A 60,948-nucleotide genomic window follows, 5' to 3' on the forward strand; every position below is an offset into this window, starting at 1 on the left:
CCTGCTATGTGTTATGTCCCAGTGGCAACCTCTCCTCACAAGCTATCTTTAAAGAGGTGATTCATCTCCATTTCACAGCCAACATCAGCAAGGGAAGCTCCTACCTCCCTTGTGTCATTTGCAGCCTTTGTCCTGAACCTACCAATCACTTCACCTTCTATGAATCTTCTCTCAACTGTCCCAAGGCCTCAGCTGCCACCCTCTTGCCCTGACCCCTGACCAGGGCCTTGCAGATGCCCCTTGACCCTGATGACTGATGTTTCCCTCCCAACCCTCAGCCTTTGACACCCCTCTCATTTATAATCCAAACGTATTCTTCATCGCATCCGACTCCTGCCATGCCAGGGGTCTCCCCAGCTCAGTCCTGTCCCAGGCTTTACCTCAGCATTGCCCCAGATGGTCAGGTGTTCTGCTGGCCTATGAGCCCTGTGACCTCAGACTAACTGTGTAGTGTTTGAGCGGGATCTGGAGCTCTAAGAGGAGTTGGGAATTGTGACTATGACTGAGGCACATGACTGAGATGGTCCTCTTATTCTAATAACAGCAGGAAATGCTGTGAGGACACCTTCTTTCCAGGGTTCTGTGTTTTTACTTTCACCTGGCATAGTCTAACTTCTGGCTCCCAGTCCAATCTCCACAGGAAAGAGGCAGACTTGAGCAGCGCTGAATCCTCAGTGAGATACTGAAGACTTTGTCTTAAAGGAAATCAGGAAGGAGAGACGCAAGATAGAAAATAGCCCGGAAAGAGAGGCTCTGTCCACGGTGCTGAACAACAATCCCAGCAATACTGTGATTACTTGCTGAACTTCCACCTGAGGCCAGCGTTCAGCTGTGCACTGCGAGGAGCCCAAAGGACATGGGATCCCAGTTCCTGCCATATAAGGTCCTTTAGGCAAGTTGGACACAATAAAACCCCTATGTAAGAGCACTGAGAAATAATCCTGAGCAGTCCAAATAATGACGGGTCTCAGAAAAGTGCATGCAGGAGAGTTCTGCCTGTCTTGACAAGGGACCTTGAGGCAAACCTCATTTTAGGCTCTAGGCCCTTTGAAGAAGAAACCCCTTTGTAATGAAATGCTCTTTCTTTAGTCACCATACCATTCCCTGCTGTATTTAAAACCTAAAGGTCTTGGATATAAAACTAGTTTATCTAAATGCAGCAGTGCAGCAGTTTAAATTTAGGTGCTAATGCTATGTTTGAAATGTAAGCATACCATTGGCTTTTAGTTATGTCTTTTAAAAAGGATTGGTGAGTCATTTTTGTCTGGGTGCCCCAGCTCCAGGCCATATGGCTATGATCTCTCAACCCTTGCTTGTACAGTCACACAGAGCTGACCCTATAAGCAAGAGGCTCCAGAGGCTCCCTCTCCAGAGCAGGCTGAGGCCCCAGGACATGTACACAGCAGTGTGTCTGCCACAGCCACTGCTGATGGAAGTACACTCCCTCCCCAGGCGCTGCTCTGCCCTCAGCATTGTGAGAATCTTAGCATGCAGGGGCAACACATGGCCTCCCTGCTCTGCACCCAGCAGGTGCCCTCCCTTGCCTTTCACAAGGAGAGGCTGCAACTTTGAGCTCCCCCTTTAGCTAGGGAGCCTCCCCTGCCTCCCCCACTGGGCCTCAGGAGGGAGCAGCTTGCGTGCATCTTCATCCAGCCTCTGTATCTTTGTGGAGGTCCTCTCACAGACAAAAGAAACTGCTTTAGGTCTATCTTCAGAATTGGAAAAATTAATATTCATAAGACAAATACCCTGATTCTTGACCAACTTGACTTATGAGGGGCTGGTTACACATCTGTTTACCTCAGTTTCTCCTTTAAAACAAGAAGAGCTGACTGGATGATAAAACAGCATTCCTGTTGATTCATTCTAACAGTCTCTGAATCAAAAGGAGTGGGATGAGTCCTTTACCTTAGATAAATATGAACCCTAACCATCCACCCCACTCCCTGAAGTCTTACCTCCCTGAGAGCCAATACTCAGGGAATTCTACATCAGTGGGAACACTTCTTTCTTTTTCCCGCATCTGGGACTGTTGCTTTCAATTCCATTTGATTTCCTATCAGTGGAATTGGGACAGAAAACAAGGATCCTAAAGGAACCCTTCACTTATCTCTCCTGAGATCTTAACTAGAACCAGCCTCTCTTTTGAGCTCTCTAATTTCTTCTAACCCCCAAGAGGAAAGCCAGAGGGCATGGCCTGTCCCACAGCCTCACCACCTCAGGAAGATAAAAGAAAAGGGAGAAGGAATCGATTTTCACTCTTCCAGACAAAGCCCTCACTCCCAAGGCTTCAGGAAAGAACCCGGGGATCCCAGGAGGAGGCTGGTACACAGGGAAGGTTGTGAGGAAGATACAAAAACCTCAATTCAGTGTGTTATAAAGATTATCCAAGAAGGTTTCTCAGAGAAGCTTTCAGAAGAGCCACTGAATGAAGATTTATCGAGATACAGGGAGAAGATAGAGGCATATGTTGTAAAGACAGAAGCAGTAATTGGCAAGTCACTTGTGTTTGGGGAGCAGGAGAGTTCCAGTGGGCTTCAGTGGGCTGGGCACTGGAACTCTCCTGTGGAGTGGAGTGGAGTGAGATGTGTTTGGTGAGATGCAGGATTGTGGGGGGCGAGCACATGATGAGGTCTTGCACATTGGAGTTGATTTTCTGTAATAGGAGCAAGAAGGACATTGATCCTGATGCCAGGTCTCTGTGGGTTGGGTGTTTGTCCTGGGACTCCCAAACTTGGAGGGAATGTAGGGCTCAGACATAAGTTTGTGTATGTGTATGAGCATGCATGGGAAATGCAATGGAGATGGAGTTTCATTTGAACCATTCTGGCTTGGTCCGAATTCATTTTGATTTGATCAAGAATATTAAATCCACATTACTAGTCATCAGTAACCCAAGCTGAGGCTCCAGGGACTGGCTGTCAGACTGCTTGACTGCTTCCCTGCCAGGACAAAGGAGAATGAAGCTTACATGCTTGGTAAATTCTGGATTGGGGAAGAAAATTGGAGTTTTTTTTATTTTCAATTCATCAGTTTTGTTATTCTCAGTTGCTGTCCCAGTGGACCCCACATCCCTGAAAATTCTCTCACATCTGGCACAACTTGGGACAGGAGGGAAAATGCTGGGAGAGGTATCTGGAGAAGAGTCTGGAATGCATCTTGGAGTTCAGCCGTGTTTGAATGTGCAGCAGGACTGCACCAGCCACTCAGGTCCAGTCATCTCTTACTCTTGCCTCCAGTCCCAGTTTCTACCCTACTTTCTAAATGTGATAGTTGCTTTTAGCAGAAATCCACAAGCATTTGCCTTCAGGGTCTCCAAGAGCTCCTCTTCCAACCTCCTACTGGCTCCCTCTCCAGCTGCAGTGACATGGAGCCAAAGCTGGGGTTCACCACTGCTGCCCCATCTGCACCAGCAGCCAGTCTTGGGACCTGCAGGAAGGGTGAGGAAAGTATGTTGGGCCTGTTGACATGAGTGAGTCACTCTGAGTGGGAGCAGATGACAGGGAGAGTATGACTCAGTGAAGGAAATACAATGTGGGTGAAGACAAGGGGTTTGCAAATTTTTACCTACCGAAGGGAATGTGGAAACTGAGGACTTGGAGTAGGCCCGGCTGATGCTCACTGACGCCGTGTTGGCCAATGGCGCTGTGATCTTCAGGTTCTCTCTGGGTTACCAATACATATGGAATGATCTTCCTGAGCTGGTCTCATCTGCATTCTTTGGTGCTTCCTTGTATCTTGATCCCTTTAGTCCTTCTTTGCCAATGAGGTTGGTAAACAGAAGCCTCAAGGAATCCTCAATGTCCCAGCTAGTGGGTCCACATCCATCAGAGGAGCATGGAGCTGGGACCAGTGTCCTGATCCAAGTTTCAGAGCAGAGTCTGCCATGGGGAAAGGCTCTTAAGCAGCTGTCTTAGTCACTGAATGTGGTGATGCTCTGCATGGATCTCTCTTTTTGGAATATGGGAAGAGGGATATTATCCTGGAGGCTAAGGGCTGCTGCTTTCCATCTGTGGCCAGCAGTTTGTTAGGAGCAGGTGAGTAAAGTGGTCTACAAGGAAGAAAAGCAGGGAATGAGGCCACAAGCCTCATGACACTGGGAGCCACCTGCCCCAGGGCCTTTGCACATGCTCTCCTCCTTCACATGGAAGGCTCCTCCCCACACACCTGGATGGCCAGTGCCCTTACTTCCTTTAGGTCTTTGTTCAGATGTCACATTTTCAGTGAGGCTTCCCTGACCACAGTATTTAAAATGCCACCCTACCCACAGCATTTTCTATCTCCCTTTCCTGCCTTATTTTTTTCCCCCATATGCCTTCTCACAAACTAACATACTGTTACTCATTTACTATGTTTATTTTATACCTCCTCTCATTAGAATGCAGGCTTCATGAGGGTAGGCATTCAGTCTGTTTTGTTCATTGCAATATCTCCAATCCCTAGAACAGTGCCTGGCACAAAGAAGCTTCCCGTTAATCTTAGTGGAAGATTTAGTGAATTAACCAAGAATATTCTGAGTACTAGTAGGAAAGGTTATATGCCCAGGCATGGATTATCCACTGCAGAGGATGAAGTGGACAAAGAAAGGCTCAGAGTGGGATTCAGGAGAGCTGGGTGCAAGCCCCCCTGGCCCTTGCCAGCAGCAGAGTGGAGATAAGCCAGCCCACCCTGCTTTGTCCTCCAGGTAACAAAGGGTCAACCCTTTGTAAATGATAACGAGCTGCCTTCATGGCCCTTATTCTCACTCCACTGTGGTGTCTGGGCTCACCCTGAGTCAAGGTGTGATCAGATGGGGTTAGTAGAGAAGGTTTTGTGGAGAAAGTGTGTCTTGGACTGGGCTCTAGATGTGCAGGGAACTGCACTGGCAAAGGCCTAGAAGAACAAGGAATTTGGGATGGAAGGGAGGCAGGGCCTCTGTGGGGATTGTTCTGATGCTAATTCAGAGGCACCAGGGACTAGGGAGGCTTCTGACTTTTGTGGCCACAATTCTCAGGCTAGTTGCCCTGGCATGAGCTGTAGTCTGCTCAGGCTGTGCTTGTTACAGGGAACCGTGACCCACTGTGCCGCCCTGAGTAAAGGGGAGTTGCTGATTGGCAAAGGTGACAAACAGGCAGCCTCGAGGCCATGGAATGGGCCTCTGGAGGCTGGAGCTGGTTGAGCAGGGAACCCTTCTGCCGGGGCCCCTCAGACTACTCACTTTTCATAAGGTCCAACTTGGTGGCCCCTGCCTTTTCCCCTTGTTTGATTTCTGTCTCTGTTCCTGGTCGAATTTCTATGTGTCTTAATGTTCTCAAAAGGGAAAGCATTTCTAATGCTCTTGGATCTGCCTGTGGATGGGAGAGTCACTTGCCCACCTCTCTTCCATCTCCTGTATCCTGGAGGGGACAAAGTCACACGGTGCATGAGGGGAGGGCCTCCCTCTTCAGTGCCAGGGTAAAGGAGTATTGATCTAGGAAGGCAGTTGGGCAGAGAAGGCCAAGTGGCTGAGGCTTGGGCACAAGTCCTAAGACTGCCCTTGAAGACCAGGGCTCCTGGGAGAAAAAGGAAAGGGCTGTTTTCATAGGGACCTTGCCTGAACTTTCAATTTTATCTTCTTCTTATTTTTTAAATTTCTTTTTCTCTTTTTTCCCCTTACTCTTGCTGTCATCTTATAAACGTTATCTTTGTGGTCTCTTCACTCCAGCCCAACTCACCTACTCACCAGTGCCTACTTCTGCCCAGGTCCTCTCCCTGGCCAGCTCCTTTCCATTGATTCAAATCCCACCCGTCCTTCCAAGCTCAGCTCTGCCCCATCTCCTGCTGGGATACTGCCTTGACCATTCCAGCCCCTCCATCTTCCTTCCTCCTCTCTTCCTCTCATTCTTATGCCTCTTCCAGGTTATTTTCAGCTTCCCTGACCCTTCATGTAAACTGTCTGGTGATAGATGGCCTTTGTAGAGTCATCTTGTGTTGCCGCTTAATTCTGGTAACTTTTCATGTCTTGTTTTCCAATTGTCAACAGGACAAATGTCACACACCCCCTCAGGTCTTTGCTGTGCACATAAAGATCCTTGTAGACATGCACAGCCATTTGCCTTTGGGGCAGGAAGGCTTTTACCACCATCAGGTTGAATCTGAGCGATGAGGAAACCAAAGTCCAGAGAAGAGGAGTATTTCGCCCCAAATCACATAGTCAAGGTCAGTCTCTTGAGTTTTTATCCAGTCAAGAACTGTGAGAAGAGGCTTTGGCTGTGAAGTTGGTACCACAGTGTTGCAGAGTAAACCAGAGCTGAGGTGGCCAGTGGCAGTCAGGAGGTCTCATGCATCAGAGAGTGAGTGGCTGCTCCCCTGGGTGGATGCATTCCCTGGATCTTTGCAGGGGTCCAGAGACTCATGTTCTGCCAGGAGCCATCTGTTCCTTTGGAAACTAGCCAGTTCCCCCACTCAGCTTCCTCTTTTAAAATGCAAACTCCTAAGAGATGGACTCAAGGGCACAGGCTGGCAGGGAGCTTTGGCTGGGTCCCCATGGAAGGAGGGGGAGAGGAGGCAGAGGAGACTTACAACTTTGCCATGGCCAAGATGTGTATTTCCTGATTGGCAGGTGGACCAAATAAAAGCCAGTCAGGGATATGGGGAGAATAAATCTCCATGAAATGTTCATCATCAGGGTTCTGCTGCTCTACGAGGAAGATGCAGGTTAAGCTGGACGAATAGCAGGCTGCGTGCAGTTGGGCTTTTCTCAGCCTCTGGGAGGACTCAGGATTGAGCTGCAGGACCTGGTGATTATTCCAGCCACCAAGCAAGGTCACAACTGTGATCCTGCTTGACCTCACCCTGCTTTATCTGCTTCCTGTGGAGAGCTCCCTGTGAGGATGGGAAGAAATGTGTGATTATCCCCATTGTGCAGGAGGGAAGAGTGAGACCCACAGTGACTGAGTACAGAGAGAATGCAGAAGCAGAAAAGAAATTAGATTGGGGTCTGGGCCCCTGGTCCAGGCTCTGCCCTAATATGCTGTGTGATTTATCTTTTCTGGGTTTCTTCACTCAAGTGTGGACTTTGGACCAGATCAGTGGCTTCCAGACCATTTTTTCCTAACCACAGTGGGCACATGTTTGCCCTTTCCATGGGCCCAGGCTACTTCCAGGACCCCTACAGGGGCTGTAATGCAAACCCTTATTCCTTCTCCAGAAAGATAATCAGAACAGTAACCCCTGAGGATGGCATTGCAGGGATGCCCTTGCAACTGTCCTAATTTATATAACAAAATCCAAAGCTTCCACACTCAGTGTTTGGGAATGAATGATCTACAGGGCACCTGGGTCACTGTTTTGAGAATCTTTAGCTTTCCTCGGTTCCTCACTCAGGTGCTAAGATGCCAGGATCCTGGGTGTCTGAGTGTGCCCCGAGGCATGGCTTCATCCCCTGAGGCGAGAGGCAGAGCTGGGCAGGCCTGGATGTCCAGACTCCATGCCCCTTACTGATCAGGTCACTGTGGCCCTCACTGATCAGGTCACTGTGGCCCCTCACTCTACTTGCTGCACCTGCCTGAACAGCAGACGGTAGCTAGGAAAGCAGGTCAAATGCCCAGTTTCCTCCAGTGGGCTTGGGCAGAGCATGCTCCAAGTGCTCCCCAGCCCTGTTCACGGGGGCTCTGAGCTGACTTTTTCCAGATCTCTGCCTCCCTTTCTCTGCATCTCCCATGAATACTGTCACACTGGGAGCCTGATTTACCAAGCCTTACTTGAGTCTTGAGATGTTAATAGATCCCCTGGGAATGGCAGGCTGGAGTGGAACCTGGCACTGGGAAGACAGGCTGCGCCAGGCAGCTCCCACCAGAGCACTGAGCACCGCAGCCTGCGGCAGCTCTGGCACCACTAAGACCCCTGATCAGGGTAATTTCTACCTCTGGGTGGACAAGCCAGGCTCAAGGGCACTGCCGTGTGGAGTGCTCTAAGTAGCACAGAGGGCCTTCCTGCTGAGCCCAAGCTGGGAATTATTCTTACCCTAGGCCCAAACCACCACTGATTTTGGTCTGAATGTGGCGGCAACAGTGCAGGGCCCACCGTTATGATGGAACCTGAAGCCAGAGGAAGACGGAAGAGAATGACCACTGATTATTATCATTTTCTCAGAGATGAGGAAATCGAAGTCCAGAGAAGAGGAGTATTTTGTCACAAATCACATAGTCAAGGTCAGCGTGGAATTTTGGTCTCTTGAGTCTTCATCCAGGCAAGAACTATGAGAAGAGGCTTTGGCTGTGAAGTTGGTACCCGGTGGAGGACAGTGACTTCTTCAGGAATCGTCTCATTCATTCCTTTCCCCCCAATAGCCCGGTGCTGCAGACAGCACTACTCTACTTACAGGCACAGAGACTGCAACTCAGGGAGGCAAAGCAGTTGGCCCAGGGTCACAGAGCTGGCCAGAGGCTGAGCAGGGACTCTGCCAGGCCTAATGCTCTTTCCACTTCACCACCTCAGGGGCCTAAACCACAGTAAAGAAAACCAGGTATTGGAACCCCATTGGGTGGTGGACCAAAAAGAGCCCAGTTTCTTCCTTCCTTTGCCCAGGGTGGGTGATGATGCTCTTTTCGCACCACTCCCACAATTTGCCATCCCTTCTAACATCCCAGCCGGACAACGTTTACTGTTCAAGAAAGAGAACCTTCATCTCCCGCCAGCAGAAATCAATAATTCATAAACTACTGCTTTAGCCAGGGCAGGGAGTCATATTTTATAATGCTTCTTAAATCCAATATTAACAAGTTTTCTAAAGGGTGAAAATATTTGAATTAGGGGAAATGAATGTTTTACAGGCCAGCAAGGGAGCCATCCCATGAGATGAACAGGGGGATGGCCGGGGAGGCAGGAAACTATTGGACTGGGGCTGGGTCCACTGTCCTGAGGCTCTAAGCCAGAGGCCACTATCACTCAGAAGGGGTGTGCCCTGGGCAGAGTGGGTGCAGAATCACATTCCTCAAAGGGTCCCAAAGGGCCTCTATCCTAGATGCCTGTTAGGCAATGGCCAGGGGTGTCAAGGTAGAAGGCTACTGTGGACTTTAAATTCTGCCTCTTGGGACCTACCCCTTTAGAGCAGCTGGTCCTCCAGGCCTTCCTGCCCAGGGCGCTGTAGGCAGGATCACCCTCTGTTACTGTTCAGCAAGTAGTGACTGTTCCCTCCCCACTGGACAGCTTGAGTGTACTGCCCAACCCTACGGATCTCAGCTCGGGCTGATGTAACATGGAGGGCAGGCGTATGACCATGGGCTCCTCCAAGCAGAGGCCCTGAGTGAGTTTGAGTGGAAAGCTGGGGCTCTTGGGCTTTAGCCCTGCACTCTGAGAAGGCTGTACGCCAGGTAAGTCACTGTTTCTTCCACCTGGATCTGGGATGAGACACCCATGGGGCAGAGTTAGGAGCAGTCACCACAGCCAACCTGCAGGCTGATGAGCTCATTGGTGTAAGACATAATGTAGAGTTGTTTGTTATAAGGCATGTCACAGAAAAGTCAGCAAACCCTCACCTCCCACCACCTCCACGCCCTGTTGGAAAAGCATCTCCTGGCCCCATCTCCTGAAACTTTGTTGTCAAATTCATGCCCTTTGAAGATACCTGCTTTCCTGCCAGACGTGCTCCCTGCAAGGAGAGCAGGACAAGCTCTCCAACTTCTTCCATTGTGAAAGCCCATCTGTAGCATCAAATGGTGTCTCTGCCCCACAAGGTTCAGTGGTTATATTTTTGTAGCCATTGATTGGGACTAGGGGAGGCACACAGTGAGAAAAAGCAACTATGAATCAGTTACCCTTTAAAATTGATTATGCTTTAACGTATATTTTATCCACCAGAACAACAGTTTACAAATATTTGAAAAGCAGTATACAAACATAAAAGGTGAAGCGTTTAATTTCATCACTGCTGCATACCCCGCAGACTCATGGATTCCTTGCAACGTGAGACTCAGAGGGACAGCAGAACGAGAGTGAATTTGGTTGTGAGATAAACTGCTTTCCAGCAACCCACTTAAGCTGCCTGGATCTCAGTTTTCTCTTCTGTAAAATAAACACATCTCTGCTGCAGGGTTTTCTTAAGGATTAAGGCAGACCCAGGAATGGTAAAGCACATGGCAGACATGGGAAATACTCAGCAATTCACATCTTTTTTTTTTTTTTATAAGAGATGAAGCCTTGCTCTGTCACCCAGGCTGGAGTGCAATAGTGTGATCTCAGCTCACTACAACCTCCGCCTCCTGGGTTCAAGCGATTCTCCTGCCTCAACCTGGCCGGCTGTGTGACCCTGGGCCAACTGCATGGCCTCCCTGAGTTGTAGTCTCTGTGCCTGTAAACAGAGTACAGCTGCCTGCAGCACAGGGCTGTCGGGAGGTAAGGAATGAATGAGATGAGCCTAAAGAAGTCACAGTCCCAAGTAGCTGGGATTACAGGCTCCCACCACCATGGCCAGCTAATTTCTGTATTTTTTTTTTAGTAGAGTCAGAGTTTCACTGTGTTGGCCAGGCTAGCCTTGAACTCCTGAACTCGTGATCTTCCCACTTCAGCCTCCCAAAGTGCTGGGATTACAAGCATGAGCCACCGCACCAGCTACATCTTTTAAAACTTGTCTCTGCTGTTTATTCCACCCTGTGACCTTGGGCCACATTTGGAGCTGACTCTCAGCCTTAGTTCCTTCCTCTGCAAAATGAGGAGCATCACACCTATCTCCAGGGAGACCCAGAGTCCTGAATGAGAATGCACCTGGAGCACAGTAGGTGCTGAAATAATTTTCTCCTTTCTTTCTTCTCCACCAGCCCCTCCTGCCTTCCCACCACCATATGCAAGTCACACCTTCTCCAAACAGCTTTCCCAAGACCACCACTCCATTCAGGAGCCTCCTTTAGGACAAAGCTCCTCTCCAGAAGTGCATTCCTCACAAGCTAAACACCTGACAGCTGATATCGGTAATAGAGGCCTGAATTGCAAATTAATTAAAGATCCTGTTTACTCCCGGGCCTCCACCATGCTCTGACCCACAGCCCTGCACCTTAATTGAAGCAATTAGTGCACAGCAGTGAGGGACAGCCTGGATTTCTCAGACTTCTGCGAGTTTCACACTTGCTTGCATTACCCGAGACAGGCTGAGCCAGCCTGTCCACACCTGGTGGTCAAAATGTGGCCAGGCTCTCACCTAAGCCACTTGATTACTCTTCACAATGGAATTGGAAATAGAATCCCACCAAACAGGGACAAAATAAGGCAATAAGAGTATTTGGTAAAAGCAGGGATCACACCTTTTTTTTTTTTTTAAGCACCAATCTTCTTTTTTCATGCCAATAACTAGGCCACAGTGACCTCCTACTTCAGTCTCTGGGGGCCAGGTCAGGCACCCCTCACCCATGAGCCCTTGACTGTATCCTCTTGCCTCAGATCTTGCTCTCTGCTCTGCGGATGGTGGCCGGATAGTAATATGAGTAATAGCTAGGACCAGCTGAGCACTCAGCCAGGCACTTACAATCAGTTCTAAGTGTGCTGGTGAAGAGCACCAGTTCTGAAAAGAAGATGGGCAGAGCATGGTAGCTCGTGCCTGTAATCCCAACATTTTGGGAGGCCAAGGCTGGAGGACTGCTTGAGCTCAGGAGTTTGAGACCAGTCAGGGCAACGTGATAGACCCTCATCTCTGAAAAAAAAAAAAAAAAAAAAATTAGCCAGGCATGGTGGTATTGGCTTGTGGTCACAGCTACTTGGAAGGCTGAGGTGGGAAGATTGCTTGAGCCTGGGAGATCAAGGCTGCAATGAGCTCTGTTAGCGCCACTGCACTCTAGCCTAGGTGACAGAGGGAGACACAGTCAGAAAAAAAAAAAAAAAAGATGTACAAATGGCTAAAATGTACATGCAAAAATGCGCTCAACATCACTAATCATCAGGGAAAAACAAATGAAAAGCACTGTGAGATAGCACCTCACACCTGTTGAAATGGCTACCATCAAAGAGATAAAAGATAACAAGGTCTGGAAAGGTGGAGAAAAGGGAACCCTGGTACACTGTTGCTGGGAATGTCAACTAGTACAACCATTATGTAAAACAGTATGGAGTTTCCTCAAAACATTAAAAATAAAACTCTTGGCCAGGCGCGGTGGCTCACGCCTATAATCCCAGCACTTTGGGAGGCCGAGGTGGGTGGATCACAAGGTCAAGAGATCAAGACCATCCTGGTCAACATGGTGAAACCCTGTCTCTCCTAAAAATACAAAAATTAGCTGGGCATGGTGGCTCGTGCCTGTAGTCCCAGCTACTCGGGAGGCTGAGGCAGGAGAATTGCTTGAACCCAGGAGGCGGAGGTTGCGGTGAGCCAAGATTGCACCATTGCACTCCAGCCTGGGTAACAAGAGCGAAACTCTGTCTCAAAATAAATAAATAAATAAAACTCTCAAATTACCCAGCCACCCCACTACTGGGCATATCCAAAGGAAATAAAATTAGTATGTCAGAGATATTTACACTACCATATTCATTGCAGGATTGTTCACAATAGCCAAGATATGGAATCAACCTAAGCATCTATAAAGAAAATATGTCTTATATACACATGGGAACATTATACGGACTTTTAAAAGAAGGAAATCCTGTCATTGGCAACAACATGGATAAACATTATGTTGAGTGAAACAAACCAGGCACAGGAAGAAAATACTGCATGATCACACTCATATGTGGAATCATAAAAAGCCAAACTCACAGAAGTAGAGAGCTGAATAGTGGTTACCAGGGACTGGGCAGGTGTGGGGCTGTGCAGAGAGGTTGGGGAGATATTGGTCAAAGAATACAAAATTTCTGTAGATAAGAGGAATAAATTCAAGAGATGTATTATACACCATGGTGATTACAGTTAATAACCATGTATTGTATTCTTGAAAATTACAGAGAGTAGATTTTAAATATTCTTACCACAAAAAAAGGATAAGTATGTTAAGTATTGCATATGTTGATTAAGTCCATTTAGTCATTCCACATTGTGTAAACATTTCAAACAACATGTTGTGAAAAGTAAATACCTACACTCTTTGTCTACTAAAAATATGAATTAAAAAAAAAAAAAGGAAAAGCAGGCCAGTTCTGGGTTTGGGTCTGGGCTCTGGCTGTGTGACCTGAAACACATGACCTAACCTCCCCAAGCCTCAGTTAGAAAACCCATTAGTAAACCAGGGCTGTCATGGCACCAGCTGGCAGGGCTGTCATGGGGACTAAAGGAGGAAATGCTTGCAGAGTGATCAATGCAGTGACTGGCACATATGAGGAACCCAATAAATGTTAGACATCGTTATATTTTGATAAGATGACTTCTCCCAATGACCCTGTGGAATAGCTGATCTTATCCCCTGTTACAATTGAGGAAACATAGACTGCGGGAATTAAGTAACTTGCCCAAGGTTACACAGCAAATAAGAGGAGTTGAGCCCAGCTCTATGTGCTTGTGACCATGGGAAGACACTCTTCAAATGAAGAGATAAATGCTTTCCTGGATGTCCACCATGGAACCCTATCTGTGTTAGGACATTCTTGCATTTCTATAAAGAAATATCTGAAAAGAAATAGAAAAAATGAAGAACAACAACAAAACACCTAAACAACAAAAAAAGTTTAAAAAAAAAGAGAAAAAAATGAAATACCTGGGGCTGAGTAATCTATAGAGAAAAGAGGCTTAATGGGCTCAGGGTTCCACGGGCTGTATAGAAAGCATGGTGCTGGCATCTGCTCAGCTTCTGGGAGGCCTCAGGAAGCTTCCAATCATGACAGAAGGCAAAGGGGGAGCTGGCATATTACATAGCCAGAGCAAGGGCAAAGGGTGGGGGAGATGCCACACACTTTTAAGCAAACAGATCTCGAGAGAACGCCGTCACCATCACAAGGACAGCACCAAGACATTCATGATGGATCCACTCTCATGACCCAAACACCTCTCAGCAGGCCTCACCTCCAAAACTGGATATTGCATTTCAATATGAGATCTGGAGGGAAGAAACATTCAACCTATATCATCATCTCGTGCCTATTGCCTTAAATGAGTCACAGAGTATGGAGTGAGGCCTTGGGGAAAGCAGTGAAGCTGTGAAAAGACTGGGGTCAGAGCCACACCCCTCAGGGTTGACGACCAGCTTTGCACTTCACTGACTTTAGGCCATGGCAACTTGGTTGGCATTACTCTGCCTCAGTGTCCTTGTCTGCACAATGGGTATAAATGATGGCTACCTGCAGTAAGGATTACGTGAATGCAGCACTACTACAGCATTGCGTGTGTGGCACATAGTAGATGCTTAAGAAATGAGACCTCCTCTTTCCTCTCCTCCTAAGGTTTTGGAGTTGGGGGTCCCTCAGTCACCCCAACACCACCCAGGCTGCCTCATATTCTGCTGTAATGCCAGCCTATCAATCCTGGGCACTTCTGTGGGGTCTTTGGTCTGTGTTAGGCCTTCCTGAAGCACAGGCTTGACTGTGGGTGACATCCTGCCAGCTGTTTTCTGATTCTCTGGGTGACCTTGGTGAATCACTTCTCTATGGGACTCAGTTTCCCCACCTGCCCGTAAGTGGCTCAGCCTGGTTCAAGATCCCAGACAGTGCCTCTTGGATAGGCTACATCAGCATAATCGGGAAGAATATTTAAAATGCCGAGTCCTTGGCCCCACTCTTTCTGGAGGCTCTGCTTCAGTACATGGGATGGGGCCTGGAAATCTGTATTTTTAATGTTTGGGAACCATCAGCCTGGTCTCTCAGCCCCCTGCAGCTCCCATTGGCTGCTCTTCCAAGTGGGGAGCATGCGGCCTGCCTCTGTGTCCCCGCCTCCTTTGAGTGGTACCCTGCACCCCAGCCTGGGCTAGGTGGTCCCAGCAAGGAATTAGGGAATGCTGATGGGAAGGAAGAATGACTTTCCAAGCCAAACAGGAATCTTGCCAGATGCCTTGGGACAATCATAAGCTCCATGGGACCTGTTTCCATTTTCTACACCTGTCCTATTTTCTACTAGTGATGTGGCACTTCTCAGCTGGGAAAATGCACACTGATGTGGATGGATTTCCTTCTCCTTTTGCCCCCAGACCCACCTACACACACACACACACACACACACACACACACACACACACCGAGGATTTCCTTCTCCTTTTGCCCCCAGACCTGCCTACACACACACACACACACACACACACACACACACACACCCCGAGGAATCTAATCTGAGGGATTGTCCTGGCCTTGGCCTTGTCCACTCTTTGAAACAGCTGGGTATATGGAAGTTGCTGGGGGACGGCGTGGGAGGAGGGGGCAGCTTGACTGTCTCATTCGTTTCAGTGGCTGTGGCTTCATCTACCTGCCAGGGGATGTTGGAGGGAGGTCTCCTCCAGAGGGGAGTAGTGAAGCCCAGGAGGGCTTCAGGAGGGCTCCAGGAGCTCCCCCCATGGGAAATGCGTTTTTTTTGAGTGGTGAGGATGGATCTTCAGAGTGGGCTTTGAAATGAGGCCAGCAGCAAAGAATCAGCAAGAAATGGGGGTCCATCATGGCAGAAAATCTCAGGGAGACTGCAGGAAGAATTGGGTTTTTATTGCGTTTAAATAATTTCATTTGTTAGAATCAGAACAAAATCTAAAACCTACCAAAGGGTATCCTGTGGAAAGTGTCCTTTTCTCTCCAGACGCCCAGCCCCACCCCACAGTAGCCACCATTCTATTTTCTCACAGATCCTTTCAGAGACAGCCTGTGTTGATAAATGCACATGTGTGAAAATTACTTTCGTTCTCCCGGAACAGGTAACACAGTTGCACACCATGCTTTATGTGTGCATGTGGTTCTTTTTTTTTTGGCTCCTTTATTTTTTCACTTTACTTATCCTGAAGATCTTTCCATTATCATCAGCACATAGAGAGAATTGTCACAGTTTCTATTTATTTATTTATTTATTTATTTATTTATTTAGAGACAGGGTTTCACCCTGTTGCCCAGGCTGGAGTGCGATGGCATGATCTCAGCTCACTGCAACCTCCACGTCCCGGGCTAATGCGATCCTCCTGCTTCAGCTCCCCAAGTAGGTGGGACTGCTGGTATGCACCACCACACCCAGCGAATTTTTTTTTTTTTTTTTTGGTAGAGATGAGGTTTTGCTACATTGCTCAGGCTGGTCTCAAACTTCTGAGCTCAAGCAATCTTTCCACCTCGGCCTCCCAAAGTGTTGGGATTACAGGCGTGAGCCATTGCACCCAGCTAAGTAGCCACAATTTTTAAACAGTTGCTGTTATTCCATTTTACAGATAATTCATTTGGTCAATTCCTCCCTTAGTCATTTAGCTTGTTTTTCAAGAGACGCTTCAATACAACAGCCCTGCATGTACACCCTTTTACATTTAATCTGTGGGATAAATAATTAGGAGGAGAATTTCTGGGTCAGAGGGCATATACATTTTTAATTTTGATAGAGCTGACTTACCTTCTTCAGAGACTGTACTAATTAACACTCTCACCAGCAATGTATGAGAATATGTTACTTCACTGATTTAATAGGTGAAAAAACACACTCTCCTTGCAGCGCAATTTGCATTTTTTGCATTTCTTTTATGAATGAGGTTGAATGTTTTTTCATCCATTTAAAAACCACTAGTTCTTCTTAATGAACTCTTCTTAAGGGCTCTTGCGAAGTTTTTTTGTTTTTGTTTTTGTTTTAGACAGGATCTCACTCTGTTGCCCAGGCTGGAATGCATTCAGCTCACTACAACCTCTGCTTCCCAGGGTCAAGCAACCCTCCCACCTCAGCCGCCTGAGTAGCTGGGACTACAAGTAGTGCTACCACACTTGGCTAATTCTTGTGTTTTTTGTAGAGATGGGGTTTTGCCATGTTGCCCAGGCTGGTCTCAAACTCCTGGGCTCAGGCAATCCACCCATCTTGGCCTCCCAAAGTGCTAGGATTGCAGGCTCAGCCACCACACCCCACTGTGAACTGTTCTTATGGCTCTGGAGGAAGCTTTATATATATATAAAAAAACAAACCTTTCCCTGTGCTAAGAGATGCCAGTTTGTTGTTTGCTTATGATATTTTTTCCCTGGAGGAAATCTTGACTTTTACCTAGTCAGGTTTGTCAACTTTTTCTTTATGCCTTCTAGGCTTTGTACAATATTTTAAAATGTCTTTTCATCTCCATTTAATTTCTAAAATCTCTTAATAGTATTTTTATGACTCATTTATATATTTAAAACTTTAAAACATCTGAGATTTTGATAAGGTACAATATTTGGGCAAATGCTTTTCATGTTTTTGAGTATTTTTTCTTCAATGCCAATTAGTTACCAAATTCAGCCCCATAAAAACTCTTTGGGGCATGCAAATGAGATTGCATTTGCTCTACTTTTTGGGTAAAGAGAGACTTTTTTTAGAGCAACTTTGTTTTTCAGATGACTACCCAGTTCAATTTATTTAAGACATAATCCATCGCATCCCCAGTGAATTGAAACACAATCTTTACCGCATCCCAGACGGGTGTTTCTTTCTGTTTTCATTCCATACATTCTTTTTTTTTTTTTTTTCTGTTCCATTGATCTGTCTACTCATGTTGTTTTAATTGCCAGTGCTTTATACTATTTTAAATATCTGGTAGGTCTGGGCCCCCTCACTATTCTTTTTTAGAATATGCCTATTCTTGCTTCGCTATTTTTCTCTATAAACTGTAGAATGAGCTCAACTAATTCCAAAAAGGAAAAGTCTGTAGAGCGGGTGGTGTGGGTGAGCAGGGGATGTCACCTGCCTCCTCTGGTCCTGGCATGCAAAGTCCCACAGAAATGATGACGTGGTGCTGGACAGTTACAGGTGGCTCAGGAACATTCTCCTTTCTCTCCTGCTTATTCAAGGAGGGCTTCCTGAAAGAAGAAGAGGTGGGAAGGGCAGAGAGGAAAAGGAGAGGTGGAAGAGAATTTTGAAGCAAAGAGGCTTCCTGGCAGAAGGGACTGAAAACACTTTCTGGAGGAGGAGAGACAGCGTGAGATGAAGCATCAGAAATCAAGGCTGCAGGGAGGGTTCCTTGCAGAGACTGGAAAATGGTGGGTGAGAGAGGAGGTGGAGGCCAGCTGGAAGGCTTGAGCCTCGGCAGGTCAGGGGTGCCTGGAATTGATGAAAGATGTAGTTAGAGAGAGGCAGTCTGCCTCTGAGTCATGCCCACAGGACTTCAGTCAGCAAGCTACCCTGGCTGAGTGGAAGACAGAAATGGAATCAAAGCCAGAAACTCCAACTGTCCTCTCAGGCTGGCCGTTAGAGGTGCAATCTCATGTTCCTAGTGGTTACAATGGGCCCCTACCTCCCAGGCAACTGCAGTGTGGGGTTTTGAATGGACTGCTGTGCATGGAGAGGAGTCGGAAGCCGAATTTTGAGGGTGTATGAAGCAGTTTTACATCCTGGCCTACAACAGAAGCATATTCTTGCACGGGGGTGTTGTAGCTCTGTTTCATTAGGAGTTGTAATTCTCCAGACCAATGAAAGTGGCAGGGAGCTCAGTCCTGCAAACTGCTAGCACAGGGTCAGGTAAGGCCCAGGATAGGGGAGGTGGCTGGCACTGCGGAGGGAAGTAAGGGCCGCAGGAGCCTGAGCTTGGACCACGGTCAGCCTTGTCAGGGTTGCAGGAAAGGGTGGATGAAGAAAATGGGTGCGTGGCAAAAATGAGCCTGGGGTTCTCTCTCTGTCAAGAGCTTCGCTTGCTTCCAACTAGAGCCCCTGGCAAGTGAGTTCTCACACCAGGAAGATACCCCTGTGAGAAGACACTCCCAGCCCCAGCAGGCCCACGTTCACTGCTAACTGACCCTGTGCCACAGTTTTTCCGTGCTGCAGTGCCCACCTTCAGACCCCCTGTACACGGTGGCTGGGATGATCTCTTCCCTGTGCCTACCCTCAAGCTGACTCTTCTCTCTGCTCCCATCTGGGCTGGGCTGGCCGGGAAACAGGGTCCTGCTTGCCTGCCTGCTGACCTAAAAAGGTTTCCTTCCTCTGCAATTAGAATTATGGAATATTGCCAGATCTAACTCCCTCTGAAATTTCTACCTGAAATATCAAAGCTCAGAAAGGGCACACGAGGTTCCCACAGCCACATGAAGTTATACATGTGACCAGTGTCAAAGAACAAAGTTTCAACACATTGAGTTTAATAATAAAGCCCACAACACCGGCATCTAATTGGCTTTGATTAGGGATTCATGAATCAGGCAGCATTCCTTCTGGAAAAAGGTGCCCCACTGTATTGGCAGAACGGTTGGTTGAGGTTTTTTTTTGTGTGTGTTGTTGTTGTTTTGAGACAGGGTTTCACTCTGTCACCCAGGCTGAAGTGCAGTGACACTACTATGGCTCACTATAGCAGCCTCAAACTCCTGGGCTCAAGCGATCCTCCCACCTCAGCCTCCTGAGTAGCTGGGACTATGGGCGCACACCACCACTCCCAGCCAATTTAAATTTTTTTTTCCTTTGTAGAGACAGGGTCTCACTATATTACCCAGCCTGGTCTCAAACTCCTGGCCTCAAGCAATCTTCCCACCTTGGCTTCCCAAAATGCTGGGATTATAGGCATGCGCTATTGCACCTGGCCAAGGACAGCTGGTTTTGTATGGTAACTTAAAGAGGAACAAGAAAACAGCATAGTACAAAAAAGAAGTTGGCTAACATTAGGTACTTCAGGTTACTTTCCTTGTAAGGGCTAATGCAGAGGAGACTTTCTTCTCCAGCCAACTAAAACTGGCCCATTTGGGAATTTAGCTACCATCTTTCTCCCGATTTCTGGGAAGGTCAGCTCTTATAAGTAAACAACTTAGGTTTGGTTTGGTCATGTAACCCTAGCACGAGTGACTCCATTTTGGGTTGTTTTTTTAGGGCATAATGCAGGAGCTTAGTCCAAATCAATGCCCTCCCGTACATTTTATTTAACACCAGAATCCAGGTCACTGGCTTCTAGCCATAGGTCTGTCACCTAGTCAGGGCCTCCTCCTGTGTACCACAGGGTACATTCAGCATCCCACAGGGGGTGGAGGTCATTCTCCTTCCAGAGAGTCAGGAAACCTTGCTTTTTATTAGCTCAGGGGCCAGCATCTTGAGGCCTGTGTTTATTTTCAATTAGAGTAGATGAAATGTTTGTGGTTTGCTTTTTTGATGCAAAGTGGGCTGTGGAAATGAAGCTGCCTATACAGCTCTGTAGGGAGCTGGCCAGCTTTAGCAGAAAATGTTCTTGCCGGGGACCTGAGACTTAAGCTCCATCTGGAAGTTCCTTCCCCGCAACCCGCCCTTGGCCTCAGTTTCCCATTCTGTGATGAAGAAGGTTGCATTGAGGAGTGTCTGATGGCCCTTCCAGCTCTGACTTGCTCTGATTTTGTGAAAGGGCTATAAGGCCCTTGACACTGTCCCCAGCACCACAGTGGGGATGGGTGAGGACCTCAAAGTCCTTTCCCACTGATGGACTTGGCGTGATTTGTATGAAGGACTCTCAGGCCTCCCCAGGGGGCCACTTTTGTGCCTTCTGCTCAGCAGGTCATTGTGGGGTGGGACTGTCTACTCTCCTGGCACTTCACACACAGCTCACCTTTAGAAGGAAGGTAGCTTCGGAGAGTCTCCCAGGGACCCAGCCTGAGGCCATCATCCAGCAGGGGGAGACTGTGCAGAGATGGAAGCTGCTGGGAGAGCAAAACACTCCTCACCGCTAGGCTGGCCCAGCTGGGCTCTTCCTGCCCCAGTGCTGCCCTCCATCCGCTCCTGTAGCAGGGGAGCCCCCAGTAAAAACATTTGCCCTCAAAGTGCCTCAGAGGGAAAAATACAACACTTCACAACAGTTAGAAACATAAGAATGGTCAAAAGTACATGAAATCTGTGATGTAAGTCATAAAATATAAGTCTAAGTTCTATATGTGTTAAAATTGTGTTAAAAAAAAAATCAAGAAAAACCAGCCGGGCATGGTGGCTCACACCTATAGTCCCAGCCCTTTGGGAGGCCAAGGCAGAAGGATCACTTGAGCCCAAGAGTTTGAGACCAGCCTGGGCAACACAGGGAGACCCCATCTCTACAACAAAATTTAAAAATTAGGGCTGATCACAGTGTCGCGCCTGTAATCCTAGCACTTTGGGAGGCCAAGGTGGGTGAATCACAAGGTCAGGAGATCAAGACCATCCTGTCCAACATGGTGAAACCCCATCTCTACTAAAATATAAAAAATTAGCTGGGCGTGGTGGTGCATGCCTGTAGTCCCAGCTACTTCTGAGGCTGAGGAGAGGGAATCGCTTGAAGCTAGGAGGCAGGGATTGCAGTGAGCTGAGATTGTGCCACTACACTCCGGCCTGGCAACTGAGTGAAACCCTGTTTAATAAAAAAATAAAAAGGAGAAAACCCAAACTAAGAAAACTGTGACCCCTGCAGCAGTATAACACAGGTGACAATGACACTTCTATTACATCACCTGTGACAGACTCCTCATCCAGCATAGATTTTGGTTCATGCTAGCATGTTGCAGAGCTTCACATCTGACTCCCTCTCAGCTGTGCACAGCAGTGATCAGCTGGGGATTTTCCTTGGTGTATCAATTAGTATAAGACAAGCTGCTGTCACAAACCCACCCAACAAAAACCCAGAAGATAGAAATTGAATTCTCTCTCCTCAAACCAGGTGAATATTCTGAGTCAGTGGGTGACTTTGCTCACACAGAAGTACAGGAAGCCAGATTCTTTCTGTGGTGTGGCTCTGTTGACCCCTAGTCTAGGTGTCCATGGAGTCATATCCGCTGTCTTAGGGCTTGTCGTAGTCCATTCATGCTGCTGTACAAAAATACCTTAGACTGGGTAGCTTATAAACAACAGAAATTTATTGCTCACAGTTCTGGAAGTTGGGAAGCTCAAGAGCAAGGTGGCAGCAGATTCAGTGTCTGGTAAGGTCTCACTCTCTGCCCCATAGATGGCACCTTCTTGCTGTGTTTGCATGGTGGAATAGTGGAAGAAGTGAAAAAGCTCCCTTAGGCCTCTTTTATATGGGCACTAATTCCTTATAAAAGGTGGAGCTTTCATCACCTAATCGTGTTCCAAAGTCCCCACCTCTTAATAATATTGCTTTGGGGATTAGGTATCTACAGAATTCTGGCAAGACATGAATATTCAGGCCAGGGTTCCAGCCTGGAAGTGAGCCCCCACTTTGCTCACATTCTACTAGTGAGAACTTAGACCTGTGGTCCCATTTAACTGTTATGGAGGCTGGTTAATGTAATTCTTAGCCAGGTTCTCACATACTCAAATCCAACTTTATTACTGAGGAAGAAAGAGAATATATAATTTGATAGGTCACCAGCAGTCTCTGTAGCTTTGAAAAATATGTCAACCCAAAAGTTTGTATTTTCCCCTGCCGGTCCCCTCTTGTGATAATGCCTTTTTAGCAGCATCTCTCCACTTTTTACCATCTCTCCCTCTTCCTTGCTCTTCTTGCCCCTCCTTCTTTATTTCCCTCAACATAATCCTTACTCTCACTCTTTCACCTCTTCCCTCATCTAGTAAAGAACTCCTAAGATAAACAGAATGGAGTTTCCAAGTTCCAGGGGTCAGGGCACACCAGACTGGTCATGGATAAGAACAATGGTGTACATTCCTGCCCACTTTTCCTATGCTAGCCCATGACCACTTTGCCCATGCTAAGCCATCCTCAGCCCAAATGGCCCTTGAGCATGTATTTGAAAAACAGGTGGAAGATAAAACAAGAAGCAAGCATTGATTTTGCACATAGGACACTTAGACTTCATGTTCTGGTTCTGGCAGTTACTAATTATGTGGTCTTGAGTAGGTCTCCTTGCTTCTGCTCTGAGTATCTCTTCACTGAAAAAATTGAGCAAATGCAATTTCACCTGCAAACCCCAAAGAATTTTTGTGATGCTAAAGCAGAATAATGTTTGGCAAGCATTTTTTATATTTTCAAGTATTTTTCTTTAATTTAAGCATATTTGTTTTATAATCTGAATGTGATAATTCCAATAGCTGAGGTCCTCTGAGGGTCTAATTCTGCTGCTTGTTTTATCTGCTGACTTTTCACTCAAGGTGGTTTATTTTATTGTGTACCTTATAATTGTAGGTTGTGAGCTCATGTTCACCTAGTCTTTCCTCTCTGTGAGAATCCTGTGAAGTCTGAGTTTAAAGTGTTAGCTTTAGGGCTAGGTGTAACGGCTCATGCCTGTAATCCCAGGATTTTGGGAGGCCAAGGCAGGCAGATCACTTGAGGTCAGGAGTTTGAGACCAACCTGGGCAATATGGCGAAACCCCATGTCTACCAAAAAGAAAAAAGAAAATTAGCTGGGAGTGGTGGCACATACCTGTAGTCCCAGTGACTTGGGAGGTTGAGGCAGAAGGATTACTTGAGCCTGGGAGAAGGAGGTTGCAGTGAGCCAAGATCATGCCAGTGCACTCCAGCCTGGGTGACAGAGCAAGATTCTGTCTCAAAAAAAAGTCAGCTTCCAAGAGGATTAACATTAGCACTCCCGGGTGCTACCAACCTGATCCCACTTTAAGTAAATTTCTAGATTTGGAGTTTTCCAAATCACATATGCAGTGTACTTTTAAATCGCAACCCTCAGAGGACAAGAGCCTATGATTCCAAATTCTCAGGGAAGGCTGGCTTTTTTCAACTCAGAGTCCAGATCAAGACAGACATATTTCCTTCAGTCCCTCTTTGCTGATCAGTCTACTTTTCACTCCAAATGTAATGCTTCAAGATCTAGATTTTATGCTATGGTCTTATTTTCAACGTCTCACATTGCTTGAGTCCCCACATGGACTTTAAAACTCAAGACTCTGTGAAGGAGCTGAGCTAATGCCTCGAGGGAAACTTTCACACTCAGTGTCATCTTAGCATTCTTATTTCCTGTTCTCTCCTCATTTGGGACCCCTGAAGATTACTGCCATTTTCCTGTGAGTTTAGCACTTCATTGGAAAGGTGTTTGTTATATTTTATCCAGCATTTCTACATGTTGTACAGTGGGAGGGCTTCTCAGGGTGGCCAGTGGACTCTGAAATCTCACTGCCTTTCATGTCTTCTTTAATTCCTTTTCGTAATCTTTCCCTTTTCCTCTCTTGTCCTTCCCTGTCTCTTGCTCCTTCTCTCCACACTTACCTGCCAGATATCAGCTGTTGGCACTGCATATTCTCAGGGGATATTCTGGCAGGTGTTTTTCAGGACTCCTGGCTGACCCTCCCCAGCTTCTCTAGCTCCAGCTCCCTAACATGGTGACTAAACACCTCCAGCAGACAGCCTGCTGCCCCAGATCTGTGCCCTTGGGCTTTATCTTCCGTGCAAACTTGTCAGCTTCCCTTTTTATTCATCCAGAGCTCTTCATTCCATCACTATGCAACTTGTCAAAATGTGCTCAGCCAGGAACAGGTTTAGGGCAGAGCTTTTAATAATCTCTTTGAAGCTTTCCTCCTTTGAATCATTGTAAATATTATGCATCAGAAAAACTCCAGGTTTTGAGCCTCAGAAATTCAAATGTCAGTGCCAAGTCTCCCTCTAAGCCCTGCACATTGGCCAGGCCCTAGGCTTAGAGGCACAATTAGGTGCTCAGAGAGGCCAGAATTTGGTCAACATCTCATTCCCCAAATGGACTCAAGGAATATGAGAGAATTCTGGATGAGAGAGCAGGCAAAATTACCAAGCAGAATGAGGATCTCTGGCTCTAATTTGAGGGTCATTTTTCTTCTTGCTGACATCTCTCTTTCCACCTCGATTCATTCAAGCAGACTTCTATGAAAGGTTCACTGAAGTGATTTGCCTACAGGATTGACAGGGACTTTGAAATGTGCTGCCTCTTTTAGGGACTTTGCCTGGTAACAGGAGGCAAAACATTAAGCCAAAGGGACAAGGAAAAGGAAAGTCAAACATTGGGGATTGGGGGCCTCCTTCCCAAGGCTACTAGATTGGGATACTCCTCTGGATACTCCAGTGCAGAGGCACTATGACCCCAGCCTACTTCATCTGCAATGTCTCATCTAATGCTCATGACACCCTGATGACATCATTTAGCTTGCTCCAGGCTGAGCAAGGCAACAGAGGTCCTGTATTTGCTAAGTGCTGAGCCTCAATTAGGCTCCAAGCCCAACTTTAAGAAAAGCTGTTGATATGGTGAGACTGTGTCCCCACCCAAATTTCATCTTGAATTGTAATCCCCATATGTCAAGGGAGGGGCGTATAATCCCTCAAGGGAGGGAGGTAATTGGATCATGGGGGGGTTCCCTCATGCTGTTCTCACGACAGTGAGTTCTCAGGAGATCAGATGGTTTTATAAGCATATGACAGTCCATCCTACCTGTGCTTTCTTCTCTCTCCTGCAGCCATATGAAGGTCTGTGCTTCCCCTTCAACTTTCACCATGATTTTAAGTTTCCTAAGGCCTCCCCAGCCATGTAGAACTGTGAGTCAATTAAACCTCTTTCCTTTATAAATTGCACAGTCTTGGATATTTCTTTATAGCAATGTGAAAATGAACTCATACACCTGTCCTCTACCTACCATGCCCAGTCCTCTCCAGGATGCCAAAAGATAGGTTTGGAAGGCTGATTGCTGCAATTGTCCAGGTAACAGCTGACATCTGTATCTTATACTCTAGGAGGCAGCAGACACAGAGGTGAAGCCCAAGGGCTCTAGAGCCAGATGGGCCAAGTTCAAATTCCAACTGTACCACTGAACTAGCTGAGCGACATTGGGCGATGCTTTACTCCAGCTACCATTCCTAGTCTCTCCTCTTCAGCAGCCAGTGGAGACTAAAACACCAACCAATTAATTTCACTCCTCTGATCTCAACAGCTTCTCATCACTTTCCAACGGTTTCTCATCACTTCTAGAATAACATCCAAGTGCCTCCTCAAAGCCTCCAAGGCCTGCAGCAGATGCTGCCAGTGCTCACCAAACTCTACATTCTCCTCTCTGTCCCAGGCTCCCTGCTGTGCTGCATTTCTCAGCCTCTTTGCGTGGGGGGGTGATGGTGGGTGTGGAGACCTGTCCCTTGTTCTTGCCAATGGAGTGTGAGGGGAGGTGACATGTGCTACCCCAGGCTGAAGTGGTTGAGAGCAGCATGCCTTCTCCACACTTTCCCCACATGCCAGCTGGATGGGCATCCAGTGAGGACCCCAAGGAGATGGCAGAGCCACGCAATGGAAGATGCCTGGATCCCCTAGTGTGTGAAACAGAACCCCTGTACCCATCTTGTGACAACACTAACTGAACTACTCCACAAGCAAAAATTGATCCTTTATTGTGTCGTGTCACTGAAACTTGTTTTTGTTGTTACAGCAGCTGGCTTATCCTGACACATACAAGGCCCTACAACAGTTGACATCAGTTCAAACCCATGTCTGCTCTTCCTCTCCCTCACCATGCCCCACCGCACCACCTTCTCATGGCTCCTCAGACTGCAAGCTCATTCCCATCTAGGACCTTGGCCAGGCCGTGTTCCCTCCTCCTGGAATGCTCTTCCCCAAAGCTTTATGTGACGTTCTTTATCAGTTTTGCCAAATTTCTGGTCAAATTTTATCTCCTCAGAGAGAGAAGCCCTGATTCCCCTTTTAGGCAGGCCCACCCTCACCAGGCATCACCTTTCCTCTGTTATTTTTCTCCAGAGCAGTTATCCATGACTTGCCAGTCCATCAGGAGTATTTCTTCGTTAATATATTTATTTCTAGCTCCTCCCTGTGTCTGTCTATTCTGGTGTCTAGAACAGTGACTGACACATAGTAAGTGTGCAATAAATATTCTTTGAGTGGATCAATGATCACTCTTCTCTCTGCTTCTTTATCTATTTCTCCCTCCTTACAGAGGAGAATCCTCTGTAAGATGGGGTTGTTTGCTGAAGACAAAAGGGGATAATGCAGGGTGGTGCGGAACATTCTGGCACAACAGATGCCTGGGAACTGCAGATTCCATCCAACGTAAAGATAGCTCCTCAAAAGCCCAGGCTAGAGTCCATGGGCTGCCTGCAGCAGGGCCCAGGAGGGTGCTTTAAGCAGGAAGGTTCTTGTTGCTGCCCTCCCAAGAGAGGGAGTGGGGCTGAGTCAGCTGTGGAGCCTGGGGCTGGCTGCCAGCTGCTGATGCTGAGAGCTACATGGAACTTCACCTGGACAGGTAATTGAACTGATGGAGTGAGCCGACCAGGATGAGACGAGTGTTCCCAGCAGTGAGGTGATGAGCCATGGAATTGGCATTGGAGTGGCTGTAGTCACAAGTGGAAGGAATTCATCTGCTGGCACAGCCAGCCTGCAGGGAGGGGACCAAGAGGCTCTTGCACTTGTGGCCTGGACAGAGATGGACAACTGCTGGCATGCCCTCTGGTTACTGGGGACAGAGGGGATTGAAGGAGGGGATGGCACACGCTAAGGCATGGAGTTGTGAAAGGACAGTGCTTGCTAGTTAGAATGGTGAAGGGAGGTAGTGCTGGTGGCCCAAGGATGTAGGTGGAATTGGGAATTGACCCCAGAAAAGCCACATGTGGAAAAAGGGTGAGCACTAGGCTAAGAGAGCTGGGAGACTTGACTTTCTACTCCCTGGTCTACCATGATCCATGTATCCTTGAGCTCAGGTGTATCCATGATCCTGCTTAAGTGTGTCACTGCACAACACACAGATGAGGAAACTGAGGCATGGAGAAAGCCATCATGCAACTGCGTATCACTGCCTCTGTGCCTCAGTTTTCTCACCTGTCAAACTGATACTTCCCCTCACATGGGGGTGAGAAGAGGAAGTACAAAGAGTGGATGCCTATGCAATTTTGTCATCTCAATATGTTCAGTTATTTGAACTGAGGGGTGGCCAGGAGGAGCTAAGAAATTTCCCTAGGACATGAGTGTTGGGAAGGCCAAGGGCCAACTGGAAGTGACTGTTGCTGAGAAGACAGGGGTGAAAACAGCAGGAGGAAAGGCAATGTGGAGAGATGCAGGAGAGGAGGAGCTGGAAGTGGTTCCAGCAGGAGACCAGATGTGGGCAGTGGCCGGAGTGTTGATGTCTCCTGGCAGGTGCAGTCCAGTTGCTTTCTATGCCTGCAGTTTGCAAGTGGATTGGGCCCTTGTGCTTGCCCATGGGGAGAGCACAAAAATTCTGGTTGCATCTCCACCTACGTACATGGAGGATTGCATCATCCATGCCTTTGAAGTTCTGCCTGTCCATGTTACTTGTTTTAATAAATGATGTGAGTGGAAGTGGTACCTGTCACTTCCGGGTGGAAGCTTGAAGAGTCAGTGCCTGATTGACCTTTGAGACTGACTCTGTGAGTGTCCCTTGGACCCTTCCTGCTGAATTCTACCTGCTAGCGTCTGCATCTCTGTGCCTGAGGTATTTCTCCAGGACCAAAAAAGACAGCTCAGCCCTCATGAATTACCAGCCAGAAGTGCAGGAGAATTACACATCATCACCCTCACCACTCTCAGTCAGTGACTCTGGGGAGTTGAGACATAAATATCTGAGTTCCCTCACCCCATGCTGCAGGTGGGATCACCCTGCAGTATGTGCTCTTCACTTCTTCCCTGGGATCTCCCATGGGATTAAGTTCATTCACCCACAGAGGTAGCTGGCTTCATATGCATCTTTTATTAGCTACTTTCCCTTTTATTAGTTGAACTTTTCTACTTGATACCAGTGTCTTCTGCACCTCCCAAATAAACAATTGCACCCACGCCCTTGCTTCTGCACCAGCCATGTTCCTCTTTCCTGTTGTCATGACAGTCCATCGGCCAATCAACTGGCAATTTCCCAGGGGGTGGGTACTCTGTCATTCCAGGCCTTGGGGTGGGTTCATTATGGGCAGGTGGCATGAGTCAGAAACCCATTGAAATTTGGGGGCTGCTTGTTACTATAGCCTAGGCTCACCCACCCTGACTGATATAGCCCCTGCCTTCTCACCAAACACCACAATGATGCATCTAATTCAAGGCATCTTATGAAAAGGAAGAGAGGAAGGTGGGAAGGTAGGCAGGCAGGAAGGAAGGAAGGAAGGAAGAAAAGAAGGAAAGAAGGAAGCGAGGGAGGGAAGAGGAAGACAGAAGAGACAGAGAGAGAAAGCACATTCATGAGTGTGCATGTGTGTGCCTCTGTGTGTACATGCTGGGGCAGAACAGAAGGAAAGGGAGGGACAAGTTTGAAGGGAAGACTGGGACAGGAAAAGAGGTGCCCAAGAACCCACTGGAGAGGAGAGTTAGAAAGGATAACTGCCCATATATGGCAGTGAGAAGAATCCCGGGTCACACAGCAAGTCAGGGGTTGAATTAAACCTAGGACTTGGGTTTCCCAGCTTCCAATTCAGTACTCTTTCCTCTGAGCTCACTTCCTCCAGAAGGTCCAAGGCTGGAACATCCCTTCTTGAAAGCTCCCTGGGATTGTAGAAAGAAGCACATGGCCAGTTGTTCATGGGATCCTAAGTACCTCTAGCTACCACTGTTTTCACATCTGGATGACAGGGGCACATCTGGCCTCTGACACATCTGGCCACCGTTCTCACATCTGGATGACAGGGGCACATCTGGCATCACACTGGGCTACAGACTGGCCTCTGAAGGGTACATGGGAATGAAAGTTAAGGCTCTTCTGCTTGAAATCAACACAGATAACCTTTAGCCAGCTCAAGCCACAGAGGGGATGAACTGGAGAGTGTATTAGGCTATTCTTTGCATTGCTATAAAGAAATACCTGAGGCTGAGTAATTTATAAAGAAAAGAGGTTTAGTTGACTCATTCTTCTTCTGGCTGTACAAGCATAGCCCCAGCATCTGCTCAGCTTCTGGGGAGGCCTCAGGGAGCTTTCATTCATGGCAGAAGACAAAGCAGAAGTAGGCACGTCATAGGACAAAAGTGGGAGCAAGAGAGAGAGTGGATGCAGGGTGTGTCACACACTTAACCAGATCTCACTCACTATCACAAAGACAACAAGCCATGGGTGATCTGCCTCCATGACCCAAACACCTCTCGCCAGACCCCACCTTCAACATTGGGAATTACAGTTTAACATGAGATTTGGCAGAGATGTATATCCAAACTATATCAGGGAAATACTAGGGCTTTTAGCTAACAAAATAGGCCTTGGGAGGAAGAACAACAAAAGCAGCTCTGGGAACCATGGTACTCTTGTAATCACCTGATGGGTCCTTCTTTGCCCACTGTACAGATAAAACCAATTCATGGAGACAGCAGTACTGCAGCAGAGAAAGAGTTTAATAATAATAGGGCTAGTTAAATGGAAGGACGGGAGTTTATTAAATCGTCCTCCCCCAAAATTTGAAGGTTAGGGTTTTTCAAAGAAAGTCTGGCAGACAGGAGGCTAGGGAATGAGGAATGCTGATTGGTTGGGTTAGGGATGAAGCTGTCTTATTGCGTTAAGTCAGTTCCTGGGTGGAGGTCACAAGACCAGTTGAATTAGTTCCTTGGTATGAGTTATGGGCCCAGGTGAAGTCAGTCTGTTATCAGAATGCAAAAGTCTGAAAAATATCTCAAAGACCAATCTTTCATGTTTACAACAGTGATACCATCTATCAGAGCAACTGGGGAAGTTACAAATACTGTGATCTCTGGAGCAGTGAATGCTTATAGAATTCAAGCTAGGGAATAATGGCTGGTTATCATTTAACTATACCTGCATCTTAGCAGAATTCAGGCATCTCCTATGATCCTAATCTTGTGGTCTTTCATTAGTCTTACAAAGGCAGTTTTGTTTTGTTTTGGTTTGGTTTTTGAGACAATGTCTTGCTCTGTTGCCCAGGCTAGAGTGCAATGGTGCAATTTCAGCTCACTGCAACCTCTGCCTCCTGGGTTCAAGTGATTCTTCTGCCTCAGCCTCCAGAGTAGCTAGAATTACAGGCATGCACCATCACGCCCAGCTAATTTTTGTATTTTTAGTGGAGACAGGGTTTCACCATGTTGGTCAGGCTAGTCTCGAACTCCTGACCCCAAGTGATCCACCTACCTCAGCCTCCCAAAGTGCTGGGATTACAGGCGTGAGCCACCATGCCCAGCCTTACAAAGGCAGTTTTGGTTATCAAGCAAGGAGAGGGTTAGTTTTGGGAAGGGACTGTTATCATCTTTGTTTTAAAGTTAACAAAGGCAGTTAGCTGGTGAGGTTGGAAGCAAGATGGAGTCCATTAGGCTAGATTTCTCTCACTGCTGCACTTTTTGTAAAGGTGGTTTCACCCCTGTGCCCATGGACCTTCCTTTCAGGGGTCACCATTTATGCCTCTCACCTGCTATGCCTCGCAGGTTAAAAGTTCACATTCCTAGAAGAAAGAATCCGACTGGCAAGCTTCAGTGAGATGCTCTTTGCTCCAGTGAGCTAAGCCCCTGGGGTTTTAGCTGGGACCATGGTTGAGGATAGCCAGTTCCTGGAGAACGGAGAGGGCACTGTGTGCAGGTCAGACAATGGGGAGTCACTTTTGTGAATGGACTCTTCTGCCAGCAACTCACATCTCTTCTTAGAAGGTCCTGCTCTTCCTTTTTCCAGACAGCAGAGTTTTCTGTCTCTTGATTCAACCCTTGCTGAGGCTCTAATTGATGTCTCACAGGTACCAGCCTCTGTGGAGGATTCTGAGATGGAGACACTCCTCACACCCCTGTGAAGATAAGTGAGTTCACCAAGCACAGCCATGCAAGGCTGAGGGGCCTGGAGCCCTGGGAGAGCCTGGCTGTGGGGGTCCATTGCTGCCAGCTCTGCCTTTTCGTCTCTCTACTCAGATGGGAGATGATCAGGACTGACCAAACGGAGTCACCTGATACTGTCTCATGTGGACAGAAACTGCTAGATGTTTTAACCTGTTCCCCAAGTTACAGGGAAGCCTTCAGATTTGCCAAGAATTCCAGAGCTGGATTTTATTGACTCATCATATTTGAGATTACATCAGTGGGGTTCTTTCTGGAGAGAGGCCTGCCCTTTGACCTCACTGCAGAACTGCCCACAGAATTCCCTTAGCTCAATCCCTCCCCTGGGACCCCCACTCCCTTGGGACTTTCTGTGGCTGTCTCTAGGCCAAAATATCCTCCCACTGTTCAGGAGGGGTCTGGCCAGAGACTCTGTTGTTATTTTTGCTCCTGTTTGTATAACAATCCCTGTGGAAGGAAAGAAAAATGTCACCTAGATAAAGACACAAAGCATAAAAAGAAAAAAAAAAAAAACAAAGAGTGACATTTGGAAAAGTTTAGACAAGAATGGCCTGGCCAGAGCTGAACTTGGGAGGAGGGAAATGTCAGAGGCTGGGGGGTTAGGGACATCTGAGACAGGAGATGTTGGGCTCTGGGTTTCTCTTTCATAAGGACCAGAAGCTGCTCATATATGCTAAGCACCTTTCACTCACAACCATAGGAGGAAGTTACTATGATTAACTCAGATGGAAATAGGGAAACTGAGGTTCAGGGAGGTTAAGTAATTTCCCGGGGTCTCATATTCCGCTTGGACACTGTCTCATATCTATCTGACTCTAAATAGTAGCCTCTAAGGCTCATTGGATTGGCACTTGCCTCCCAGGACCCCTGTGGTTATGAGGTTCAGAGTCCCAAGATACCTGAGCTGGTCAAAAGCTTTGGGTATTTTTTTTTTTAACTCCTTTCGCTTTTGTGCTCAAAGTGCAATGGCGTGATCTTGGCTCACTGCAACCCCTGCTTCCTGGGTTCAAGCAATACTCCTGCCTCAGCCTCCTAAGGTAGCTGGGACTACAAGGCATGTGCCACCATGCCTAGCTAATTTTTGTATTTTTAGTAGAGACAGGGTTTTACCATGTTGGCCAGGCTGGTCTTGAACTCCTGACCTCAGGTGATTCACCCACCTCAGCCTCCCAAAGTGCTGGGATCACAGATGTGAACCACTGCACCCAGCCTCTGGGTAATCTTTAAATAAGCAGCTGAGCCTTGCTAAGAGAATGGGAGGCTTCTGGAGAATGGGGTGGCCAACTAGAAAGAAACTAGCTTGGAAGTAAGAAATCACTGGGTCCCATAGCAAGCCTGCCTCTTACTATTGTGTTACCTTGAGCAACTGACTTTACTTGTGTGAGCCTCACTTTTCTCCTCTGGAAAATGGGCTAATAACATCTACTCTGTGGAATGTGCTATCCAGTGCAGCTCAGGTACTCCTTAAGTGAAAATATGTTTCCTACCTTATTGCTTCCTTAGGATCTTCTTCCCCAGCACACGGGCTTTCAGAGTCTCAGTACCATCTCTGATGACTTTTTTGCCAGGGCTCAACAGATGGGGTAGAACTTTCTGACCAGGAACCCACAGCACGCACACACACACACACACACACACACACAAACATACACACAAGCCTCCCCTTATCCTGGTACAGACCCAGCTTTGATCGGGCTTCTGGGAAAGGGGAGTGTGGGAATTACTTATTGGCTCTGGTATCCAAACAAATGGCTGGACAAGAATGCAGCCAGCCTCAGGCATGACTCAAACCAGGTATCCGGGGCCACCCAGCCTCCCTCTTACTCTCTGGTCCTCTGGGTGTCAGCTCCCTGCTTAGATAGCCTCTGCTGCTGGTTCAAGACTTAATACTCTCAGTTTCATCACTATAGACAAAACTGTAATTCCAGTTACAACCAACCAATAGGAAAAGACTCTAATTGGTTAGGCTTGAATTACCCATCACCTTCTCAACCAATTACTGAATCTCAGGGGTAGAAAAGTGCAACAATTGGTCAGACCTGGATCAGGTGATCACACCTAAGCCAATAATTGTTCCAAAATGGCCACTTTACATTCAGATCATCTAGCTAGAATGGGAATGTACAGTGCTTTGCAGAAAACAGTGGTGAAAGTTCATGACCAGACTGGGCAACTGATACAGTTAGGCTTTGTGTCCCCACCCGAATCTCATCTTGAATTATAATCTCCATAATCTCCACAGGTCAACAGAGAGACCAGGTGGAGATACTTGACTCATGAGGGCAGTCCCCCCATGCTGTTCTCATTGTAGTGAATGAGTTCTCACAAGGTCCGATGGTTTTAAAAGGGGCTCTTCCCCCTTTGCTTGGCACTTCTCCTTCCTGCTGCCTTGTGAAGAAGGTGCCTTGCTTCCCCTTCACATTCCATCATGATTGTAGGTTTGCTGAGGCATTCCCAGCCATGTGGAACTGTAAGTCAATTAAACCTTTTTCCTTTATAAATTACCCAGTCTCAGGCAGTTCTTTATAGCAGTATGAAAACGGACTAATACAGCAACGTAGTGAGATGCCATCTCTAAAAAATTAATTAATTTTTAAAGTGGTAGAAAGTTCTGGGCAAATGACTAGGTATCTTTTACCTTTCAAATTCCAATTCTCTTTCTTTCTAAACATTCCCATCCAATCCTGGAGCACTACACTACTGATATCTTCATTCTGCCATTTTCTGTTCCCTGCCCTGGTGCTTAAATCTCTCCTCTCTACCTATTTGGCACAGTTGGCCTGATGAATCAGCCCAGCTTGCAGACTTGATGAGTTTTCAGAGTTCAAGAAAGTTCTTCCTTTCCAACCATCTTAAATGTCTTCCTACCTCTGCCTGCTGTGCAAGCAATTTCACTATTGATGGTTCATTTTTTAGCTTAACAGGATTTGTTCCCATTAAAATGCACACCCCTTTGTGAGCATGTACTCATTGTCTGAACAATTATTTATGACTTGGCATTAGTGCTTTATCAGCTGTTTTACATTTTGGTAGGGGAAAGGAGGAGAGACTACAGAGAGCTTACTCATGTTGGAGGGAGGAAGAGAGGCTGCAGAATGTGGAAGCCAGTTCTCCTGATTCAATGAGTCTGTTTCTGGTAAGTCCAGGTGATTGTCTGGAAGCCATAGTCATTCTTATTTTATCTTGGAGAAGCAGCAGCTGTTGTCTCTTTTTTCTCACTTCGAAGTTTAAATTTTCTTACCTAAAATTTTAAATTTTGAGATAATTAAGGAATCCCACGTGTCCTTTACTCAGTTTCCCATGGTAGCATCTTGCAAAACTATAGCATCACAACCAGGATATTGATGTTAAACACAGGCAAGATACAGAACACTTCTATCACCATGAGGATCTTCATGATCTTTTATAGCCCTATCTACTTCCCTCCCATCACTATCTTCTCCTTAACTAATGGCAACCACTAATCTGTTATCTATTTCCATAATGTTGTCATTTCCAGAATGTTATATAAATGGAATCATATTTATTTGGGGGGTTGGCTTTTCTCACTCAGCATAATGCTCTGGAGGTTCATCCAGGTTGTTGTGTGTATCAGTAGTTTTTTCTGAGTATATTAGTTCATTCTCACACTGCTATAAAGCTGCTACCCAAGAGTGGGTAATTTATAGGCAAATGAAGTTTAATTGACTCACAGTTCTACATGGCTGGGGAGGCCTCAGGAAACTTACAATCTCAGCAGAAGGGGAGGCAGGCACATCTTACATGGTGGCAGGTGAGAGACAGTGAGCAAGAACAGGGAAAACTGTCTTATAAAGCCATCAGATCTTGTGAGAACTCACTCACTATTGTAGAGAAGCATAGGGGAAACTGTCCCCAAGATCCAATCACCTCCTACTAGTTTCTCTTCCTCAACACCTGGGGATTACAATTTAAGATGAGATTTCGATGGGGATACAAAGCCTAACCATATCACTGAGTAATAGATCATGGTGGGAAATACTCAGTTTATTCACTCATTTCCCTGTTGAAGGGCAACTGAATCATTTCCAGTCTGGAGCTAATACAAATAAATAAATAAACATTTATATACAAGTCTTCATTTCTCTGGGATAAATGCTGAGAAAAACAATTGCTGGGTTGTACAGTAGTTGTATGTTAAGTTTTTGAAAGAAACTGCCAAACTGTTTTCCACAGTGCCTATCCCATTTTACATTCCCACCAACAATGTATGAGTGACTCAGTTTCTCTGAATCCTTGTCAGCATTTAGTGTATCACTGTTTTAGTTTAGCCATTCTGATAGATATGTAGTGATTCTCATTGTGATTGTAATTTGCATTCCCTTAATGATGAACAATGAGCATCTTTTCATGTGCTATTTGACATCTGTTGTCTTCTTTGGTGAAACATCGCTTGATGTCTCTTACCTATTTTCTAATTTGATTGTTTGTTTTCTGAATGCTGAGTTTTGAGAGTTTTCTTCATATATTCTACATACTAGTTATTTGTTGGATACATGGTTTGCAAATATTTTTTCCCAGTCTGTAACTTTTTTTTATCTTGCTTTTTAATGGGCCTTTCACAAAACAAAAGTTTTACATTGTGACGAAGTTCAGTTTATTGGTTTTTCCTCTTATGGGTCATGCTTTGGGTATCAAACCTAAGAACTCTTTGCGTAGACCTACATACTGAAGATTTCCTCCTGTTTTTTTTTCCAGAAGTTTTATAGTTTTATGTTCTACACTTAAGTTAATGATCCATTTTGAGTTAATTTTAGTATAAGGCATAAGATTTAGAGGCTTTTTTAAAGCACCATTTGTTGAAAAGACTATTTTTCCTCTATTGATTGGTTTTGTACCTTTGTCAAAAATTAGTTGGGCATATTTGTGCGGGTCTATTTCTGGGTTCTCCATTCTGTTCCATTGATGTATGTCTCTCTGCCAACACATACAGTCTTGATTACTGTAGCTGTACAGTGATTACTGTAGCTTGATATGAGATAGACTGATTTCTCCCAGTTCTTTTTTTTTTTTTTTTTTTTCCAAAATTGCTATTGCTATGGTTTGGATGTTTGCCTCATCTAAACCTCATGTTGAAATTTAATTCTCAATGTTGGAGGGGGCGCCTAAAGGGTGTTTGGTTCATAAGTGTGGATCTCTCACGAATAGATTAATGGCCTTCTCTGGAGTGAGTGAGTTCTCACTCTATTGATTAATTCCTGTGAGAGCTAGTTGTTAAAAGAGCTTAGCACACCATCCTTTTCCTCCTCTCTCTCACAATGCTGTCTCTGCATACTCTGGCTCCCTTTTACCTTCTGCTATGAGCAGAAGGCTGAGGCCCTCTTCAGATTCAGATGCCCAATTTTGACCTTCTAGCCATGAGAATCACAAGCCAAATAAACCATTTTTCTTTATAAATTAATCAGCTTCTAGTATTTATAGCAACACAACACAGACTAAGATAGCTATTCTAGTTCCTTTGCCTTTCCATATAAATTTTAGAATAATATATACAGTACCTACAAAAATTTTTCCAAGAGTTTAAAAGGAATTGCATTAAACTCGTATATCCTTTTGGGGAGAATTGACATCTTGACTATGTTGAATTTTCCAATCCATGAACATAGTACATCTCTCCATTTATTTAGCTCTTCTTTGACTTTTTTCCTCCTCTTTTTGTAGTTTTCAACATATAATCCTGTAGCTGACATCTAAGTATCTCTTCTTTTACCTTTTGCAGTTGCACATGGTATCGTATTTTTAAATTTGGTATCCAGGTGTTCATTTCTAGCACATAGGAATACAATAGATTTTTGTATGTCTATCTCATATTCTGTGACCTTGCTGAATTTACTTATTAGCATTAATATTTTATATATCCCTTGGGAACTTCTACATAAATGATCATGTGATTTTCAAATAGAAACAGTTTTTATTCCTTTCTAATCTGTATGCCTTTTAATTTCTTCTCTTGCCTTACTGCACTGGCTAAAACTTTCGCAGCACTATGTTGTATAAAAGTGGTAGCAGCACACATTCTTGCCTTGCTTTCATCTAAGGGGAAAGCATTCAGCCTTTCACCATTAAGTAGAATGTTAGCTGTAGGGTTCTTGTTGATGCTTTTTATCAAGTTGAGAAAGTTCTATTCCTATTTTTCTCTTAATTTTATAATGGATGAGTGTTGAATTGTTGTTTAATGGGTGTTGACTTTTCAGCATCAATTGATATAATCATGTTAATGTGGTGAACAACTGGTAAATGGATAAACAAACTGAACAGCCATTTATACATTGCATGGATGAACATTTGTTTATCCATTTACAAGCTGAAGGACATTTGAGGAGTTCCCAGTTTTTGGTGATTATGAATAAAGTCTGTATAAACATTCACTAACAGGTCTTTGTATGTACATGGTTTTCATTTCAAATACCTATGAGTAGCATTGCTAGGTTGTATGGTGAATGCATGTTTAACTTCATAAGAAACTGCCAAATTGTTTTCAAAACTGTGTGTCATTTTGTATTTCTAAGCAATGTGTGAGAGTTCCAGCTGCTTTGCTCAGCCAGCATTTGATGTTGTCAGGTTTTTCTTGTTATTTTAGCTGTTCTATTTGGTGTAAGCCTCAGACTTTCAGAGCCCTTCTTTCTATCTCTGCAGTACCCCCTCCCTGGGTGCCAGAGAAGAGTAGGTATAGTCACAATAGCCATTTTTCAGAAGCAGAAGGGCTGGCTCCCAGAATTCCCCTGCACACTACAAACTTCAGGACTGCAATTTTTAGGAAGGTGTGACAAATGTGTTGAGCTGAATCAAGACAAGGGCCAAGGCAGAAGGAGTAGTGGGGCATAGGGTTGGCAGTGAAGGGTCCAGATGGCCGCAGTTCAGAGTGGCAGGACCTGGAAGACTTCACCTGCTCAGGGCTTATTGGTAGTGGGAAAGGATCACTTGGGGCCCAGGAAGAGGCCCTGATGCCTCAGCACCCTCACTCTTCCCTCCTAAGGTTTCCAGCCATTTCTAACAGAGCAAAATGTAATCTCTTGAGATTCCTGCAGGCCCCAGGGAGGGGGAAAGTGGCCTGAGAACTGGAGGCGTGGCTTGGGGCCCAGTTGTGTGACACCTGAATCTTGGGGAGAGTGACTGTGGGACCAGGCCCCTGAGGCCTCCTGGGACAGCTGTGGACAGGGAGAGGTGGCTCAGGTTTCATTACTGCTTGGTGTGTGACCTGGGCTCCAGGCAGCAGAATAATGCCAGGCCTTAGCCCTTGTGGCGTAATACCTTTTACTAAGAAATTGCTGTCCTGCTTCTGTTCTACATGGATTGCTCTGGCCTGGACTTTGGGTCCTGTGGCCTAGAAGTAAAAGGACCAGATTTTAGTCAGGCTTCAGGACAGAAGCCAAACAGTCAGATTGGGAGCAGGTGCGTTAGGTATGCGTGTGCATCTGCAGGGTGGGGAGAGGTGTCACGTGGGAACTAGGAGCTGCCCAATATTCAGTTTCAGTTGATTAGCTGATTAGCTGTGTGATCTTGGACAAGTCACAGGGGAGAGTAGCTGTGGAACAAATCGCCCATCTAGTCCAAACCTTTAGGCCAAAAACAGGCAAACCCAGGCCTAAAAAGACAAGGCCTAAAGGGTCTGTGGCCTAAAGGGTCTGTTTAGGCCTGGGTTTGCCTGTTTTTGACCTAAAGGTTTGGACTAGATGGATAATTTCTCAGTTGCATTGAATGTCAGCATTACCTGGGATTTGTTTTTGTAAACTACAGATCCCTCGGCACCACCACAAACCTATTGAATCAGCATCTGTGGGCCTGGGGTCCTGGCATCTGGCTGTGTAATGGACTCCAGCTGGTTTTTGTATAGCCAGCATGTCACTGACATCTCCAGACCCACTTACCTAAAAGTTCATTCAGTCCAGCAGCCTTGGGCAACCTCTGGCTGAAGACAGAAAGGTAGGTCCAAGAAGGTGGGAGGAACCAGAGAAGGGGAGCCAATCAGAGGCCAGAAAGGTGGGGGGAAGAACCAGAAAAAGGGAGCCAATCAGTGGCCAGGAAGGTGGGAGGAGGAGCCACTCAGTGGCCTGAAAGGAGGAAGAGAAGCCAGAGACGGAGAGCCAATTAGGAAAAGGGGATACAGCAGGTTGGGATTCTTCTTGCAAGGGAAACCGAAGCCTTGATCTGGGCAGGCAGCAAGCTGGACTGGTATCAGAGGAAAAGAAGCCTACTTTGGCTGCTGCTGTTTGAGTGTGTCTCCCAGCACCATAAGGCAGGTAGAGAGGGCATCACCTTTGCGGTTCAGGAGAAGGGTTAGCACATCCCTTGTCTGTTTGGAGGCTCAAAGTGGGTCTAGGAGAAACTATGACTGCCTAGAGGGAAAACATATCCTGCAAACCCTAAATAGCCATGGGGAATAAATAGCACTTGGGCCCCGGCCACGCCACCCTCTGTGTCTGACTCAGCTTGGAGCACAAGAGTCCCCGTCTGCTGCTCGCTGTTTTGCGTGTGTGGGCGAGGCACTCAACCTTTCTGACTCTGTTGCCCTACCTCTGTAAGATGGGAATCATAATTACGCCTGCTCTACCCCTGCAAGGCATTGCTCTGGGCATCACCGAAGACAAGAGAGGCGATGGTGCTGCATCACTTGTGGCATGCTGTGCCGTCCACTGGGACTAGGCACTACCGGAACCCCAGGAAGGAAGAGATGCATGGGTGACCCTCCCTAGTCCCACAGTTGGAGGATCTGTGCTTAAAAGAAAACCACACAAGTGATTATCTTTTATAAATTGTTAGACAGTCACAGATAATCTTCCCTCTTAGTTTCAGAGGCAACAGGTATTATATGAATTTGGTGTGATCCTTTCACACTTAAAATTCTTTTTTGCATACATGCGTGGGCTCATGGAAAATATATTTTGTGTGAGCATGTGTGTATGTGTGTGTGTGGCTTGTTTTACATAAAGGGTGGCGCAGTTATATATCACATGGCAAAACGCTTTTTTTAAAGTCAGGGTTGTATGTTTGAGATCTAATTAGGTCATTTCTTTTATCTGCCATGTAGTGCTCTACCTGGAGTCTCTCTCACATGTCTGTTTTGCCTGATGTTAAAGTTGTTATGGAGCTAAATCATGCCTTTTCTTACCCCAGGCACAGCCAGCTGGGCTGCCTTTGGCTGAAAGCCCAGCAGAGTCAGAAAGAAATCTGAGGCTGTCAAGGAAGCCTAAGGGTGAGTCTTCAATGCTGGGCCCAGAGGGAGCATAACCTCCACCTGGCCTTGTCTGGTTCATCTACAGCCTGCAGGAAGGAGAGAGAGAAAATGTGAATATGAGAACTCTACCCTGCTGCATGCTAACCTCGCAGCTCTGTCTTGGGAAAGTGGAATGCAAAGAACTGGATGGAATCTCCATCATCCCAGGGTGCCCTTCTGCCAAGACCTTGGATGTCTGTCCTTCCAGTGGAGTAGCACCGCCACCACCTGCCTCCAGTTGAAGGTCATGAACTTTCTCTGAAATCAGGATGGGCTACATAATTTGCAGAGCCCGGTGCAAATAAAAATGCAGGGCACTTGTTCAAGAAATATTAAGAATGAATTAAGGCATAGGCAGACTGCTAAGCATGTGCTCTGCCTGACTGCACAGGTGGCGTTCCCATGAAGCTGATCCTGCCTGAAACTGTCCTCCAGGGGAGTCCTGTTAAGATGTAGAAGACAGTGTGCAAAACTCTGCAAGGGAAATAGCTGTCATTTTGGAAGCCATCAGGATCTTTTAGTGAAGTCAAGCTGAACCATGGAGGTCATCACAGTTCCTGACAGGTTGAGAAGCTCTGATTTATCCCCTCTAGAGTAGGAACTAAGGACTTGAGGGGCTGCAGAGCCAGCAGGTAACTCAGAAGGCCAGGGTGCAAATCCTCCCTCTGTCTCTGATGAGCTGAATGACCTCAGCTCATCAGGGACAGAGGGAGGATTTGAGTTTGTTGAATAGCTTCTCTGTGCCTCAGTGTCATTGAGATAAGGTGCCTACTTCACAGGATTGCTTGGAGGATTAACCCTAAAACTATGGAGAGGCCAAGGACATTTCCTGGCACATAATTTTGGATAGTCTTGGCTGATGTTAAGCATCTTTTCTTTGAGCTTTGGTTTCTTTCCTAGGAGAACATAATGGGGAAAGGTAGAGGGCAAAGATGGATCTAGAGTCAGGAGTCCCGGTTTCTCCACTACTAACCACCTGCTTACCAAGCCAAGTCACTCTCCCACTCAATCTCACTTCTAACATTTAAGGAAGGTAGGGTGAAGTATGACTTTCCTTCCAGCTTTATAATTCTGTTTCCAAGGAATTCCACCTGTTCCTCTCATTGGCTTATCCCAGTGTATTAGTCTGTTTTCATGTTGCTGATAAAGACATACCCGAGATTGGGCAATTTACAAAAGAAACAGGTTTAATTGGACTTAGAGTTCCACGTGTCTGGGTAAGCCTCACAATCATGGTGGAAGGCAAGGAGGAGCAAGTCACATCTTACGTGGACAGTGGCAGGCAAACAGAGAGAGCTAGTTCAGGCAAACTCCTGTTTTTTTAAAACCATCAGATTTTGTGAGACTCATTCACTATCATGAGAACAGCACAGGAAAGACCCGCCCCCGTAATCCTGCTGGGTTCCTCCCATGACAGGTGGGAATTGTGGTAGTTACAATTCAACATGAGATTTGGGTGAGGACACAGCCAAACCATATCACCTGGCATCTATTTTCTCTGAGGTTTAAGAAATTCCTCCTCTTATCTGACTGCAAATCTTTCTCATTAAAGTCCACTTCTTTTTCTGCCCTTTGTGTTAAAACAGGTCGGTGACCCATTTTATAGATTCAGAAACTGAGGCACATTGGGAACCATCTGCTCTCCAGATGGAACAACCTCGGTCCCTTTAATATTCCCTTGCACTGGCCTTCACCCACTGCCCTCCCCAGAAATCTCCACTTCTCCCGCATTTAGAGACCCACACAGGTTACTCCTGCCAGCCAGGCACAGAGCTCGGCCCCTCAGATCTGTCTGTGTTTAATACTCTCAGCGCCTGTAGGGGAGCAGATCTTGTTACACACCTTGTTGTACAGCTGAAGAAGCAGGCTCCTGGAGCCCAGACTGAGGGTGGAGTGAGGGCCCTGTAGGTAACTTGTGAGACCCTACAAGTTATGTAGCCAGAGCCCCAGACCCTGCAACCCTGTGAGGGGGAGCCTTTCCTGGAGAAAAGCTTTCCCCCAGCACTTACCAAGCCTCTCTCCCTGCAGCTGGCATGAGGGATGTTGCTCTTCTGCCAAACCCACACTCTGGGTTGAACACAGCTCTGGGCATGCCAGCTGCTGCCCTGGCCCCTTTACTGCCACTCAGGAAGGCACACGTGAGCGCCATTCAGTGCCAATGTCCTTGTTGGGGGCAAGCCTCAAACCTGTCCCCTTCCTACCAGGCCCCTGATCAGCTCTAGTACTAGCACAATGCAGAATCAATATCTTTTTGGGGGGATTATTGAATGTCCATCTCCTCCACTAAAATACAACTCTTTCGGTGGTGATGGGGGAAATATACCCAGAGCTGAAACATACTGCCTGGCACATGGAAGTGCTCAGTACACATTCAATATGTGAGCAAATTGATCCACTGATTTATTTATTTTATTTACTTACGTTTTGAGACAGGATCTCACTCTGTCACCCAGGCTGAAGCGCAGTGGCATAATCACAGCTCACTGCAGCCTCAACCTCCTGGGCTCCAGCGATCCTGCCACCTTAGCCTCCCAGGTAGCTGAGACCACGAGTGTGCACCACCATGCCCAGCTAATTTTTGACTTTTTGTAGAGACGGAGTCTGACTGTGTTGCCCAGGCTGATCTTGAACTCCTAGGCTCAAGTGCTCCTCCTGCCTTGGCCTCCCAAGGTGTTGGATTTGCAGGCATGAGCTACCACGCCTGGCCCCACTCTGACCAACCTCTGGCCCAGGCATGGTGTCTCATGCCTGTAATCCTAGCACTTTGGGAGGCCGACGTGGGTGGATTACCTGAGGTCAGGAGTTTGAGACCAGCCTGGCTAACATGGTGAAACCCCATCACCACAAAAAAATATATATAAAAATTAGCCGGGTGTGGTGATGCACATCTACCCAGCTACTCTGGAGGCAGAGGCAGGAGAATCATTTGAACCTGGGAGGTGGAGGTTGTAGTGAGCTGAGATCGCATCATTGCACTCCAGCCTGGGCAACAGAGTGAGACTCTGTCTCAGAAAAAAAATAGTGAACATCTGGCAGATACTGACCCTTTACTTTATTCACAAATTCCTAGAGGCCCATCTTTCACAGGAATCACCACAAAGGGGTGCTGATTTAGAAAAGTGCTGTTTTATGTATTATGCTATGAGGGTTCATTCATGCTGGCAGTGTATACTGAGCACTCACTATATGTCAGGCCCTGGGGACAGAGCTGTAACGGGGCTGATGTCCCTGCCTGCATGGAGGTTCTATCCTAGTGAGCACACAGTTAAAAGGCAAACACAGTGATGTTTAGTGCTGAGAAGGATGAATCAGGGAGGGGCTGGAGAGAGGAGCTGTTTTAGATGGAAGAGTCAGTAAAGTTCTGCAGAAGAGCTGTGATTTAAATGGAAGCCACCACTGAGAATGAATGGGTGGATTTGGGGCATCCCTGGTAAGGAGTGGGATTCAGAAAGAATTCCTTGACAAGCCAGGTTCCTTGGGGAGCCAGAGAGGACACACTCTACTTGCCATCAAAGTGAGTTACAAACTCATCCAGCTCAGAGCCTGAGCCATCTGGGCTGCAGTGGCCTCTTTCAAAGAAAAGAGTTCACCAACAAGAGAGCGCCACAGCATCCTGATGAGGATGGGGTCTTTAGAGTTCTAGGCAGAAACATGTTGAAATCCAGCTCAGGCAGGTTGGAGGTTCATGTCTTCATCGCAGTGAGCTCTGGTTTCTTTGTATGTAGTCGGGAATGATAAGATCACCTCTCCCAGAGGATTGTGGCAAGGCTTCTAAGAAACAGCCTGTGTAAAGTGTTGAGCACAGATAAACAGTGGCCTTTACTGCCATTGTGATTCTCTTGGCTCCCAGTGGGGTTCTTTGCTTCTCACGCATTCGTTCAACAATAACTGAGCAGCTACTCGTTGCCAGGCTCTAGATGCTAGGATACCCAAAGGAGGAATACTTGAGCTGTCCAAAGGTGAGCCAGAGATGTGCCCATCCAAGAGGCAGGGCCCTGGGCATTCCTGCCATTCCCAGATGCATGGACTTAGCCATGTAGCTTCATCGCCCTAGGCCTCAGCTTTCCCCACTGCAAATGGAGGGCTCAGCTTGCCAATCACTAGGTGACTCTCCTGCTGAGCTCCTGGGCTGAGGCTGGGGCACAACTGTAGAGGGATCCTCTGTAGCTCCAGGTGACCTGAGCCTCAGAGACAAGCTGGCCTGCCTGGCCCAAAGGCTCTGCTGGGAGCCAGGAGGGAAGAAGCCAGCAAGCTCCAAAATGGGCCAGGGTCAGTGCTGGGTCCTGCCACCTCCAAGGACCCTCCCACACCCACCAAGATTCCTGTGGGGAGGCAGAGAGTGCAGCTGCTGAACATGCCTTCCCAGGAGAAGCATGCAGTGTACTCAGGATCACAGCAGGCATGGGGGTTGTGAGGGGTTGTAGGAGAAGCCTGATGAAGATGGAGGCAGAGACAGAGGATCTCTAGGAGGTCTCTATTACCTCCCAAGTGCCATTTGCTCTTCTAGCACTGGGAGTATTCATTATACAGCTGATTATACACTTCTGCTTTCCTAGCCCTTCTCCTCCTTTCCTCCCTCACCCCAGGAGTGCCGTGGACCCTGGGATGACGCCTTCTAATTTCTCCTCCTTCCTCTCATATTAAAACTTACCTATGCTGGCTGGGCACAGTGGCTCACGCCTGTAATCCCAGCACTTTGGGAGGCTGAGGTGGGTGGATCATTTGAGGTCAAGAGTTCGAGACCAGCCTGGCCAACATGGCAAAGCCCCATCTCTACTAAAAATACAAAAAATTAGCCAGGCGTGGTGGCAGGCACCTGTAATTCCAGCTACTTGGGAGGCGGAGGCAGGAGAATTGCTTGAACCTGGGAGGCGGAGGTTGCACTGAGCCAAGATTGTACCCCTGCACTCCAGCCTGGGCGACAGAGTGAGACTCCGCCTCTGAAAGCAAAACAAAACAAAAAGCTTACCTATGCTGTGTACCTGCCTCTCTGTGCTATGGGGATTTAAGCCCTAAATAATCTAAATAATTCATTTTATTAAAAAAGCTTTTTTGTTTGTTTGTTTTTGAGACAGGGTCTCAGTCATGATCATCGTCATGATCACTGCAGCCTCCAACTCCTAGGCTCAAGCAGTCCTCCTGCCTTGGCCTCCCAGATAGCTGGGATTACAGGCAACTGTTACCATGCTCAGCTAATTTTAAAAGATTTTTTGTAGGAACTGTTGGCCAGGCTGGTCTCAAACTTTGGGCCTCAACCACTCCTCCCACCTTGATTTTCCAAAGTGCTGGGATTACGGTGTAAGCCACCACACCTGGCCTCAAAACACATTTGATGAGTTCTGTTTAAGGAACTCTTTGGGTGTGACATAGTGAACAAAACAAAGAAAAATCCATATCCTTATGGAGTTTGCATTTCAGAAAGTGAGTGGACAAGAGTGTCTTAGTGCAGCACCTCTCCAGCTTAGAGGTGCATATGGGATCATGTGGGTGTCTTGTTAAGATGCACATTCTCATTCAGGAGATCAGGGATGGGCCTGAGATTCCAACAAGTGATGCCCACTGTTGCTGGGCCACAGTCTGAGCAGGAAGGGGTTTTCTGTCTTACCCTCCCAGGGGGATTAGAGTCTGCAAGAGAACTCCCAGAGATATCAATGACTTATTCGAAGGAATAGTTCTCTAATATGGAGCCCTAGAGAGGTGTTGGTGAAGGTGGGTGGATATTGAGGACACTGGGGACTCTGAACTGGCCTCCCCGGGTGGCTGCCTGCCTGCCTGTCTGTGGAGAAGGCTGGCTCAGCTTTCGGGCCCCGGCTTCTTAGCTCCCCACTGCTCCTCCTCAGCCAGGCTGTGGGTGGGAACATCTGGAAGGGATCCCTGGAACTGGGGGAATTTCCAGGCAAATGATGCTCTGTCAACCCAGCCGGGAACACCCGCCCCTGCCATCTGCAGAGTCTGTGTAAGAGGAACCCAGCAGTTTCCAGCTCCTCCAAGGAGCGTCTGTTTGTGTCTCTGGGTCTTGTCCTGGGCATTTGAGGAGCCTGCCCCTGCTACTTCTGGGGGAGCCTGCTAGGGGCCCAGGTTCCCAATTTGCAAGTCCTGTTCTTTATCTGCTGGGAGGTGAGGTGCCTCCGAATTCCAAAGACGCCCTGGGGGTCTTTCCAAGGACAACGATGGAGGGTGAAGCTGCCCTGATTGTTGAGAAGCGTCAGCCTAGAATTTTCTCACCCTCATTAGGCAAATGTGTCCAACACATCCTGTGCTTTGCCCTGTGCAGCCTCTTAGTAATAAATGCCCAGTTCTGTGCCGTGACAGCCTGTGCAGTGGGGACTGTACAGCTTGACCTCACTTGATCTGCATGGAAACTGTGAAACTGCTCTTATTCTTACCTCCGTAAAGATAAGGGAGAAGCAGCTCAGAGAAGTCAGATTACTGAAGTAGCAGCCCCAGGGTTTGAACCCAAAGCCACTTGATACCAAAGCCCAGTGTTAACCCCTCAGGCACTCTGGCTCCCTACATGTCCTCTAACAGCAGGTGCTTGCTAAGAGCAGTACTGGATGGGAACTCGTCCGGCTGAAACTGTTGCCTCTTTAAACTCCAAGACTTCTCCTGGAGCTTCTCCTCCACCCCTGTGGGAAGCTCCCTGTCCAGGGCTTGGGGTAGGTGTGCCCAGACTTGTTCATCACATGCAGCTGCATAAGACTGGGCAGCCTCCCCCTGTTAATGAGAGTGAGGAATGACTCATCAAGTCTGGGAGTTACTCAGCACCAGAGACCGGTCTCTGGATGTGACATCCTTAAGAGCAAATGCAGAGTGGAATGCCTAATCCCAAAGCAGGAGGCCCAGGTGCTCGCTTGGGAAGGGGACTCCTGGGAGCAGCTGGCCCAGTCATGGGACAGTGGGGTGGGACAGCCAGGCCTTGGGGTCTGCTCTCTAAGAGAGCTGAGGCTGCAGCGGCTCTCCTCTCCATCCCCTAGCTCCACCGGGCTTTGATGGGAAGCGTATTACCTGATGTTAAAGCCGAGTGTGTATCCCTCTGTTACATTTCATTCTCTCTGCCACCATCTCTCAATCCAGCCTCTTAGCATGGGTGCCCCTGGCCCAGGAGCCCCGTGCTGAGCTGGCATCAGGTTAACAAGTCTCCACGTGTGGAACTTGTGCCAGCCACAGTGCCGCAGACCCCGCAGGCCTCCAAAGGCCTTCCTGCCTCCCTCCCCCTTCCCCAGGTCAGGTTGGAACTACAGGACTCACCAGGCACCGTGGTGGCTTGGTCTGTGTCTGTCCTGCCCTCTTTGTCTGCTGTGCCCTTGGCTTTAAACCTGAGCCGGGCAGGTGTGACAAGAGAAGAGGGCTCCTTGACCACGATGTGCCAAGAGATGAAGGGCCCCTGTGGAAAGGCTTTTATTTCTGCATTTCAGTTTCACGGCTTGGGGAGATTGGAGATAGCTCAGGTTCCCCTGAGGCTGCAAAGATTCTGTGAGAGCCAGTCAGTGAGGCTGTTTCCCGTAATAGGAGGACAGACGTTGTCATTTAAGGGGCTGTGCCATCTTGCCTCTGCGGGAGGATGAGGCAGCAGCCCAGCTAGGATGACCGGGCAAGGGAGGGAATCTCGGGATGTCTGAAGGCAGGTTCAGGCAGTAGACTTGCTGTGTGCCCAGGCCAGCGAGGCACCTCTCTGGGCCTCAGATCCCAGAGGGAGGAAGGAGGGAATGATGTCTGAAGTACAGAGTCGGCGAGATAAAAGAGACTGGGGAAGTGCCTGCAGGATGGAAGGGGGAAGTACAGGTAACTGGGAAGCAGGCGGTGGTCGAGGACTGAACAGCTGAGGTGTGCTGTCCCGAGGCTGAAGGGCCTCTCTCCATCGGCCCCACCCTGCCTCCTGCTCCTGCTTCCTAGCACAGATTCCCCTGCTCTGAGAGACCATGCAGGGACAGCAGGTGGGTAAAAAAAGTCTTGATGTGCAGCACCTGTGCCAGACACAGTGCCACAGACCCCGCAGGCCCCCAAAGGCTGCCTGCCCCTCACCCCACCCTCCAGTGGGGGCTGGTCTGCTTGCATCTGTAGGATCAGCCCACCGCAATCCGGCTCCCAGATTGAGGGCACTCCTGGGGCTTAGATTGTGTATCCGATCACCTGTTATCTCCTCAGTCCCTTGGAAGCCAGCCTTCACCTTGGTCCCAGTCCCTGTCTCGGTTTGGATCCCAGCTCTGCAGCCATCTACGTCTATACCTACCCACTGCCGTGAGCCCCAAGTCCCTGTTTTTTAAAAATGTTCATAGTAGTAGTGCCTCTCTCTTAGGAATCTTTGAGGATTAAATGAGATAACTGGAGGTCCCAGTAAAATACCCGGACACAGGGGTTCCATGATTGTTAATCCCTTTTCCCTCATGCCTCTCAATTAGCCTCTTTGGACTGTGCAGTTAAATGTGCTTGTTTGCAGAGGCCTAGGCCAGACAGTTCATAGTTAGGATGTGTGCAGTGACTGCCCACTGCCACCTCAGCAGTAAAGGTGAGGGGAAGAACAAGAGCTGTCATTTATTGGGCGCTTTCAGACGGCCAGACCCTTGGAATGCAAGTATCATCCTCCTCACACCAACCCTGTTAAGAGGGTTTTATCAGCCCCTTTTTAGAGGTGAGCAAACGGAACTCCAGGCTTCTTGAATACCCTGCTTGGGTCCCAGAACCTGAATTCAGATCCAGCCCCAATTCCCAAGCCAGCTGGGCCCTCCCACTGTCCCACTCAGTAAGACACAGGGACAGTCAGGGTCTGGGTGGCCAAGTCCACCAGGACCAGGTGAAGAGCACCTATTCTGGAGGCAAAGTCCCACAACTGTCAAAGCAGGGGTAGCAAAGCATGCTCAGATGAGCAGGGAAACCCAGAGCGGGACAAGGCAGACGACCCCAGGGACCCAAGAAGTGTAGGGATGGGAGGGTGGGCGGAGACCCAAGTACAGCAGCACTCACAGGACACAGCGCTCTCTGTAGCGCGGGGAAACGCTGGAGAACCCAGGCCAATGCGCCAGGAATGTGGAGGGAGGGGGTGTGTGCTCTTCCTTCTGAAAAACACGGTTTCCCCAATCCAATAGTGGCCACAAGGAAAAACTCTGTAGTCTACAAAAATGCACAGCATGCACACGACCCACCAACATTCCCACATCATCCCTCCAAGCGGTTTCTCCCAGAATCCTGCGAAAGGGCCAGTCGACGTGCACACTTGCCCAAGGTCAAAGACGCTATTCCAGATATGAATTTTATGCGGAACCAGGTGACACTTGAAGCGGCTCAGAAGTCGCTGTGAGAAAAGTACCCGGTTGTTATTATTTAGTGTGGCCTGGGAGGAAGAAAGGGCTCTTTGTAGAGCAATGAAAGCGATCCAGATAGAGGCAAGCCCCTGCCCTCCTGAGCAGAAACCGTCTTTTTCATCGGCAGTTTCTGCTCTGCACTGCCCAGCCTCATGGTTCCGCACATTCCGCCGGGGCAAGAAAACACCGGGATGCCTCGCCTGCTCAGCGCACCGCCACCGGGATTTCTGTGCAAGGACTGGAATGTAGATCCATCCTAGTCATGATTATTTACAAATATTTTGACAAGTAGTTAATTTAAAGGTACTGAGTCCCCTCCCTGCTTTTTGCTGTTTATCTTTTCTTTCAGATTTTCTCCCGGGAACAGGGCAGTTCTCTAACACGGTTTGCATTGTAAGGCCAGGACAGCACTGAAGTGCGGCAGTGAGGCCTGGTAGACAGAGAGGGCACATTCTCCCGAGAGGAGCATAAATCCAGGTGGCCACCACACCGAGGGCTCCAAGGCCTGCCACGGCCGCAGCCCCAGGAGAGGGCATGCTCCTCTCCATCCTCCACCTCCCTCTGGGCCAGCATCAGGGCTCTGCTGGTGAGGTGCTGAGACCTCTTGATACTCAATAAGGGCGTTTCAAGGAGCCAGGGGTATCTGGTGCAGGAGACTAATGACACCAGTGGATGAGCGCTGATTCAGGAAACAAAACACCCAAAACGTCGAAGCCAGGACAGCAAGGCGTCAAAGACACCGTCTCGACCTTGAGAGGTTGATATTCCAGCTAAGTAGGTGGGAGAAGCATTTCCACGAGTTACTGAGGCTGTGGCCTCCGTGTAGAAGGCAGTGGCAGTGACAGGAAGGTTGTCAGGTTGACTAAGTGGGAGACGGGATAAAACACACAGCTGTGCCCTCGGGTGGGTGGTGGGTGGTGGGTGGCGGGGGGTGGGGAGTGGCGTGTCCCCAGCATGATTGCCTTCCATTCTCTCCTTTTCAGCGTTCCTTGTCACTCATGCCATTGAAAGGTGCAATCTGTGCTCCCCTCTGCTAGATTCAGGGCCTTCCCTAGTGACTTGCTTGACCTGTAAAATGTGGCGGAAGTGACGTTCAGGATTTCTAAGGCAACAGCCTAAGGACCTTGAAGCTTCTGCCTGGAACTCTGGAGACTCTTGTACCCAGAGACCTCCATGCAATGAGGAAGCCCAGGGCGGCCAAGAGGACACCGGAGCGGGAGCGGGTAGAGACCTGTCTGCCCCGCTCCCTGTTCCAGCTCCCAACATTTGAGGCATCTGAGCTTCAGCCGTAAACATCCAGGGGCAGAGAGGAACCATTCCCTCTGTGTCTTGCTCAGATTCCTGACCCACAGAATCGTGAGACATGATGAAAGCAGTTCGTTTTAAGGCACTGAGATTTGGGGTTGTGTCTGTCACACATCCACAGATATGTGAATGGGTGGAGGGATGGGGAGCCGTGAAAGGCCAGGGACTCTGTTGACCCAACTCTCTCTCCTCCAGACCATGCCTACCCTCTCTGCACCCCAGGCTCCTCCATTAGGGCCTCCATGAGCACCGGCACTCAATCCCTGGGACCAATCCCAGTGTCCACTTCCTCCTTGAACCCCACTTTGAGAGCAGATTTGCTGCTGGGTGGAAGTAAGGGAACCCTAGAAGGGGACAAAGATTCTGGGTAACCACCTCTGGGGCAGGTGTGAGGAGGCTGGCCAGGGTGAGGAAGTGGCCGCACAGGGGAAAGGAGTGGGCTGTGCACACATGGACCAGGAAGGAGTGAGCCATGTGCCTGTGGACCAGGAAGGAGTGAGCCATGCGCCTGTGGATGGGGAAGGAGTGAGCCATGCACCCGTGGACCAGGAAGGAGTGAGCCATGCACCCGTGGACCAGCAAGGAGTGAGCCATGCGCCTGTGGATGGGGAAGGAGTGAGCCATGCACCCGTGGACCAGGAAGGAGTGAGCCATGCGCCTGTGGATGGGGAAGGAGTGAGCCATGCACCCGTGGACCAGGAAGGAGTGAGCCATGCTCCTGTGGATGGGGAAGAAGTGAGCCATGCACCCGTGGACCAGGAAGGAGTGAGCCATGCGCCTATGGACAGGGAAGGAGTGAACTGTGCACCCGTGGACTGGGGAAGGAGTGGCCCGTGTGCCCATGGACGGGGAAGGAGTGAGCCATGCACCTGTGGACCGGGAAGGAGTGGGCCATGTGCCCGTGGACTGGGGAAGGAGTGGCCTGTGTGCAGATGGACAGGGGAAGGAGTGAGCCGTGTGCACATGGACCAGGGAAGGAAAGAGCCCTGTGTGCACGTGGCTGTGTGCCTTCCTCCATGGAAAAGCTCCCTCCTGCCTCCCTTTCAGAAGTCAGGTCCAGCATTTCCAGCTGTCTGCTGGATTATCTTCAGAACCTCCCACAGGTCCCCCAAATCCTTTAGCACATTCTAAACCAGAACCTTCTCTAAACCCAACCCCAAGGCAATTCCCTGTCCTGCCTTATTTCTGTCCAGGGTGCCAAAGTCACCAAGGTCCACCCAGGTGTGGTGGACCAACTCTCCAGTGGAGCTGGAGCAGCAAGAGCTTGCCCTGGTGGCAGGTGGAGGTAGGGGGTCTGTGGTAGGGACTGAGGTGGGAGGACTTGTGGCAAAGGAGGTGGGCAGAGCATGGCCAAGGTCATAGGCAGCCCTAGGGTTCCTCCTGGAGAGCTAAAGAGGGGCTCGAGCTGTGTCCTGGGGGCTGGGAGATGCCCACAGGAGGCGACCAATAGCACTTCTAGCCTCAGCGTCCTCTCTGCCTCTGCACCCCCTTTTGCTCCTGGAGCAGCCATTGGGAAACCCTGCAGCTTCCAGCTCTGCGGGTCCTCATTCCCCTCCTTCCCCTTCCACTCTGGCCATCACCTGACCCTGTCTCCCCTGAGCCCAGCCTCCCACCACCCCCACACCCTTTGACCCTTTCTCTTCCCCCTTTCCCCTCAAGGCTGCCAACCTGCTGCCCACTGTGGGAGCCAGCTGCTGCCTGTGGCTGGGGGCACTCGGAATGGGGCTGGTACCACTGGGAAACCAAACTTTTAATTTGATTTGCATTAACCTAGATTTTAAAACTGATAATTCAGTTACTGGGTGTGGTGGCCTAAAAGGTGGGAGGATTGCTTCAGCCCAGGAGTTTGAGACCAGTCTGGGCAATATAGTGTGATCTCATTCCTACAAAAAATTTTAAAAATGAGCCAGGCCTGGTGGCATGTCTGTAGTCCCAGCTATTTGGGAGGCTGAGGTGGGAGGATTGCTTGAGACCAGGAGTTTGAGGCTGCAGTGAGCCATGCTTGTGCCACTGCATTCTAGCCTGGGTGACAGAGCAAGAACCTATCTCAACAAAAAACCCTTTTAAATATGTTTGAAACAACTTGGGTAGGTGTAAATTTCGACTGTAAATTTAACAAAATCTAACTGTGTATCTGGCTGTGTACCCAGTGATGCTAGTCTAAACTAGCATCCCCAATGAGATGTGTCGTGTACCTTAAAGATGGTAAAAAAAAAAAATTCTCATTAATTTTTTATTTATTACATGTTGAAATGGTCATATTTAGGATCTATTGAGCGACTCTAAAGAGCAAAAATATATATTAAAATAATTTCATCTGTGTTCTGTTTACTTTTTAATGTGGCTACTAGAAAATTTAAAATTATAAACATGGCTGGAGTTCTGTTTCTATGGGACAGCCCTTCTCTAGACCACGGATCTGCACGTGATCTAAAACTCAATTCAGCCCCCACTGTTGCTGGTTAACCCTTTCCCACCCCACCGTTTCCTCAGGCTTAACCACCCTTGGGCTCACGTATGGCTGATACCTGGTGGGTGCTGACCTTGGTATAACACACACGTTTGCAAATACACGTGTGTATCTGTGAGTCGTGTGCACACCTGTCTCTCTCCACATGCTTGTGAGTGCACCTCTGCATCTGGACATTATCCTGTTTTCTGAGTGTGAGCACTCAGGCCGGCCCCTGTGGGAAGGCGTGCACAGGTGGCATCTGTATGGGAGCCCACTGCACATGGGGAGTTGACACGGGGACAGGGCCTCCAGCTGAAAGCCTCTGGGCGGGTCTTTCATCCCCAGAGGAGGCTGGACAGTGTTTCCTTGGCAAGTTGATGAGAATGTCATGTAGGACAGAACCCACAGCCGCCCTGGAGTCAGGATCAGTGATAGCTCCCTTCTCATCCCTCAATGATGAGGCCCATCACTCTCTCACAGGAGGGGAAATTAAATTGGTCTGGCACAGTTTGCTGTTCTTCAAGCCAATCTGGGCGCAGCTATGTAGTGGGTTAAACACTTGCGGGTGGCATCTAATTGATCATTTGGTTTCTTCATAAATTTTCAAGGTACGGTCTGCAGAGCTAAGCACACCACAGGAAATCAGGAGGTTGTACTTGTCCCTTTTCTAAAGATAGGAGGCAACCTATCCATCCACCCATCCGCCTGCCCTGAGCCATGTATCCATTCATCCACTGAGTAATTCAGTTATTCAGCCCACATGTACGAAGTGCCTCCTGTGTGCTGGGCAGTGTGTGGAATAGAAAGAACTGGGTATGAAGTTACAGATTCCAGCACCCACCCCTGGGCAGGTCTCTGGTCTCTCCAGGCCTCAGTTTCTCTCTGCTAATGAGGGAGTTTAACCACAGAGCTCAAGGCCCTTCCTAGCTCTGGTGCTTCAGGGCCTGGGGCTGATTTTCCAGGCAAAGAGATGCCCTCTCCCGGACTCCAGGGGCTGCTTGGGGAGAAGGAGGAAACCGAGGAGGACCCCAGGGCCATGGGCATCACTAACCTCCACAGCTGAGGTCTTGAAGACAGGAAGGGGATGGCCCTGGAATATGGGGGAAACGCTCCCTGGACCTCCCTCCCAGAACCCCAGTTCAAGAGCAGATTTGAGTTGGCTCAAGTGGGTATTTGTGGGATTGGTTATGTCCCAGAGGTTTGGGGGATCAGGCCAATCAGCAGACTCTGAAATTCATATTTTGTTTGTCGTTTTATTTAGTCTATCTTTATTCTATGAAGAAACATGAAATCTGTATTTTGGAGGCTGAGTCTGGGAGTCTTGCATCCTCTGGGGTCAGAGGGACTCCGGAAGCTCTGTCAGGTTCCTCACCACCTCCACAGCCAGCGTCCGTGTTTGGGCAGTTCCCAGGCTCCCTGCCTTCTTATACCAAGAAGGATTCACCACTTCTGGCCCTGACCGATGATGCCTCCTGGCCTCCCTGCCCCCTTGAACCTGGCCTCATTTCTGGGTCTGCTTCTCAGTGTCCCCACATTGGCTGGGGAGCCCACTCCTGGGCTTTGGTCACCTCATTCAGCTGGCAGTCCCAGGCCCTCCCAGAAACCTTTTGCTGCAGCCTGGTGATTGGTGGAGAGTACTGAAGCTGTTTTGATCTGGTTACCAAGAGCTCTGAATTCCTCCCATCAAAGTCAGACACAGCAAAAGCTCACTCAGGTCCCTGTCCTGTAACATCAGTCTTCATAATGAAGGTGCCTGACTACAGGTCTGGGCTGTCGGTGGGCAGAAGCAGAGGGACAGGGATGGGGAGAGAGGAGAAGCTTTGTTTCTGAGCTTTGCCGCTCTGATCTGCCAGCGAAGAGCAATTTCCTCCAACTTCTCCGACATTCAACCCCCTGCCAGCAAACCCACAAACACAAACCAGGAGGACGATGGCATGGAGAGCATCTCTGAATTCAGGGAAAGGATGAGAGGAAAACAAAGTGTTTTACTCACCTTCCCGAGAATCCCTCTCTCCACCTGACCTCCTCGCCTCTAAAGTAGACCGTGAATGGACTCCGCTTCAGTATCATATCTGCTGCATCCTCTGAGCCTAGCTCAGTGCCTGGCATAGAGTAGCTCTATCTGTATTGTTGAACAAATGAATTTCTAGCTGTAAGAAGATTCCTGGTAATAATCCATTGCAGGAGTGGCTGATGGTCTCATTTCTTCATTTAATAAACATTTCTTAGGCAGCTCTTGGGTTCCTGGCACTATGCCAGGTGCCAAGGACTGAGATGACTACAAAATCAGACTTTTCAATGAGAGGCATTGAGCTCCTGCTCCATACCAGGAGCTGTGCTGGGTTCTGGAGACAGGGAGATGAACAGGACAGATATTCCCACCTCCACAGCGCTTACATGGGAGACAGACAATAAGCAAGTAAATAGGTAAATAAGCAAGATGGTGCAGGTGCTGTAGAGGAAATATGCAGGGTGCTGTGATGGAGAGCAGTTGGGTGGCCTCCTTTGGACAGGGGTAATACAGGGAGGGCTCTCTAGGACCTGAAGAGTAAAGAGAAAGAGCCAGGAGAGAGCACAGCAGGTGCAAAGGCCCCAGGGCCGGGAACAGCTCCGTGGGTTTGAGGGAAGGTGGCCAGTGCAGCAGGTGTGCAAGACTGAGCATGAAGCAGTGCAAGCTGAGCTTGGATAAGTTACTGTCCTCCAGTGACATGACAGGCCAGGGAACTACTAGAGCAGAAAGGCCAGTGCTGCCATGGAGGCGAAATATGCAGGGAAGCCCTGAACTCCTCCCAGAGGAGGCAACATTGGCACTGAGACCTAAGCCTCCATGGAATATCTCTCGGGCCCAGCGGGGCCTTCCTTCTTTCCATCACTTTGGACATTGCTCCAGGGACTTCCTGTTCCTCCCAGCCGGGAGCAGGGGCTGTGGGGCGGTGCCAGCTGGACCCTGTTCCAGCCCAGAGGGACTCCTCTGTACAGCTTCCCTTGCCCCGAAGTCTCTCTCAGCCTCTGCTGCTGCTGCAGACACTGTTGGGTGGCGGCGGCTGGAGGACTCAGGGTCAGCGCGTTCTGCAGATGTTGCTGCGGTGGGGTGATGGCGCTCACATGGCAAGTCCCTGCCTTTCATCTCCCTGGCCTCCCTGGAGCTTTTACTATCACTGAGCCCAGCATCTAGCAAATAGCCTCATTGCTGTCTTTTATCTAGCTGGATTTCAGCTCCAGACACTCTCCAAGGGCCTTGCCTGACAGCAGCACCAGAACCATCAGAGCTGCCGTCCTCAGGGTCAGCTGTGCCATGTGCTTTAGTTATAATGATTATCATTGTTCTAATAATGTATATTATTATTATATCTGTAAATCTGAGTGTAGATATGTCAATTATTGCTGTAATATATATATTATCTCTATATATGTAGGTATAATTTTATATGTTATTACTGCTATAATGCATATTATTATATCTATATTATTATATCTATACATAGATATAACATCAATTATTAATGATATAATTATTGATGTTATTGATGCAATAATTATTACTGGTATAATAATTATTGATATTATTGATGTTCTTTTTGATGCGATAGTTATTGCTGTAATAATTGTTACTGATATTATTGATGTAATAATAACTGCAACATCAGCTCCCCATTTATTAGGGTCTGGTCACACCAGACACTGTGCTAAAAAGTTTCTATGCATCGTTTTCTGTCATTCTTGCTGCCACGTTCATTATGAGGCAGGCATTGCTATGAGTCTGGGAGAGGTTAAGTCACTTGGCCGAGGAGTGACAACAAATAAGTGCTGGAAGTGACTGCAGAGTGAGGGCTGTCCAGCCCACAGACTCCTTCCTCTGTATTCTGGTGGTTCCCAGCCTCCGGCTGACTGCAATGCGATCGGCAGGGGAGCTGTTTAGAAAGTAAGACTTCTGGTCCCTCACCCTCAGAAATTTTGATTCTGGTTTGGAGTAGGGCCCAGGAATCTTGTTTTCTCTGTTTTTGTTCGTTTCTATTTTAACAGGGATTCAGATACAGGGCCAGATGTATTTATTTGGGTCCATCTACCTCCTGGAAGTATACACTCATCTTTTGAGAGTAGAAGGCAAAGAAAGAAGATGGGTGGAAGGAAGAAGGTCTCCCGAAAGGGCACATCTGACTCTCTGGCCTCACCTTCCTCTGCCCCAGTGGAGAGCGGACACGAACGAAGTCTAGCCTCTCTCCATTGCAGTGGAGAACAGAGGAGTGAAAGGCCTTTCAGGGAACGTGGAAGCGGACTAAAGACAGGAGGTCTAAAGTTGAAAGCCAGTCAGGTAGAAGGCATGAGAGACAATGAGAGAAAGTAGGCTGGGCGTAGTGGCTCACACTTGTCATCCCAGCACTTTGGGAGGCTGAGGTGGGTGGATCACAAGATCAAGAGATTGAGACCATCCTGACCAACATGGTGAAACCCTGTCGCTACTAAAAAAAAAAAAAAATACAAAAAATTAGCTGGGCATGATGGTGCACGGCTGTAGTCCTAGCTACTCGGGAGGCTGAAGCAGGAGAATCGCTTGAACCCTAGAGGCGGAGGTTGCAGTGAGCTGAGATCACACCACCGCACTCCAGCTTCATGACAGAGTGAGACTCCGTCTCAAAAAAAAAAGAGAGAAAGTGAGTTAGATGATCTGTGGGTCCCTGGTTGAGTGTTCCCAATGTAAAACACTGAAGAAACACAGAGATCGTAGATAGCATGACTTTCCAACCATCGAATACATATTTATGAAACAGCAGCATGAACCAGTCCCACCCAGGAAAGGTGCTGTAGGGCAGAGAGGAGCCTGAAGCGTTGCCTTTGCCCCAAGCCTCCATCCCAGCACCTGGCATTACAGTTGGTGCATATTAATCCTTTCATGCAATTTTGTCAAATGAGTGAGGCTCTTCAATTCTAGTAGGAGGGCAAGTCCAATGTTAAGGAACAGCAGAAATCACCACTGGGACTATATGAAATTAATTGTTAACACCCTGACAACCTGGGTGAACCTTGAGGACATTGTGCTAAATGAAATAAGACAGACACAAAAGACAAATACTGTATGATTCCACCTAACGAGGTATCCAGAGTGGTCAGATTCATAAAGACAGAAGTAGAAGGATGGGTGCCAGAGGTTGGGGGGGCAAACGGGGAGTTATTTTTATAGGGTGCAGAGTTTCAGTCTTGCAAGATAAAATGCTTTCTGGTAGCTGGGCAAGGTGGCTCACGCCTGTAATCCCAGCACTTTGGGAGGCCGAGGTGAGAGGATTGCTTGAGTTTGAGACCAGCCTGGGCAACATAGTGAAACCCTCCCTCTACAAAAAATACCCAAAAAAGCCTATAATCCCTGCACTTTGGGAGGCTGAGGTGAGCTCAGGGGTTCGAGACCAACCTGGCTAACATGGTGAAACTCTGTCTCTACTAAAAATACAAAAATTAGCTGGGCATGGTGGCATGTGCTTGTAGTTCCAGCTATTCAGGAGGTTGAGGCAGAATTGCTTGAACCTGAGAGGCAGACATTGCAGTGAGCCGAGATGGCACCACTGCACTCCAGCCTAGTGACAGAGCGAGACTCCATCTCAAAAAAAAAAAATGTGGTGTGAGAGACCTGGCAAGGCAGAGCACTCCACCCCTGCACAAGCAGTTTGGGGCTTGTTTACAGGAAGCCATCACACAGGCCTGAGAGTGTTCCTGATTAAAAGGAGACATCCACCTGGGATGATAGACCTTTCAGATACATGATGATTTAAATTTTTTTACAAAAAGGTCAAATTTTTCCTGGGAGGAAAGAATCGGCAAGGTGCAAGGGGAGGCAGGTGAGGTCCTGCCTAGATGGTTAGAAGTCAGTGTGGCTCTGTTGGCATGGCAGGGGAGAGGCCTGCAAAAAGGTCTTTAAAAGGAAGATTGTAAATAGTTTGCAAATGTTTATGGATAGGTCTCGAACCACGAATTTTGACAGCTAAAGGATTTCCAGAGAGGCTGAGGGAGAAGCCAGAACTGAGTGAGGCAGAGATTTATGACAGTTTCTGTTGGATGGAAGGTCCCCATCTGCACTCAGAGATCTGGGTTACATTAAATCTCGCTTCAAATGAGATTGTGTCTTAAATTTAATGGGCAAAAGAGAGGAGTTAGATAAGTATTTGTACCATTATTTTAACAAGTCTCTGCATTATGAGAAAAAAATATCTGTTTAAGAATAGCAATGGGTAAGTTGTCACAGTTCAGTTACCTGTTCCTGAAGCATCGACTCTCCCCTGGCTCATGCTCTGTGGTGGCAGCTACTTGATTTACAAACAGGTGGCCAAGAGAAACTAGCCAGCCCCTCTAGGACACTGTCCCACCTTGCCAATTCCCACCCCGTTTCCAGAACAGAAAATGGGTAGGATGAGGACTGCTGGAAAGCAGAGGGACAAGACACGTGTGAATGAGGGGGCGTCTGACTAGGGAGAAGGCCCGCTCTGCAGAGGGGTGGGTATCAGCGGCCTCTCATGCTCCTCCCTTGCCTCTGGGGGAGACTTTTAGATTCTGCAAAATGCTTTAAAAAAATTTTTTTTATTAAACTGTTATCACAACTTCCTGTGGGGTAGGCAGAGATACCCACAAAGTGGCATTTTCCCTGGTTTGCAGGAAAGGTAAGCATCAGACAGGTGATGTGGCTTCTGCAGGTCTAATAGCTGCTGGACAGTACAGGAAAGGCCCCAGCACCAGACAGGGGAAGGGTAACCCGAGCGTAGCCTGGAGCCCATGCAGATGTCCTAGCAGAGGCATGGCCGAGGGAAGCAGCCTCTGCTTCCACTCAAGGGGGTCGTGGGAGCAAAGGAGTGGCAGACACTCAAGTCTGAGGACCTCCCAGCCCTGCCTTCCTGGCCCCTATCTTTCTCATGCCTGCTCACCCACCCACAGTGCCCTCCTGCACCCAGTGGGGAGGGGCTGCCCCTTCCTCCCGGGGGCTGCGCCCAATGCGAACCAATTTCTGCCGAGCTCCCTGTCTCCACAGGCATCCATTGTCATTACTCTTTAAAAGAATCGGAATGGATTTT

The 60,948-nt window shown here is 48.0% G+C and overlaps 1 long non-coding RNA gene across 2 annotated transcripts; it reads left to right on the top strand.

Moving 5' to 3' along the window:
- Positions 1-21,459: 21,459 nt before the first annotated feature.
- LOC118153741 (uncharacterized) lies at positions 21,460-45,143 on the top strand. Of its 2 annotated transcripts, XR_013535637.1 has the most exons (4): positions 21,460-21,623; positions 34,642-34,744; positions 39,364-39,549; positions 40,741-45,143. It is a non-coding gene; the product is annotated as an uncharacterized LOC118153741 (long non-coding RNA). The 2 variants fall into 2 exon arrangements; XR_004743258.3 differs by lacking the exon at positions 39,364-39,549.
- The last annotated feature ends 15,805 nt before the right edge of the window (positions 45,144-60,948 follow it).

This window comes from Callithrix jacchus, chromosome 5 (assembly GCF_049354715.1).
Source record: "Callithrix jacchus isolate 240 chromosome 5, calJac240_pri, whole genome shotgun sequence".
In the NCBI taxonomy this organism is placed as follows: Eukaryota; Metazoa; Chordata; class Mammalia; order Primates; family Cebidae; genus Callithrix; species Callithrix jacchus.